Raw genomic sequence first — 72089 nt, 5'->3', positions numbered from 1 at the left:
GGCAGAGACAGTATGCAGCACCATGCAGATGGCGTGTAGATAGGACAAGTGAGAAAGCCTGCAGACGCTGCTGCCTTCACAAAAGCCAGAAGACATAGGAGCCTGGGCCTGCTAAGCAAAGAAGAGGCGCAAACCGGCGCAGAAACGGTCAACCAGTGCCTACAGGAACCAATGCCAAAGTCCTGTCATGCCCTAATGGGAGGAAGCTGTGGAAGCAAATCGATGAGAAGTACCAGATGGAAACTGGAGTCATCGTTCTGAACTGGGCAAGAAGACCGCCTCCTCCGAAGAACGCCGTCACAAACAGCAAGGTACACAGATGGACCCAGGAACAGGGAGGAGGGCATCAAGGCTTGAGGACAGTCCAAGACAGGGCGAGATACAAGATAACCCCAGAAAGGGTTAGAAAGCTGACAGTCCATGACAGGGCGAGGCACAAGATAACCAAAGAAGGGGTGAGATACCCCATAAACCAGAAAAAGGCTTAAGAAACCAGAAAGTTCAAGACGGGGTGATAAATCGGATACCCTAAGAAGGGGCGTGAAAACAGACAAATCATGGAAGGGTTAGAAACCAAAGAGCCCAAGAAGGGGCAAGACACAAGATACCGTAAGATGGGTGAAAGACAAGACAGCCCAAGGCAGGTGAGAGAAAGGAAACCCTCAGGTGGGCTAAAAAACAGGAGAATCCAAGACAGGTTGTGAGAAGTCGTGTGTTGGTGCGCGAGAAGCAGGACCCCAAGTCAAGGTGGGGACAACAAGCCTCCCAAACAGCGAGAAGGAAGAGTATCCCCAAGACGGGGCAAGATAAACTATAGCTCAGGACTGGGTAATTACAAATCAGCCAAAAGGAACAGAGACCGAAGCAGAGAGAAAGGATGCAGGCATTGGGCAAACTTGAAGCTGCGTCCAACCAGGTACGTCCATTGGGAGACGATGTAGAGACATAAGTGTGTGGGCTAGAATTATGCACCACCAGGAAAAGAGGGCAATTAAAGAGACACTCTGAATTGTATATTCAAGCACATGGCTTGAGAGAAGCCCAAGCGATATTTGGGTGGGGGTCAGAAACCAGCCACAATTGATAAAGCTGAGAGGAAATCCCTTATAGACATTTCTGATTGAGTTCATTTTGTGTATCAGCGATAGGGACAGACCATAAGCAAGTTTACCCTTTGGATGGAGAACTGGATTTTGGTTGGTAAGACATACTGATGAGCATACTTTATCATTTTCCTTAGATAAGGTAAAGAACCACCTTTGAAGAAGGGACAGGATAGGCCTCACTTTCTTTGGTATGAAACAATCCATGCTACGAAACATGACCTGTGTCAATCTCCTGAGACTGACATACAACACTGGCCTTTGATGGTCCTGGCTACTGTCTTCCTTGACAAGTGAAAGCAACATTTTCCAAGTCTAGCTGCGACTAATATCAATGTGATAATCAATCCTCACATTTGTGAAAGCCCAGACAGAAGGCATTGAAAGCTAAATGTGGCAGACCCCACTGATGGTTGACTGCCAGAATTCTTGAACAGAAGCAATACTGTGTAGAGAAGCAGATGTGTACATCATTGATAAAACCCACCGCCTCACCTACGACATACTGGATGAAGAATAAGAAGATATTGTGCATGACACCAGGTATCATTCCAATACCGCATCGAGAATACGAGAGACGTTTTGCACTCAGACAACCGTACCAAATTTACCCTCAAGCTCAAGTGGTAGCAGGAGATCTACAGACACCACTGAACATCGAAGAGCTGTAAAGAAAATCTGACAGGTGCAAAGTGATGTCGTAGGGAGAAGACACAATGACACACTGAAACGATATAAGAATACTTAAAGAATGCAGACGTAACTGAAGAAGCAAAGTAAACATGTATACGAGTGAGAAGAAACCATATATACAAAGATAAGTAACCATATGAGTAGTAAATGAATATGTGCAGAAATGCAAAGTAGATGAGTCGCATAGAAGCTTGCTGCAGTAGGAAATACAACTAAAGCAGCCATGTTGAAAAGATGGACATCAGATCTGAATAAAAGTAAGTGAAAAGCATGAAGGAGAGAGAACGGGCTGCAGAGCTGAGAAACGCTGGAAATACATATGTGTGCATTAACATAAAATAGCTGTTGGCCAAGGATCAAGGATGCCACATTAAGGAGCAATTGCAGGGTAAAAAAGGAGTCAATGAGGATAAGCAATGTGCGTAGGACATATTTCTCTTAGATTAAGTAAATGAGCGAACAAAGTATTGAACAATTAAAGATGCACAAAGCATATGTGAGACAGAGCAACCAATTCTCTAGAGGCCGAAGAGGGTAATGACACCCAGGATAATTGAATCAAATAGCACTAAATAGAAAGGCAATATGGACAAAATCATGGGTTTTTTTTCACACGTGGTGCAAGACTAGAAAACAAGACCTATTCATAAAGCTATAGACAAAGATAACTCCCTTTAAAGTTCCAGTGAAGAGAACATCCAGCAAGGTCAAGTACAAAGAAGAAACCTTGGCTGAAGGCTTGGCTGATGAGAGATGATAGACTAATTGGGTAAGTGGGCAGTTGTCTGACATTGTTCTCTGCACCTGTGTTTCGTTTTGCTTACGTGCTGCTAACGAGCCGAATGTCCAAGGTTGGGAGAGAATGCCAACCAATCACGAGAGCCACTGCAATGGGAACATACATTGTTGAAGGGGCCAATCGGCTGCTGTTATTTTGCCATAATTTGTATTATACATAGTTAGAGGGAAGTTTAAGGCAGATGAGGGGCAGCCAATCATGTTACTAACACTTACAGAAACTATAGTAGATATGTTCTCCTAACCAATCCCTCCGTCCGATAGGTTTTATTATTTGCCACATAGGATGATGTCATAGCTGACGCACATCGAGGTATAAAACCTTTTGCATAATTGAAATGCGTTGAGAGTGCGTGAGCTACAATATGTTTGTTCATCAGGTTCCCCTACTTTATTCAACTGATAATAAAGTAGTATTTTGCCATATTCTTTGACTCTGTCCGGTTATTTCTGTCTGAGATCATTTATTATGGAATTCCCATTCTGTCTAATAGAACGCCCAAAGGAGCTACTGAACACCTGTGATTGTGACCGGGGATCCCACCCAAGCCCCTATACCGCATAAACATGGATGGCCTGCTCCATTACCATGTAACATCTGGGTACAGGAAAACAGGATGATAGCAATCCATAGATGGATCATCAGGAGACCCTGCATGAATCTGCAACCTAACAGGATCCTTCCTCACCAGAATGTTTTCTCCCAATATGGTAGTATTGGAATTCCATTTACCAAAGAGAGGCCTGGCTTTGCCCTCTTTTCCCTGATCCTGTTTGACCCGTTAAGCCGGCAGCCTTGAAACTCCAGTACCCTGAAGAAACCTTGCTACTAGATGACTATGCATTAAAGACACAAAGGAGATGCGAGTGCCATGTACCAAGCACACTGGCTAAAAGATACTATTAGCTATTACTGAAGAAATTCCAAAATGAATAAAAACACTCAAAAGAGTGCAATGCCTTTCAGAACTGAAGGTGCTGCACACTGTCTACCCAATCAGTCACTAGAATTGCACAGTTGTTTTGTTTTAAAGGAGCAACAGAGTAAGGATAACCTATCCTGATCAATGTGCTTGAAGGTGAATGTTAAGTCCCAAACGGTGTTGCATGAAACTTGAATATGGTATGGAATGCTTCCCTAGCGAACCATGGTAAAAGGTATGAACATTGTATCTTTAAGTTTCCAATGCGCTCACCTCTGAAATGAATGGTGGTGTGGATATAAATGTCAATTTCACATAAACAAATATAATGTCAGAACGGTATAGTGTAATTGTTATTTTATTTTATTTATTGTGTGTTATAGTTTACAAATTCAAAATTTCCACATAAAGCTCAGTAAAAAGACAAAGGCAAGTAATACATTTGACTACAAAAATAAACATTTTCACACACCATGCTTGAAGTTTAAAAAACCACATTAAAATTCATCATCAAAGGACATAGGAAATAGCAGCAATTCAACACAATAATTAATCGAAGATGTATCCAAAGCTAAAACACTCATAACCTACACATACACCTTATTAAAATCTAACCTATAATCCTTTTAACTAAAAATCATCATACAGTCTCAATTTGATTTAATATAATAGCCCAATTGGTCCAGAAAAATGAAATCTAAAAGTCTAATTGCTGCAATCAACATAGAGTTTGGCGGGTCTCCAAGCAAGGTATTCCAAATTCTGTCAGGCACTTTGTACTTTTTGGGGCATAGATATTTAGCCAATGTTTTAACATGTATACTAGAGAGTTGAGGGCATACTGCTACCAGATGGTATAAGGTTTCTACTTCCCCAGAGCAAAGCCGACATAATCTCTCTGGTCAAGGAATACTCTCTTGCCCCCCCCCATTTCAAGTGTTGCAAACAAATTTAACTTCAAATAAATCCAAGCTCGTCTGAGTTTTTTGGAGGGATATTTTTGCAATGTTGCATTCGCAGAACCCACTGATCTTTCATCATAGGTAAAGTGGTAAAAACTTTGTAGGAAGTTCACTGAAACCTATTCTCTATCCAATCTACTTCATAAAGGCACTTCTTAGCTGTATTTGGTCTTAATGAGAGCATTTCTTCTGATATACCTCCACGTGTCATAATCCTGGTAGCTTTCTGCCCATAACGAAAGAGATTTACAAGTACCTAGGGATGGTACACCTTGTAACTCTACAAACAGGGATCTTCTTGGTGGAACAAAGAGATTTTTATATAATTTCTTTTTGGTGGAACAAAGAGATTTTTATATAATTGCAGACTTCTCCAGTCAATCATCATCTGGATCAAGATAATACCTAATATGTGTCTTAAAGACGACACTGGAATACCCTGAAGCTGGGAGGGGACCTTTCGCCAGATCCTACCCTCAAATTTTGACCACTGGCCCTCATTAATATCCACCTCTGCACCATGGATTACATGAGGAATAATCATTTGCTGGTAAAATGTTAGTAGCCGGAGGATGGAAAACCGTCCAAACGTCTTGTCAAGTTGTGAATGTATAGACCACTCGATACGAACACACAGAGTAAAAGACCACCAACTACGGAATAAGGCCAAGAGATAGGGTGCAAGGATAACAAGGCTTTACTTGCACAAAGTACAAATCTCAGCAAAGAACTCTGCTGCTCGAGAGCACGCTGCCAAAAATTACACAAGCAGCACATTAAAAAGGCACAAAGCATCATCAGTGACATTATACATAGGGTACAAATTGGCATGGCTCATTGGTGGGTGCCATATACAAGGGCCTGCTCCATAGGGGATGCCAGGCACTAATTGGTTGGTTCGTTGTTGTCGATCTTGGTCCACTTGGGTCAGCTGGGATCATCCCGGCAGTGAAGGTCGGGTCATACATAAAAACATTGTTTCTATCTAAGCTAAACAACAAGACCGGCTTTTCATTCATTATGGCAGGCACCTAGGCATCAGAGGGGAGAGGTGCCAGAGAGAATGGAGGGTCAAATACAGTTAGTGACACCTACCTTTGGGCCTTCATTAATACCACAGTTCCTGTCCCAAGGTCTCTCCCCAGGGGTTTGATCTCTAATTTATTCTTCCTGGTACCTCATGTTACAGGAGACGTGTGTTGAGATTGGGAAGATATACAGTTGTGGGGGCCTTAGATCTGTGGTGGCCACCTTGGGAAGGTTAGACCTGGGGGTCGGGTCGGTGGAGGGTGGTTGGCTCCAGCCTGGCTGGGTGGGGATCAGAGGCCCTGATGGCAATTTAGTGGAGATGGATGGGTGCATCGCAGGGCCTGGTACTGTCTCACGCTCTGTGCAGGGCGCATACCTGAATGTGATACTGAATATTTGCAACACTGGAGGTATAGAAGGAAATACACTTCCGTGGTAACAGGGCTCATGCAGAGCTGGCCTAGTGTGCCTGTGGCCTGGCACATCTGTGTGACCTGGGGATGCAAGTGCTGCAGGCCTCAGTGTGCTTGCTCGGGGCCTAGTACAAAATGGAGTCGCGGGATAGGGGCATTACTAGTGCTATTCACTTACTTACATGCGCCATCAACCCTTTATATGTTCCCTGATGACGGGGGCCGGTCCCCCCCTTGTGGGCTATGTAGAGCTTGATGAACTGGGAAGGCCTAGGGGCGTGGGATTGGCTTATTTCCACCCCAATAGTTGTCTTAACTGTGATATTGAAGGTATAACTGCAGTCTTAGTAACTAAGGATTGTTTGTAACATTTTGTATTACTGCAAATGAAAGTTCCAAGGTATTTAAAATATTGAACTTGTTCTAAATTTTGCTCATTAATCCACCATCGGAATTTCTTGGTTTCCTTCTTTCTTATTTTATTTAAGAATTTTGGACTCCGCCTCATTAATCTCCAAACGCACGCCCCTCAAATGTTGAGCAACTGCTAACAGGGCTCTCTGGAGTCCAACTTGTGCATAGTCAAATGTAACTAAATCATCTGCATAAACACGGTAGGGGATGAATAGATTTCCTAATGTAGGTCGGCGAGTATTCACACCCTGCAAGGAGGACCCCAAGTCGATTATATAAGCATTAAAGAGGAAAAGGGCCAAAACACATCCTTGGAACAGGCCCCTCTCACTCTTTATCTCTCACATCCGGGTAGATGCCCCCCTGACCCATCCAGGGCTGCAGGAGCAGTGCCTTCCCGAGACCGCCCAGCAGCTTTGGAGCTGCAGAGTCAGCGTGATGCCTGCTCCCGCTCCACAGCTTCGCTGGGAGATTTGCTGCGTGCGGCGCTATCTACTGGCCACATTTGCTGCTTTGGCAGACCCACCACACGGCCACCGGTGTCTGCTCCCACCCATTTCCTTTCTTGTTGCCACGCGGTGCTATCCCGCAGCCTAAAATGGCCACCTTAATTCAGAAGCCAATTTTGTTTATATTGGTTGCCTAGCAACCTACGGATCCACGGCTTGTTAGCCAATCGGCCGAAACCGGAGGTGGAAGCTGGCCTCACCAGACGAAGGCCTCTAGAACAAGGCCTACCCCTGTCCGTGCCCACAGCACAGAGGATCTTCATCCGGGCAGAAGCCCCCCTGACCCAACCAGGGCTGCAGGAGCTGCGCCTTCCCGAGAACGCCCAGCAGCTGTGGAACTGCAGAGTCAGCGTGACACCTGCTGCCGCTCCACAGCTAAGCTGGGAGATTTGCTTCCTGCCGCGCCATTTACTGGCCGCATTTGCAGCTTTGGCAGACCCACCACAAGTCCACCGGTGTCTGCTCCCACCCATTTCCCTTGTTGTTGCCACGCAGTCCTATCCCGCAGCCTAAAATGGCAGCCGCAATTCAGAAGCCTATTTTGTTTATATTGGTTGCCTAGCAACCTACGGATCCACGGCTTGTTAGCCAATCGGCCAAAACCAGAGGCGGAAGCTGGCCTCACCAGATGAAGGCCTCCAGAACAAGGCCTACGCCTGTCCGTGCCTGTCCAGGGCTGTCAAGGGCCAGGGCTCCACGCCTCCACCTCACTCCAGAGTCCACCTGGGTATCACCAACAACGTTAGTTGCCTGTAATGTGAGTAGACACTGATTTCAACCTAAATGCTTTCTGATTAAACATTGCTGCCTGCAATGCTACTTGTTACGCCATATATGAAAGTAGTACCTAGTAATCTAGTCAACTCACTTACAATTCAATTTCAGCATCACCTGATACCTATTGCCTCATGCATTTGATTGCCTGATCACATTTTCTGGGTTATTACTGTATATTGATCCACGGCTTGTTAGCCAATCGGCCAAAACCAGAGGTGGAAGCTGGCCTCACCAGATGAAGGCCTCCAGAACAAGGCCTATGCCTGTCCGTGCCTGTCCAGGGCTGTCAAGGGCCAGGGCTCCACGCCTCCACCTCACACCAGAGTCCACCTGGGTATCACCAACAACGTTAGTTGCCTGTAATGTGAGTAGACACTGATTTCAACCTAAATGCTTTCTGATTAAACATTGCTGCCCTGCAATGCTACTTGTTACGCCATATATGAAAGTAGTACCTAGTAATCTAGTCAACTCACTTACAATTCAATTTCAGCATCACCTGATACCTATTGCCTCATGCATTTGATTGCCTGATCACATTTTCTGGGTTATTACTGTATATGCTCATACTGTGTGTGTGATATTCACATTGATTGCTGCCCATTACCGTACTCATACTTGTGATACCTTTTGCTATTACCACATGTGATTCTACCTAGTATACAAATATTGTGTATGATTAGCATTTTTGCCCTACTCTGCTGCCCAATACTGTATCTATGGCACATGATACCACTCTGACTAACATCCTTACCACACCCACCTGTACTCCAGCTTCCTGCCAGTCACCTGCCACTGCCTCTGTCTACCGCAGCATAAAGTTTGTCACCTCCTCTACCACAGACCTGCACGTCCGAATGGCCAGTCCCCACCTTGTAGCTCTCACGCTTATGCTCCTTCGTTTAACTCTCCTCAGCATTGCGGCCACTCATCTGCCTTATATCACTCCCGCCATGGGTCTCCCCCCCTGGAGACCTCCAGCCACCTCACCCCCAAAGAATAGATCTACCGGTTCGCCACCCCACCCACTCCACGTGGCCCTTGTTCACTCACTGCACGAAATTCCAGACTAGGGTCCCGTATTAAGCGAGCCCCGACAAACACTATCCAGAAACTACAATGCCCATCAATTCCTAATACTACTCCTACTCCAGATGGCACGCACATACAAATCAATCCAAAGGTTTTCAAACACACCTCTATTGTCCCACCTCACATCAAAGGAGCCCTGATCAATGCCCGCTCTCTAGTAGCCCACTCCTCCCGTATTAAGCGAGCCCCGACAAACACTATCCAGAAACTACAATGCCCATCAATTCCTAATACTACTCCTACTCCAGATGGCACGCACATACAAATCAATCCAAAGGTTTTCAAACACACCTCTATTGTCCCACCTCACATCAAAGGAGCCCTGATCAATGCCCGCTCTCTAGTAGCCCACTCCTCTGATATTGCTGACCTCATTATCGCCACCCAATTGGACTTTCTTGCTATCTCTGAAACTTGGCTCAACCAAGCATCAGGTCCATCGCTAGCACTAGCACTTCTGGACAACTACACCATTATTAGAGCTGACAGTACCTCAGGCAAAGGAGGTGGCGTAGCTTTCATCGCCAAATCCCACCTAGGACTTATAGAATTTACTAGCACCCACTTCGCCTCTGCAGAGTTGCTCTCAGTCAAACTACCCCTATCCCAACCAAGCACCATACTGATGCACCTCATATATCGCCCACCTGGCCCCATCTCGTCATTCGAGGAAGATATTTCAACCCTCCTCACCCAAAATACCAAGCCAGGTTCTCAGATCATCCTCCTAGGAGATGTGAATCTGGGACTCCACGATTCCACAGACACTAACGCCACGGCACCAGAGCACACCATCTCCCAAATCGGCTTCAAATCCTGCATCTTCAAACCCACACATGACAAAGGCAGAATCCTGGACTGGCTGGCCGACCTTAACTGCACCACCACTATACTTAACACTGCACCCTGTGCATGGTCAGACCACCATTGCATCACGTTTGCATCCAGGGAAAAGCCCCCTCTAACTCCAATACTACCACCGTCCCTCCCACCCTAGCAAGGAATAAGCGCAACCTTACACCGGACATACTCCTTCCCATGCTCCGTCCTATCACTAATACTCCGCTGGATGTTGATACAAACCCCTCAGAACTAGTCGACACCTTTAACACACCAATGAAGCAAGCAATTGACCAGATTGCGCCGCTCAAACTTCGAAAAGCCAAACCCTCCTCCCACTTAAAAAAATGTTTTACTCCGGAACTGAAAGCACTCCGGAATGAAAAAAGATCAGCAGAGTCCCTCTGGAAAAAAAAAAAAACACTCCAGCGAACAGGGAAAAGTACATGACTATCGCCACTGCTTACAAAAAAACCATCACTAGGACAAAAAAGGAAATCTATAATGAAAGAATCCAGAATGCTAAATCTAGCACTAAGGAACTTTTCACCATCGTACCCCTATCATTGATGACTGTTCTAAAAATTAGACCTGGTGTGCAAACATCCTAAAGGCCCTCTCAGACAAAACAGCTATCCTACAATCCAAAATCAACACTAAAAAAAAAACCTACCCCCTAACTCACACTCCTTCAAAGACTTCAAGCACAAAATTCCACCATGTCCCCCCTTCAAATTCTCTCAAGTCTCCATTAAAGATGTGGAAAATATTATCTCAGGAATTAAACCTTCTAACTGTCAGGGCTACATATGCCCTGCTACAGTCATCAAGGACAATGCAAGAGAATTAGCCCCATTTATCCCCACTCTGATAAATGCTTCATTTAAAAACTGCGCAGTACCCAACAATTCCAAGGAAGCCTGGGTCATGCCCCTGTTAAAAAAAGCCTAATTTAGACCCCAATGTGCCCACAAACTATAGGCCCATCAGAACGGTCCCGTTTCTTCTTAAGATCCTGGACCGCGCAGCCTATTTACAAATATAAAAACACCTTGAAGACAACAACCTACTAGGCCCTTCGTCAATCCGGATTTAGACCGAGACATGGCACAGAGACCGCACTGCTAGATCTCAAGATTCAAATGGATGAGCTTAAAGACAGAGGAAAGATTGCCATTCTCCTGCTTTTGGATCAATCAGCTGCATTTGACTTGGTAGACCATGAAATCCTCACTCAACACCTAACTCCAGCTGCCGCCTTCTCACCGAATGTGGCCAGTTGGATCAAATACTTTCTTTCCAACAGAACCACCAGGGTCTTTTCACCCACAGCTTCAGCACCACCAATGCCCATTACCTGTGGTCTCCCCCAGGGATCTTGTGTGTCGCCCACACTCTACAATATTTTTACCAAACTCCTATTCGACCGCCTCGAAAATCTGGGTGTCACGTATATCAACTATGCAGACGACACCAAGATCCTTGTCACCCTCACTGGATGTCACTCTCGACATCAAACTGATTAACGAAATCATTGGTTTTAAATAAACTCATTTAAACAAATTAGACTCGCGCTATGAGTCATTTAACATTGACGGGAATATCATTAAAGTCTCGAGGGAAGTCAAAACGTTGGGTATTTACCTTGACTCCTTGTTGACACTAAATTGACAAGTTAACTCCTTAGCCTCCACCACAGCCTATTCTAACAAACTAACTGATCAACGCTTGCAAGCCATTCTTATCTACCTCCAGCTATACCACACTAGCAAGAGCACTCATTCTCTCCAAACTCAACTATTGCAACACACTATTCATCGGGACCTCTGTACGGAACTTAAACAAAATCCAAGTGTTGCAAAACAATGCCCTTAGATCAGCCCTCGATATCCCGAGATCGAGTCACATTTCCGCCCTCAGAAGAGAAGGTCATTGGCTACCCATCCGGGATAGAATCACTCTCCGCACTCTGGTCATCACTCATAAGTGCCTAGCCAATACAGCTCCCGCGTACCTGACAGCCAAATTCACAAGACACCAGACCGACAGGCCCATCAGATCCAACTACCTCAACCAACTTACTATCCCCAAACTCAACCTAAAAACAGGAGGGGCCAGTTTCCCAGTGCTAGCAGCCAAATGTTGGAACGCCCTCCCTCCTGACATCAGAGCAATCTCTGCTTTCTAGTCTTTTAGAGCCAAAACCAAAGCCTGGCTCCTCAGTCCAAACGACTACTAAGTGTGTCATGTGCGTCCCGATAACCACATGCTCTAGTGTGAGGTCCCTCTGATGGGTTGTTAATAAATTTGCTATTGCTCCAATCCTATGTAAATATATGTATAAATGTAACTAATAATAATGTATAATTGTAACCATTAATATTTCGCCCTTGTTCTGATTTCCTGCTTTTCGACTCTGACTTTAAGGTGATCTGTAACCCAGTATCCATTTCTGTAAAAAGGTGAACTGTAACCCTTCCCCGTCTGGCAGGATTTGTACTTGATGTATGTAACATTATTTCCATGTCTAAGTCTAAGCGCCGAGTTACTCCTGGGTGAGGTGTGCTATATAAGAAAATAAACTAAACTAAACTAAACTAAACTTTATTTAACCGTAAGAAATCCCGGTGCCATCCAGCCTGACTTTCAATCTTAGCTCGGCATATAGGGCTATCAACATGTCAAGTAAGGCAGGGGAACAGCCTTGTTTCTTTAACTTAAACCACAAGAGGGCACGATTTACACAGTCAAAGGATTTTTTCATATCGAGTAAGGCCACAAATATCTGTCGCCCTTCGTCCCGGACCTTCATTGCCAGAATAGAGATAATGAGACAGTTCATTGAGATACTAACCCCCTTTTTAAAGCCAGGCTGGTATATATCACTACAAAGAGGAATTTTGGTTACACTAAGTAGATGTTTCAAAACCAGTGATGAGAAAATCTTGTATGAACCATCCAATAAAGAAATTGGATAATAATTGTTAGGACCAAGTCTGTCGCCTGCCTTATAAATAAGTATCACTGTGGCATCTCTCCACGCGGGTGGAATTATCTTTGTTTTTTTAACATTGCTAAATAACTCAAAAAGTAGACGAGACCACAGTTCTGGGTCAGATTTTAAAGTGAGATTTAAAGTGAGATTTGACAAGCCATCTAATGAGGTTAACATACACATCCTCCAAAGAGACATCAAGAAAGTCCCAATCAGATGAATCTGGTCTCCGAACCTCGAATAACTCTGGCACACTAAGGGGAACCTCCCCATAGAGTTTTGAGAACAAATGAACCCAGATGTTGGCTGCAATTGGATTAGCCTGCAGAGACCTTTGCACATTTTTCTATCTTATCAATGACCAAAAGGAGGCCCCACTCTTCAAATTCAAATAGCCAAGCATCCTCTCTGCGTCATACTGTTATTTTAAGCGTCACTTTGCCTTCATCTGATTCGAATGGTCTTGCTTTTATTTTTTCAGGAGAGGAAAACCTAGACTCTCCATTTTCCTAATTAACCTTAGTTGTCACCTACAATGGTTCTTTTCCTTATGGGTATCATCATCAAAAGTATGCTTATGTGGTCTCTTTCTACCATTCCCATAAAGTGCATTGTGAGCCATCAAGATACCACCAGAGTATCTTGTATAAAAGGGACAAATCGTAACAAGGTTAAAGTTTCTCTATTAGTTAAATATAAACACTCTGCCATTTTGGTATTGAATCTAGGGGGCAAATGTCAGCCGCCAGAGTACTCTGTTATTCCCTCGACTTATTTTAACACACATATGGATTATGGGTTTGTGTTCTATTCCCAGATGCAAAGAGTCAAATAGCGATGATCACTCCCTCCCAAATCGACCACCCTTAGGGTTTCAGCTTGATTAAAAAAGATCCTTAGACAGAAAAACATAATCTAAAGTCAAGCCCCTGCCATGGGCTACCCTTGTTAGATTTGGTGGAATGTCTCCCTTGACATTACCATTTACTATGGTGAGATTCCAGGAACCCAATGCTTCTTTCCATATACGTCCTCTTTCCCGGGCCTCATAATCCTTTACTTGTTGTCCCTGATAGCATGTAAACATTTGCTGTTCAAATCACCTAATATTATACAGCTGTTATCTTCCAACATATATGTCACCAAGACCTCATCTAACCTTGCTAATCCTTCACTATTAGGATTAAAATAAACATTTACTATCAAACAAACGTGCGGGTCAGGTTCCCCCTTCTCATGCATTACTAGGTTAATCGCTAGCATATCTTTTTCATCCAGTGGAAGCTTTTCCATTAGCAGTTTACAATTGTTACAAACAGCACAATCCAGACCTCTGAATGGTCTCCCCGCCAAACCCTTTCTTGTTGGTTCATAACAGACAGTGTAGCCTTCTAATTTCGGTTGTTCTAAGATTCAAGTTGCCGGTAAAGCTATAAAATCCGAGGTACCGCAAAGACAGTAAAGAAGGAATAAATGGGCAAAACCCTGCATATCCCAGGAGGATGTCTTAATTTTTTTGCCTCAGCATTGCCAGTCTACCCAAACATTTTTCGTATGTTAGGTATTCAAGATGGATGACCAATCATGCTCAACAGATCTTTTAGGTCCCATTGGATTTGTCATCCTACCGACATTGTGATCTTCAAAATATACTTTAGCCACTAATGATTGGCGGGGCACCACTTCCATATGAGCACTTTTACTGCCAAACACTCCCTCTATAATTGTATAGTATAGCATAATTGTAGTACTAGTATCAAATGACAGTAGGTTATTTGTATACGAACATGCACGATTTGCAGTTTTGCAGGGAAAACAGATTCATGAGAAATCAGCTCTACGTTATCAGGCACATGAGCTACGCAAAGCCTGACAACAAAGTCCAAATTCTTTGAAAATGATTAACACACCCTCCTGCACAGAGTGAAGATAGCGTCTTGCTTTTGAAATTAAGCACCAACTAATTTTGACAATAGGACCTCTTTGATGAATTGGAGCTACCCTTACATTTGAAGACAGCCTTTGAATCTGATGCCGGTACTCAGCAACATCATACTAATGATAACAGACTGTCATTTGATACTAGTATTACAATTATGTAGAGACTGCACCCAGTACTAACATCGCTTATTACACATATTGTTTCCATTGCCTATATGCAGCAGATTTATGTATACTGAGAGCCCTGATGAAAAGAAAGATTTTCTCAAAACACTTGTCGGCTTAGTGCTTGTTCAACTAATGTATTTCAGGCTCACAAGTTATATCCTTTCGACATTAAATATTGACAATGTTCATATCAGTTATTTTGTTTGCTGTAAGATCCTCTGACAACTGTCCCTCGCCCACCATTGACCTGTCAACTTATATGGACGTGAGCGTTGACACAACACATAGAGAAATTGATGATTATACTGACGAGTTTTCGTGCCACTGTACTCACTTTCAAAAAGGCAGCTGAGGGGTCCAGAAGAAAGGTCCTATCTATAAAACAGTCCCAATCTTCAACATTTAGAACTTTACAGAATAAGTCCAGTATGCAGTTTATGTAGCAGTTTATGTAGTAGGGCTTTAAAATCTTTGCGGTGCGGCAGGCATCATACCTGATGTGGTAAGATGTATTGGTGATCCAAGACGTTTTGGAAGTTTGTCTTTTTACTCTTACATATTAGGGCCTTCACAGGCTAAAACTGACAAGGCAAATGGGCAATTATAAGCATATTCCTGGTTTTATCCAAAGAAGATCAAAATTGTTGTATGGGTAAATCCATATATTTGCAACAAGCCTATTGTAATGGCTTTATATAAGGCATATTGGCTCGGGAGGATGAACACCTGTAGCCCTTTCCAGAGCAGCGTTGTTGTGATAAAGATAGACACAAAGGTCTAGTGTTTCAGATCCAGAGGAAATGCAAATAAAGTGAGGCACATTGAGGACTGGAAGCACTTGCGCCTTTAATAAACACATGTTTTCATGAAGGATTCCTCAGTTCGCTTCTCCATGGTCAGATCGGGTCCAAAAGATATTGGGCCTCATTACGACCCTGGCGGAAATGGAAAAATGATGGCGGAAATGCAATACCGCCATCGAACACCGCTCGTTGCGATTATGACCCGTCACCGTAAAGTACGATGCCATTAGCGACACCGCAGTGAACGGCAACGCTAACTGCACCAAGTACGCGCACGCGCGCCTTGCAAAACCGGAATCACCGCCATGGCGCAACGGTACGCGAATTCTGACCCTAGCGGACATGTACTGAACGCCATCAAGCACGTCGTAAAGTACCATTCCGCCATGGCGAGAAATACGGCATCGTGAACCAACCGTAAATGGCCCACTGAGTGCCTGTACTCCACTCCCTGGCCACATTGCACAACTCCTGGCAGGCGCAATGTACTCACACTATGCAACCAGTGAAATCTACAATTCACCCATGCATGCCAACGTAGAAATGCATGCAGGGGCTCAAAGCGCCCCGTGAGTGGGCATCCATGTACGGCATGTCACCATAGCCGTACTGATGCAGCACAGGCATGTGAAGGTACAATACATCAAAATGAAAATCAAGAACACATGACACAAAACAACAGTAGTCCCCCATCGCTTGCCACCAGCGCAAGGCAACATCCAAAACAGCATCCTGAGGGGGATTGCACCAGCCCTGTACTCTTGCCAGTAAACAAACCAACCATCAGCAGAAGCATGTACCACACAAGTTGGCAGAGTGACTGAGCAGCCAGGCTCATCCCAAGAGGGGCCGATGGGAGCTGCAGGGCACAGATGGCATGAATACAGAAGCTATTCCAATGGACATGACCCCAGTCCCCCTCCAACAAACGCACGCAAACACAGGCACCTGTGACCAGCCACATTCTGAACATCCCATCATTCCACCAATCGACCTGGCTGACAGGCACCAGTCGGCCAAAAGCCAATCCCCCGCCCCTGAACAGCACATCATGTAAACAGTCACAATGGCAGCCCCTATCCGTGACCATACTGTGCTACGTAGGCAAACGCGGCCAGTACTGTACCACACAACTCAACTCAGAAGGCGGAACACAATGCAGATCATCTCGCAATACATACCGCCACAAATCGAAAATCGCCACATCACCTGCAAAGAATAACGCAACACGACAAATATCGGAATACAATTTAAATGCACATCCAAATGACAAAGGCCCCACAGCAATTTGCAAAATAACACCAAAACATCCATCATCACCGAGGTCTGCATCTGCAATAATTGACCAGCTTCCACTTGTGTGACGCCCTGTACCATCATGGCACACAGGGCCTACATCAACGTTCCAAAAGGCAACATGGAAGCGGCAAGAACCGCAGGTCCGTCCCATGAGGCAGGCACTAGTCGAGCTGAAAGGCCGAAATGTTGCACCTAGCCACCAGTACAGCGTAAGGGCATGTGGCCCATTGGCGATCGTCCCATAAGATCGTAATGGTGCTCCACTGATTCACCCGAAGCTGCAGGTGTCGAGAGTAAAATCCATCTGGAGGAGTGGCGTAGAGATGGCATCTGCAATAGGGCAGGAGATACCTGTCACCCAAATGAAACACAAAATAACCGATTGCATTACGGGACTCATGATGCATTACAATCTTCATTCAACACACCAAATCCACACCCATATGCATGCTAGCCCACTCCAAAGGAATATACACACCCCTAAATCAGTATCGATTCATAACGAAATCAATCGAGGTAAATACACCATTGGCAACGTCGGTTACTGTGCATGCGTCCGTCAAGATAGAACCCATGACATGGGATTAGTAACGTGCCTAGACACAAGTGTATGAAGGCGCGTCGAGACAGGGAGGATCCGACAAGGGCAGATAGACGTAAGTCCCACTATGGCAGCCTTGCATCACATAGCGCAGGGGAAGGGGAGTGATTCAAAAAACCCATGTACATGGCAGACCCTAAATGGAATCATCTGTCCATGCATCCATTCATCATTCCCTCATCCCGCAATGAAAACGCATGAATATTCACTCACATAATATGTGAAACTTCCATCGCGTCTGTGCGTAATGCAGTCTGCAAAAACCACTGTGCTCCTGGCCGGATCTGTAGTGTTGTGAAGCAAGATGGATTTGGGAACGTCCTGCCTTATCGTCCACTACGCTATTGCGCATCCCATTCAATTCATATCATTCATTGCTTGCTCGTTATGGGCCATGTCCCAAGGACATTCTACAATAGAACGTTACATTTCCAGCCAGACCTGTGGGCGTATCCTCGCCGCTACTTCAAAACCAAAAATGCTGGCCTTCGAATTCCTCACTTGCAACATTACGTCGAAAAGGCTTCTGTGAACGCTTGCATTCACAATTACATCAATGTAGTGCGGCTGTGTGTCATAATGCTAACTGGCTGCAATCACAAATGGGACGCCACGCCCGTCGGTGAAGTACGTTACTGTGCTGCATGAGGGTCGGCCATCGATCGAGCCCTACATACCACCGACTCTTCACAGGTATGTAAGCGGCTGCAATTATAGCATGTGTAACAATGGGAGCATAGCATGAAAATCAGTCAAAGTACATCACACTGCCATCGGGATTTGATACATGATTCCAATCCCAAGATGCCATGCGGCCAAATGCAGCCTTACGTGCGGGACGTGCTCGGCCAGAAGGGATTGCATCTGCCACAGATTCATTCAATCAGCACAGGTGGAGGCCATACAGGCCGACAGCACACATATAGCAGACCCAAACCCCTCCCACAACCACTCCCACTCCAAAATGCTACCGGCAGGACTAGCGATGTTGGGCCTGGGGGACCAGATAGCACTGCAAGTGCTACAACTACAAGAAGACGACGAACAACAACAGGTACAACAACCGGGCGCACAGGGGAGACGGAGGAGAAGGAGGAGGAGGAGGGCAAGGCAGGGTCAGCAAGGCCCACAAGCACTGCCACTACCACCACGCAGGCGGCCCGCAATCCCACGCCTCCGAGCTGATCCGTTCAACCTCACTGCTGAGCAGATCCACACCCTCTACCGTTTGGACCGGGACACCATAATCGCCATTGTGGACATGACACATGCTGACCTCGTGAGCATGATAGATAGCCCAACCGCCATCCCACCCCTACTGAAGGTGGTGTCTGTACTCCACTTCCTGGCCACAGGCACCTACCAGCACACAGTGGGACAGTTGCATGGCATTTCACAGCCACTGTTCTCACGGACACTCTTCCAAGTGCACGATGCCCTCCTGAAGCACGCCGACGACCACATCACACTACCACGCACGTACCAGGAGATTACCAACGCAAAAGTGGGATTCCATGCACTTGGCGGCATCCCGGGTTGCATTGGTGCCATCGACTGCACCCATGTTGAATTGGTTGTCCCACATGCCATGGAGGTCCAGTACCGCAACCGGAAACAATTTCATTCAATCAATGTGCAAATGGTGTGTGACTCCAACAAGATCTTTACGCATTGTTGTGCCAGATTTCCAGGATCTACCCATGATTCTATGGTCCTGAGGAACACAAGAATACCACGCTACATGGAGCGACACGCAGGGCACAGATCCTGGCTACTCGGTGAGTCTCATTCCATGCATGACATCGTGGCCCATTTGATGCGTCAATGACCTTGCAGGAGGGGGGGGGGGCTACTTAGCACTATCATTCCACTGACACCCTTTATTCGTCTCATACAGGTGATGCCGGGTATCCACTGAAGAGATGGCTCCTTACACCAATCCGGAACCCACAGAACGAGCATGAGGAGGACTACAACCATGCCCACTCACGTACCCGTGTGCTCATTGAACAGGCATTCGGCCTACTGAAGGCTCGTTTCCGCAGCCTCAGCAGGTCTGGCGGGGCACTCATGTACAGCCATGAGAAGGTTTCTAAGATGGTCATGGCATGTGTCATGCTGCACAACATGTGCATACGTAGGAATGTGCCCATGCCCCCTGACGCTGTACTGCATGCACCTGAAGATGATGATGATGATGAGGGTGGGGATGTGGAGGCACCTCAAGGAGTCCATGAGGCACAGGATGCACGTGCAATCCGACAGAGCATCATAGATGCATGCTTCTAGCAACCACGCATGGTGCCTATTACACGGAAAGGGGACCTGTGGCACTGTGTGTGTGTAGTACAGGCACATTGTGGACTGTACGCCTATGAAGGCCTCGTACGCAAATATCAATGTCCACACATGTCATTGGATGATAATGAGGTGCTGTATTGTTAATGTGATTTGATTTATACACCCTATGGACCCGCCACCCAGTGAAGCCCAACACACCCCCTCCACCCTACTACCTCCCCCCCCAACACCAGTGTCCAAATATGCATGCTGTCCGTGGGTAGACGCTATTGCAAGCCCCCTCTACGGGTATCAGGGGCACCCCTGCCCGTGGAGCGCAGGTTCCTGCCAGATCTGCGTTGGGGGCTGCCCTGGACGGAACTTGCCACGGATGATGTCTCTGCCTGCTCGCGTCCATGCATGTCTCTGAGGGTTTGTGAGAGCTCCGAGAGCACACGGCGCACAGCAGCAAGTTCAGCACAAACGTCTTTGGACGTCGCATGCAGTTCCCCCCTCAGGCTCTCGGTGCTTTTCTCCATTTGTGCTCTCAGGCTCTCGGTGCTTTTCTCCATTTGTGCTCTCAGGCTCTCGGTGCTTTTCTCCATTTGTGCTCTCAGGCTCTCGGTGCTTTTCTCCATTTGTGCTCTCAGGCTCTCGGTGCTTTTCTCCATTTGTGCTCTCAGGCTCTCGGTGCTTCTCTCCATTTCTCCCCTGAGGCTCTCACTACTTTTCTCTATTTGTGCCCTGAGTGTCTCGGTGGATGTTTCCATGGCTGCCCTGGAACCCCCGCATTCATTTGCATGGTCCTTGAGTAGCGTGGACACTTCCTGCTGTTGCTCGATCAGCAGGTCGAGGGACTGTTGCCTCTGCTGGGCCATGGACATTTGCGGTGGTGTGACAGGGGGGCTGCTCAACACATGTTGCCTTGGCACAGGACTTGTGGGGGTTGGCCAGTCGTCGTCTTCAGGGTGCCCCTGCGTGGTTTCGTCATGGTGTAGGGGATGGAACATGCAGGGGGATTGGGAAAGGTCATGGATGGTACCTACGTCGCCAGCACTGTTTTCCGTGTCGGAGCATGCTGGCATGACAGCTGTGTCACCTATGGTGCTGCTACCACCAGAGGCAGTGCCATCAGATACGTTCTTTGGGGGGACCTGTGGTGCTGGGGTTGTGGACTTGCTGGCTGCTGGGGTGCCTGTTGCAGTCCCCTCCAGTGTGCTGCCACTTGATTCCTGCTGCTGCCGTGTCTTGATCCTTGCACCTGAGGTGGAGGCTCTTGGGACGTTGGTCCTGGCCCTCTTTGCAGGCGTGCTGGTAGGGGTGTCCTGCAGCTCGTCGTTGGTATCGGACCCTGTGGTGGAGTAAAGAGGGGCGAGCGTTAGTTATGGGTCTGTCGGATTTGGAATGGCAACGTATCAAATGCATTGGGGTGGTACATGAGGCTGATTTGGGACTGGGCCTTGGAGGTGGTCTCATTTTCGTGTGGATTGAGGATGCATTCATTTGGCTGCCTGCAGTTAGGGGGTGCATGCTGCACATGTAGGGGTTGTTTATGGCATCTTGATTGATTTGTTTATTCATTCTGACTTTTAGAGGGCGCTGTCAGGGCAAAGTATGTATTGCACTATGGGGTCACATGGTACTGCACATGTTCGTGTTTTGTGGATTTGGCATTGTTTCTCTTGGCCAACCTACCTGATTCTCCGGATGTCGGCACTCCTTTCTCCATCCCTCCGACTCCCTCTATGCTCTCCATTCCTATGGTGGAGGCGCAGATATCCTCCCAGGGGGTCAACTTGATGGGCGACTCTGAACCCCCCCCGGTAGCTGTGGCGATGTTCCTGTTCGCAGAAAGTATGCTGCGTACGCGGATCCGCAGGTCGTCCCACCGCTTGCGACATTGCTGTGGCGTGCGGGGTGTTGTCCCCACCGCACTTACGCGCTGTGCCACCAGGGCCCATATGGCCTTCTTGTTGGCAAGGGCCGTCCTGGTCATTTGACTGGAGAAGACGACGGCGGCATTTTCCTGGAGGGTCTCGGTGAGCACGGTCAGTTCCTCTCGGGAGAAGTGGACCTGCCGCTTGCGATCACACGCTTTCTTGGCTACCTTTCCCATATTTATTTTTTTAACTGGGGTTGCTACCGGGTTGGGATGTGTGTCAGGGTCGGATTTTTAATGGTTGTGTTGGGATTCGGATTTTATAGTTGTGCGGCGTGCTGTTTCCCGTTCCGGCCACATGCTTTTACTTCCGTTTCCGTATATTTACGGTGCCCGTAATTTGCGGTGCCCGCTCGTTACGGTGACCGCTCATTACGGTGACCGCTAAGATGGGTGGCGGTATTGCACCTGGTGCAGCGTACGGCGGCGGTAAGGGCCGTTTTGGGGTCATTTCCGCCATCGCAGCCTTTCGGATTCCGCCATGGCGTAATGCTCGTGCCCGATGGGTCGTAATTAGCCGCACTTTGCTCCTTCGTGCAATGGCGGAAACGCTATTTACGCTGTTGCGGTCCGGTCAGTCACTTTCCGCCAGGGTCGTAATGAGGCCCATTGAGATGAAAAGAATGTGTCAGTTTATATTTATAACCATAAACAAATAATAATGTCCCTGGTTTGGACTCTAAAAGGCATGAAAGATGAGCATCTATTGACCTTTACATCCCTGTCGCAGATGTTGGATTATATCAGAAATCAGATAACAGCTCAAATATCCCTAGAGTACAGCTAATGTAACAGAGTAGGCTCTCCTATGACAGAGTGAATGGGTTGTGAGTGCGGCCTTAGATGATCATGGCTACTGCCTTCCTTCGCAAGTGCATGCAGCATTTCCCAAGTCTAGTTATGACTAATATTGATTTAATCCTCAATCCTCACCTTTGTGAAAGTCCAGGCAGAAGAACTTAAAAGTTGAATGTGACAGACCCCACTGACTGGGAGACTGGGAGAATTCTTGAACAGAGCATCCCTGTGATAGTGATATTGGTTTCCTCCCTTGCCGTCAGATCCAAAACATTTGGATGGCCTGTTATATCACCATGTAACATATGGGGATGAGCCCAGGAAAACAGAGGAAGATGGCAACCGCTAGATGGATCTTCTTGAAACCTTGCCTGAATAGGCAACCTGACAGCACTCTTCATCACCAATAGGTTCTGCCACAGCATGGTAGTATTGGAACTCCACTTACTGAAAAGAGACCACACATTAATCTCTCTTCCCTGGATACTGTTTGGTCTATCAAGCAGGAAACCCTTGAAGCTCTGCTGTCCTAGGGAGGCCTTGCCAATCTTTGACAATGCATACAAGACACCAAGGAGAGGAGAGCCCCATGCACTAACCAAACTGGCTGCTAAAAATACTATTAGCAAACTACTGGACAAACTCTTAATAAACAAAGGCACTAAGAAGATTGTGCTTCCCCCAGAACTACTGGCCCTGCACACCTTCAGTCACTGGAGTTGCACCTCTGCTGAACTGGACAGCTGTTCTTTACGCTTGCTAATTCACTATTGCTCCTTTTTAATATTTCCACCTCCTATGGTTCCACAGCAGTTCTGCTGGTTTACAGATTCTCTGACAACTGTATTTCCCCCACCACAGAAATTTTCAAAACACTGTGATCCAACGCAATTGACCTTTCACCTCAACTGGATGTGAGTGTGACAGACCACAGAGGGAAATTGCTGACTATGCTGATGAGGTTCCCGTTACTAGACTCACTTTCCAAAATGGCACCTGAGTGGTCTAGAAGAAAGGTCCCATTTATAACGCTGGGACAATCTTCAAAATTGGAGAACCAAGTAGAACCAGCACAGTATCCAGTCTATGAAGGAAGGGTTTTAAGGTCTTTGAGCTGAGGTACGCATCATGCCAGATGGGGTAAGATGAAGGGAAACATGTATTTGTGTTACAAGAGGTTGTTGGAGTTGTCAGATTTCTTTTTTTCACTTTTACATATTTTGGGCTTTGCGGGATAATGCGACAAGAGCATAAGGGCAATTAGAAGCATGGTCCTGGCTGTATCTAAAGAAGTTCAAAACTGGTGTGCGGGTAAATCCATACATTGGCAACAAGGTTATGGTAAAGGCTTCAAACAAGGAATATTGATTTGGGAGGATGAACACTTGCAACCCTATCCAGAGCAGCGCTGGTGTGATAAATATTGACACAAAGGTCAAGTATTCCAGATACGATACAGAGGGAATGCGAATTAAAATAGGCATAATGAGGACATAAAGTACTTACACTTTTAATAAACACATATTGGCCCTGGGAAATACTTACATTTTTCATGGCAGACTCCTCGGTTGGCTTCTTCATGGTCAGATCGGGTCCAAAAGGTATCTAGATGAAAAGAATGTGTCTGTTAACATTTGTAAAAATAGAACAAAATCATTTCCCAGTTCTTCACCTCCAGCTTCATAACATCACAGGACTTTAAGAGGTATGATATGATACAGCGTTTATAACGCACCTGTACACAAGTGTTACGAGAGCTGGGCATCTATAGGTCATCACATCCCTGTTGTAGATGTTGGTGGATATCAGAAATCAGATAACAGTTCTAGTGTCCTTAGAATGTAGTTAATGCAGCAAATTTCAGTGCTTTATGTCTCACTATAACTCCCAATAATTTGTTTTTCAAAGGAACATTCTGTAGCTAGAGTGGAGTTTGGCACTGTGGTAAAAGAGTGGCAGTATCAGGAGTACCACCATTGTTTCCCACCTGCCAAATTAATAGTTTTGAATTAAAAGTTAACAAACCCACCTAGTTTTGTACAGAGGAATGTCCTCTGCACAAAACCATTTCAGAATGGTTAAAAAAATCCTGATGCGGGCCATGGGATTCCAAAATGGGCAATAACTAAAGGTTTGCATGACTCCAAATCTTGCGTCCCTTTCTCATTACTGCAAGTGGTAACAGTATTGGAGTTTGCCATTAATATCTGAGACCCTAAGAGCAAAAAGAAAAAAAAGGTGGTATGGAGAGAGCTATTGTACTTGGGTATGAAATTATGTTGTCAAACGAAGCAAGATACAAAACAGATTTAGCTCCTAGCAGGACAGTTTTTAAGTACATAATTGGACCACTTGGCACTGGATACATTCTTCCCATTCTTGCAATTGATGTAAAAACGCTTGTTAAATGTGTTTGGAATATTGCCAAAATGTAATATTATATGGGTCATTACAAGTTATCCTGTATCCCGCTGGTTATTCCGTCGGGATATCGGGAAACTGCCCTACTGTTTCTACCACCTGATATCCTGCTATTACCAGGATTTCACATATGGCGTAAAGGGTGATAAATTCCCATTCCATGGAGAGGATTGCTGGTATTTCCGGCACTGGTAATTCCGGTGCCAGAAATACCGGAGTTTTTATGCCAGTGAGGGCCTGATTTACCTCCAGCTCTTGGCTGGATGTAAATCATTGATCCCTACTGACAAAGTTGCAGTTTGACAGTGTGGAAAAGTGCTGGTCACAGTATTACCAGCACTTTTACCTGCACTTTTCCGGCACCAGCAAACTTATTATGACCCCCCAATGTTTTAAATACTGCTAATTGCATTTTCACAATGTGTATGTATAGTTTTATGGATTAATTCCAAAGAAATATGACTGATTTACTCAAAGTTAAGGGGCTAAAATATAGCTAATACCCCTGCGTTGCGGGCATAAATGGGGAGGTAACGATGCACAGAGTGAGCCATCCAGAGTGTAGATAAATATGTTTTTCATGGCAGACTCTGCATGTATTGTGTGAGCCCAATTTCCCAGTAAAAATAAAAAACAAAGGTGCCCCTGCCATAGCAAATAGAAAAGGGACTTAAAAAGGGAGTTATTCCCATTCTCTTTCTATGGCGGCCACAGAGGATGAGACGGGATTGAGTGCTGGAACCAGAGCAGAAAGCACTGGTGAAGCAGGTAAGTGGGCAGGTAGGAAGGAGGAGGCAGGGAAGGGTGCAGGATGTCTTGAGGGGTGGGCGGGTGGACGGGGAAGTGGGGAGCCAACAGGGAGGAGTTCCCTGTTGCGTCCCCTCAATCAAGATGGGGGCACCCCGTGAAGGCCTTAGGTGGCTGGAGAAACACGGGCGGAACACTGTATTCTTGCCTTGTTTCCTAACAGCCTGATTGACTGAGCGCCCTATCCCAGGTGGGATTAATGCAATTGAACTTAACTAGGTAGAGCTTTTTTGCTAAACTATTGAGTGCATTGTTCTGATATGTGCATAGATAAGTGGAATCAATCATGCCAAATACAAAGAACATGGAGTTCCCTGTTGCCTCCACTCAATCAAGATGGGGCACCCGGCGAAGGCCTTAGGTGGCTGGCGAAACACAGGCAGACCACTGTATTCTTGCCTGGTTTCCTAACCACCTGATTGGTTGAACGCCCTTCCCCAGGTGGGAATAATGCATTTTTGCTAAACTATTGACTGCATTGTTGTGATATGTGCATAGATAAGTTGAATCAATCATGCCAAATACGAAGAACAATCAAATACAGGGTGTCAATTTAAGATATTTTGACAAGTGGATATTTGGCCATGGTTTATCAGATCTGATCCCGGTGTCACAACCTTTGAGACCGAGGTATTGGCTCACGGCATACAGAAGTTCCATTAGGATTCCTGCAGAAACATTTCCTTTTGCTCAAGGCTGTTCCTTAGCCTTCTTTAAAGGAGGGGTGGGGGAGACAAGGGAGGCATTGGTTTACAGTATAAACATGCATTTTGTCTGGTTGCCAGAGGTCCTGGTGGTAAACAGTTACAAATAACATAGGGCGTTAACAGGTACGAAAGGCATAGTATTTGGGTCCTGGAACATGCATGACTTTGCCCACTTGTGTAGAAAAGGGAATTTAATTAGCTGGTATTAGTTGGTTATATAGTATTTACCTGAATTCGGCTGACAGGGGCCAATGCGGCAGGCAATCAGCGTCCTTATTGATAGCGATCAGAAATGGGCTATCGATGAAAATTGTGGAAGATATGAATCCCAAAGATTAAAGTGGGGTGGGATCCTGAATCATATCCGGTGCGTATCCTGGAGGTAATTTTGTATTTGTATTGGAATACTGCTGCAATCCGTTCTGGTGATATTGTTGATTGTGTCACTGGCGTAATTGATGATTGTTATACTAATATGAACAACCCAGAGATTTATATTTCTGGGCACTTGAATATACCGTTTTTGGACAAAAAAGGTAAAGTGTTGAAGGATGCAACAGTTTCCTCGAACCTGTCAGAGGAAAGAGGATTAACCTGGCTTAGAGAGATGAACTTGAGAGAATTCTATTTATTAAATGGACAAACACAGGGGGACATTCCTGGCTGTCCAACATGGTCTAGAGGCGGCAGTCTGGGATTCTAGAGTACATGTTTGTGTCACGGAAGCTTATCTCTATGGTTTGGAAATGTGAGATAATTACTTCTGTAAACGGTCATCATGATATCCTTAAAATGAATTAGGGTTCTATAGAAAACTCAAGGGATTCATTTTATGTCCAGGATTGGAAGATTTTGGGGGAAGGTATCGATTAAATATAGGGAGTTTATAGGTGATGGGAGACGGTGGGAAAACACAAACAGGGCTTGATTATTGTACATTTCTGCTGTACTTTGTTGAGTATAATGTTGGGGATAAAAAGCGCAGCATCCGGCACAAACATGTGTATGATTCTGAGATAGATGCGAAAAGGAACCAGCTAAGAGTGGATATTAGATAAATCAAAACCCTACCAAACGTACACATTGTAGCAGAACTTAGAAAGAGGAAACAACACTATAGAATTTGAGTATGCTTGCATAGAGCCCTGAAGAATAAAGAATGTTAAGAGCGATTGCTAAGAGGAGAATGGGCGAAGTGTGGCAGTTGATTAATAATGTAAATACTCTGCAGATGGCACTGCAAGTCAACGCAGTCACAGAAGAAGCCTGGGTAGAACATTTTGAAAGTCTTTTTACTGCTATAAAAAGAGTTGAAGAAGCAGAGGGAGAGTACTTATCCAGGGAATAGTCTATTGCATATGAAAGAGAGCACATGATTGCCCTAATTAAGAAAGCTAGCTGTTCAAGAGTGACAGGACCCAATGGATTGGCCAACGACATGCTTAAAGAAGACCCAGACCTGAGGGCCAATATCTTAGTCTTACTATTTAAACAGGTGATGAGGTTGAGAGAGGTTCCAACACTTGGAATTCGGCTCTCATAGTCCCCAGGGATCCCCAATAGGCATAATCCAAAAAATGATCGCCTTATTGCCCTCTTGGATGTTATGGGTAAGATGTTTGCAGCCGTGATTGTGGAAAGTCTTGCAAAGTGAGTGAAGAATTTGGGTGACTACGATATCCACCAGACTAGATTCGTTAAAGGAGTGGGAACAGGATTCAAATTATTCCTGATTCACATCTTGATATGCAGAGCACTTAAAAATTGCTCCAAGGTGTGCCTATCGTTTATCGACCTTGCTCAAGCATTTGATAATGTTGACAGGGACCTCTTATGAGGAAAAAAGGCAATGTGGGGATGCCCGATGTACTTGATTTGCGCAATTAAGGCACTTTATAGCTCAACCACCCTAAAAGCAAGATCGAATTTAGAGGGTTGTCTGTCTAGAGAAATCTAGGACTTCCAAGGGTTTCAATTTGTGTTTGACAAAGGAAGTTTCAGCAGCTCATACACAGGGAGGAGTAAAGGATGCAGCATGCAGATACCGTTTAGAGAAATGTGAGGTGGCAACATTGAAGCATATTTTGTTATTTTGCACAGAATTGATGGAACTGAGAACTCTACTTGGAAATTTTTATTGTAAAGGTGAGTAGTTTTCTTCTGTAGAAGAATGTTGGTTTATTATATTGTCCGGGGAAAATGTCACCTTTATTTTCACCCCATTAAGGTTTTTAGAAGCCGATTTTAAAGTTGTATCAGTAGGAATCATCAGAAGTATAAACGATTAAATTACTGCTAGTTTTGAGTGTGGAGGACATTTTTAAGACATTAACTTATTGATGAAAATCAACTTTAACCTGTATTGCAAACATTATACCTATGGTTTTTGGTTTTATGATATTGATGGAATGTATTGACATTTGTTTTATATGGCTTGACTATAGGTGAAACCTTTGAAATAAACCAAGCACCTTAAATGAAAAATAAAAATAAACATGCATTTATCTTCTGATAGGAAAGTAGTAGTTAAAAACTACACACCTGGTCTATGCTACCCTCCTCAGTTTCCTGAACATGAGAGGTTGGCACCTGCGGTAAAACAGAATTTCAGAAAACATTTTCAGCAACACAGTAATGTTAACAGGTATTTAAATGCAGATAACTATGCTGTGCTAGCTGATAGAATATTATAGCAATATACCGCAGCTATAAATATTAACTTCAACTTATTGAGCATTAGGGTATATTAAGTATCTAAAAACGGAGCTAGTAAAAGACTCCCTGAAAACTTGTGTGAGTGACTAAGATGGTGATTGTGCAGGGAATCTGGAAAGGTGATGAAATTAAAGTGTGCAGTCCATCAAAGCACCACAAAGTATATAATTCTAGAGGGATGCCCTGGAAAGTCTGCAGCAATAGGGGCCAAATGGCTATAGTACTGATAAAGACTAATAGGTGATAAAACTACAAAATAAGGAAAAATGTAATGTAGGAATATAGTTGTTCTTGCTGTCCCATAGTAGGTCCATAACTTGATCTAGAATTCCACTGATGATGTTCTGTTCTGTTTTGTTAAGTGACAATTTACATAGTAAAAAGTAGAAACATTTGCTACTTCTACCTTTCAACTCAATAATGAACCTTCACAAAATATTGCAGAAAAAAGATTTGTCCACAGCCAAACAAATGCCAAATTTTGCGAAATGTGGATAACATTTTCATGTGCAAAATTCGAGTTTTAAAAGATATGTTTTTTGCACAGCGTTTTCTGTAGACCCAAAACGTTGTCAGGCAAATATCATGAAATTGGCTGATTCTCTTTTCAAGATTTTGCCTCTGCACTTAAATCTCACTAGCAGCGGGTACCCTTCAAGAAAGGAGACAATTCGGTAGCCCAGTTCTGAGATAGTGAATTTTGGAAATTTACATCAGTATTTTAGACATGCAGACAAAAATATTTTAATTTTTTTGTGGATGGAAATCACAATTTAGGTTTCATATTATAGTAGTAGAAGTATCCGTTCTCCGAACGGGTACTGTAGACAGACATGATAACACTGACCCTGTAGGTCATGGTTCGGATTTGCTTATCGCTTGATGTGCTTTGCACCCTGAAGTAAACTGCACTGAGAATGGGTGCGTGTGGCTGGCTGACATATCCCAGAGCAGGCGTTGGTCTGAGGCGAGAGTTGATGTGCTGCTGTATACTGGGACTTTCTGTGCTCTCTCCATGCCTGTCGCCTCACCCTGGCGTGGTGCAGTTAGTTGCAGTGCATTGCGGTGAAAATATCTTGGAAACCGTGCATCCTATGGCTTGGACCTTGAGTTTTGTTCCTCACGTCGGGTCCTTCCACATTGATGTTTCGCCGATTTCAGGCAACCTTCTCATGTGTGAAGGTGCTGAAATCCGGGGAAAGGGATGGGATGTCCAAATGTCACGTAGCTAGTAATGCCCAGATGGTCCTAACAGGTAACTATGCACATTTTGGTGCAGATTGGTGAAACAGTGTTGAATTGTCTAAGGAACAATGCTTCATCAAGCCAGCAACCCACAAACACATTCTGACTTGTGCCGAAATCCAGTGAACGGGGTGGGGAGTCCACATGACAAATGTAGCCAGTAATGTATGTTGTGTCGTAACAGGTAACTATGCAAAACTTGGTGCAGATTGGTGAAATGGTGTGGAATTGTATATGGAACAATGCTTCGCCAAGCCACAAACCCACAAACAAATGTTGACTTTTGATGAAATCCAGGGAACGGGGTGGGGAGTCCAAATGTCATGTAGCCAGTAATATCGAGAGATTCTTAACAGGCAACTATGCAAAATGTGCTGCAGATTGGTGAAACAGTGTGGAATTGTATAAGGAACAACGCTTTGCCACAAATATCGACACAAAAACATTTTCACTTTTATAATATAGATTTATATTAAATAATTAGACAATACAAGCAGATTGCAAGTTAAGTCAAGCAGGATGGAGGAACAGTAGAGTCACAACAAATAGTTGATTTATATATCGTGTTACGCCATGACCATTAGAATTTGGTCCTGCACTTAAATCTCACGAGAAATAGGTTCCCTGCAAAAAAAGGATTCAATTACGTAGCCCAGTTATTGAGCTAGAGAATTTTAGAAAAATCTGTATTTTAGACATGCAATAAAAATTTTATTTGTGGAAGAAAAATCACAATTTAGGGTTCATATTATATTTAAACTAAATAATTATAGATTGAAAGATAAGTCAAGCAGGATGGAGCAGGATGGAGGAATAGTCGAGTCACATCAACCTCCCCATAGAGTTTTGAGAACAAATGAACCCAGATGTTGGCTGCAATTGGATTAGCCTGCAGAGACCTTTGCACATTTTTCTATCTTATCAATGACCAAAAGGAGGCCCCACTCTTCAAATTCAAATAGCCAAGCATCCTCTCTGCGTCATACTGTTATTTTAAGTGTCACTTTGCCTTCATCTGATTCGAATGGTCTTGCTTTTATTTTTTCAGGAGAGGAAAACCTAGACTCTCCATTTTCCTAATTAACCTTAGTTGTCACCTACAATGGTTCTTTTCCTTATGGGTATCATCATCAAAAGTATGCTTATGTGGTCTCTTTCTACCATTCCCATAAAGTGCATTGTGAGCCATCAAGATACCACCAGAGTATCTTGTATAAAAGGGACAAATCGTAACAAGGTTAAAGTTTCTCTATTAGTTAAATATAAACACTCTGCCATTTTGGTATTGAATCTAGGGGGCAAATGTCAGCCGCCAGAGTACTCTGTTATTCCCTCGACTTATTTTAACACACATGTGGATTATGGGTTTGTGTTCTATTCCCAGATGCAAAGAGTCAAATAGCGATGATCACTCCCTCCCAAATCGACCACCCTTAGGGTTTCAGCTTGATTAAAAAAGATCCTTAGACAGAAAAACATAATCTAAAGTCAAGCCCCTGCCATGGGCTACCCTTGTTAGATTTGGTGGAATGTCTCCCTTGACATTACCATTTACTATGGTGAGATTCCAGGAACCCAATGCTTCTTTCCATATACGTCCTCTTTCCCGGGCCTCATAATCCTTTACTTGTTGTCCCTGATAGCATTTAAAAATTTGCTGTTCAAATCACCTAATATTATACAGCTGTTATCTTCCAACATATATGTCACCAAGACCTCATCTAACCTTGCTAATCCTTCACTATTAGGATTAAAATAAACATTTACTATCAAACAAACGTGCGGGTCAGGTGCCCCCTTCTCATGCATTACTAGGTTAATCGCTAGCATATCTTTTTCATCCAGTGGAAGCTTTTCCATTAGCAGTTTACAATTGTTACAAACAGCACAATCCAGACCTCTGAATGGTCTCCCCGCCAAACCCTTTCTTGTTGGTTCATAACAGACAGTGTAGCCTTCTAATATCGGTTGTTCTAAGATTCAAGTTGCCGGTAAAGCTATAAAATCCGAGGTACCACAAAGACAGTAAAGAAGGAATAAATGGGCAAAACCCTGCATATCCCAGGAGGATATCTTAATTTTTTTGCCTCAGCATTGCCAGTCTACCCAAACATTTTTCGTATGTTAGGTATTCAAGATGGATGACCAATCATGCTCAACAGATCTTTTAGGTCCCATTGGATTTGTCATCCTACCGACATTGTGATCTTCAAAATATACTTTATCCACTAATGATTGGCGGGGCACCACTTCCATATGAGCACTTTTACTGCCAAACACTCCCTCTATAATTGTATAGTATAGCATAATTGTAGTACTAGTATCAAATGACAGTAGGTTATTTGTATACGAACATGCACGATTTGCAGTTTTGCAGGGAAAACAGATTCATGAGAAATCAGCTCTACGTTATCAGGCACATGAGCTACGCAAAGCCTGACAACAAAGTCCAAATTCTTTGAAAATGATTAACACACCCTCCTGCACAGAGTGAAGATAGCGTCTTGCTTTTGAAATTAAGCACCAACTAATTTTGACAATAGGACCTCTTTGATGAATTGGAGCTACCCTTACATTTGAAGACAGCCTTTGAATCTGATGCCGGTACTCAGCAACATCATACTAATGATAACAGACTGTCATTTGATACTAGTATTACAATTATGTAGAGACTGCACCCAGTACTAACATCGCTTATTACACATATTGTTTCCATTGCCTATATGCAGCAGATTTATGTATACTGAGAGCCCTGATGAAAAGAAAGATTTTCTCAAAACACTTGTCGGCTTAGTGCTTGTTCAACTAATGTATTTCAGGCTCACAAGTTATATCCTTTCGACATTAAATATTGACAATGTTCATATCAGTTATTTTGTTTGCTGTAAGATCCTCTGACAACTGTCCCTCGCCCACCATTGACCTGTCAACTTATATGGACGTGAGCGTTGACACAACACATAGAGAAATTGATGATTATACTGACGAGTTTTCGTGCCACTGTACTCACTTTCAAAAAGGCAGCTGAGGGGTCCAGAAGAAAGGTCCTATCTATAAAACAGTCCCAATCTTCAACATTTAGAACTTTACAGAATAAGTCCAGTATGCAGTTTATGTAGCAGTTTATGTAGTAGGGCTTTAAAATCTTTGTGGTGCGGCAGGCATCATACCTGATGTGGTAAGATGTATTGGTGATCCAAGACGTTTTGGAAGTTTGTCTTTTTACTCTTACATATTAGGGCCTTCACAGGCTAAAACTGACAAGGCAAATGGGCAATTATAAGCATATTCCTGGTTTTATCCAAAGAAGATCAAAATTGTTGTATTGGTAAATCCATATATTTGCAACAAGCCTATTGTAATGGCTTTATATAAGGCATATTGGCTCGGGAGGATGAACACCTGTAGCCCTTTCCAGAGCAGCGTTGTTGTGATAAAGATAGACACAAAGGTCTAGTGTTTCAGATCCAGAGGAAATGCAAATTAAGTGAGGCACATTGAGGACTGGAAGCACTTGCGCCTTTAATAAACACATGTTTTCATGCAGGATTCCTCAGTTCGCTTCTCCATGGTCAGATCGGGTCCAAAAGATATTGAGATGAAAAGAATGTGTCAGTTTATATTTATAACCATAAATAAATAATAATGTCCCTGGTTTGGACTCTAAAAGGCATGAAAGATGAGCATCTATTGACCTTTACATCCCTGTCGCAGATGTTGGATTATATCAGAAATCAGATAACAGCTCAAATATCCCTAGAGTACAGCTAATGTAACAGAGTAGGCTCTCCTATGACAGAGTGAATGGGTTGTGAGTGCGGCCTTAGATGATCCAGGCTACTGCCTTCCTTCGCAAGTGCATGCAGCATTTCCCAAGTCTAGTTATGACTAATATTGATTTAATCCTCAATCCTCACCTTTGTGAAAGTCCAGGCAGAAGAACTTAAAAGTTGAATGTGACAGACCCCACTGACTGGGAGACTGGGAGAATTCTTGAACAGAGCATCCCTGTGATAGTGATATTGGTTTCCTCCCTTGCCGTCAGATCCAAAACATTTGGATGGCCTGTTATATCACCATGTAACATATGGGGATGAGCCCAGGAAAACAGAGGAAGATGGCAACCGCTAGATGGATCTTCTTGAAACCTTGCCTGAATAGGCAACCTGACAGCACCCTTCATCACCAATAGGTTCTGCCACAGCATGGTAGTATTGGAACTCCACTTACTGAAAAGAGACCACACATTAATCTCTCTTCCCTGGATACTGTTTGGTCTATCAAGCAGGAAACCCTTGAAGCTCTGCTGTCCTAGGGAGGCCTTGCCAATCTATGACAATGCATACAAGACACCAAGGAGAGGAGAGCCCCATGCACTAATCAAACTGGCTACTAAAATAAAATACTATTAGCAAACTACTGGACAAACTCTTAATAAACAAAGGCACTAAGAAGATTGTGCTTCCCCCAGAACTACTGGCCCTGCACACCTTCAGTCACTGGAGTTGCACCTCTGCTGAACTGGACAGCTGTTCTTTACGCTTGCTAATTCACTATTGCTCCTTTTTAATATTTCCACCTCCTATGGTTCCACAGCAGTTCTGCTGGTTTACAGATCCTCTGACAACTGTATTTCCCCCACCACAGAAATTTTCAAAACACTGTGATCCAACGCAATTGACCTTTCACCTCAACTGGATGTGAGTGTGACAGACCACAGAGGGAAATTGCTGACTATGCTGATGAGGTTCCCGTTACTAGACTCACTTTCCAAAATGGCACCTGAGTGGTCTAGAAGAAAGGTCCCATTTATAACGCTGGGACAATCTTCAAAATTGGAGAACCAAGTAGAACCAGCACAGTATCCAGTCTATGAAGGAAGGGTTTTAAGGTCTTTGAGCTGAGGTACGCATCATGCCAGATGGGGTAAGATGAAGGGAAACATGTATTTGTGTTACAAGAGGTTGTTGGAGTTGTCAGATTTCTTTTTTTCACTTTTACATATTTTGGGCTTTGCGGGATAATGCGACCAGAGCATAAGGGCAATTAGAAGCATGGTCCTGGCTGTATCTAAAGAAGTTCAAAACTGGTGTGCGGGTAAATCCATACATTGGCAACAAGGTTATGGTAAAGGCTTCAAACAAGGCATATTGATTTGGGAGGATGAACACTTGCAACCCTATCCAGAGCAGCGCTGGTGTGATAAATATTGACACAAAGGTCAAGTATTCCAGATACGATACAGAGGGAATGCGAATTAAAATAGGCATAATGAGGACATAAAGTACTTACACTTTTAATAAACACATATTGGCCCTGGGAAATACTTACATTTTTCATGGCAGACTCCTCGGTTGGCTTCTCCATGGTCAGATCGGGTCCAAAAGGTATCTAGATGAAAAGAATGTGTCTGTTAACATTTGTAAAAATAGAACAAAATCATTTCCCAGTTCTTCACCTCCAGCTTCATAACATCACAGGACTTTAAGAGGTATGATATGATACAGCGTTTATAACGCACCTGTACACAAGTGTTACGAGAGCTGGGCATCTATTGGTCATCACATCCCTGTTGTAGATGTTGGTGGATATCAGAAATCAGATAACAGTTCTAGTGTCCTTAGAATGTAGTTAATGCAGCAAATTTCAGTGCTTTATGTCTCACTATAACTCCCAATAATTTGTTTTTCAAAGGAACATTCTGTAGCTAGAGTGGAGTTTGGCACTGTGGTAAAAGAGTGGCAGTATCAGGAGTACCACCATTGTTTCCCACCTGCCAAATTAATAGTTTTGAATTAAAAGTTAAAAAACCCACCTAGTTTTGTACAGAGGAAATGTCCTCTGCACAAAACCATTTCAGAATGGTTAAAAAAATCCTGATGCGGGCCATGGGATTCCAAAATGGGCAATAACTAAAGGTTTGCATGACTCCAAATCTTGCGTCCCTTTCTCATTACTGCAAGTGGTAACAGTATTGGAGTTTGCCATTAATATCTGAGACCCTAAGAGCAAAAAGAAAAAAAAGGTGGTATGGAGAGAGCTATTGTACTTGGGTATGAAATTATGTTGTCAAACGAAGCAAGATACAAAACAGATTTAGCTCCTAGCAGGACAGTTTTTAAGTACATAATTGGACCACTTGGCACTGGATACATTCTTCCCATTCTTGCAATTGATGTAAAAACGCTTGTTAAATGTGTTTGGAATATTGCCAAAATGTAATATTATATGGGTCATTACAAGTTATCCTGTATCCCGCTGGTTATTCCGTCGGGATATCGGGAAACTGCACTACTGTTTCTACCACCTGATATCCTGCTATTACCAGGATTTCACATATGGCGTAAAGGGTGATAAATTCCCATTCCATGGAGAGGATTGCTGGTATTTCCGGCACTGGTAATTCCGGTGCCAGAAATACCGGAGTTTTTATGCCAGTGAGGGCCTGATTTACCTCCAGCTCTTGGCTGGATGTAAATCATTGATCCCTACTGACAAAGTTGCAGTTTGACAGTGTGGAAAAGTGCTGGTCACAGTATTACCAGCACTTTTACCTGCACTTTTCCGGCACCAGCAAACTTATTATGACCCCCCAATGTTTTAAATACTGCTAATTGCATTTTCACAATGTGTATGTATAGTTTTATGGATTAATTCCAAAGAAATATGACTGATTTACTCAAAGTTAAGGGGCTAAAATATAGCTAATACCCCTGCGTTGCGGGCATAAATGGGGAGGTAACGATGCACAGAGTGAGCCATCCAGGGTGTAGATAAATATGTTTTTCATGGCAGACTCTGCATGTATTGTGTGAGCCCAATTTCCCAGTAGAAATAAAAAACAAAGGTGCCCCTGCCATAGCAAATAGAAAAGGGACTTAAAAAGGGAGTTATTCCCATTCTCTTTCTATGGCGGCCACAGAGGATGAGACGGGATTGAGTGCTGGAACCAGAGCAGAAAGCACTGGTGAAGCAGGTAAGTGGGCAGGTAGGAAGGAGGAGGCAGGGAAGGGTGCAGGATGTCTTGAGGGGTGGGCGGGTGGACGGGGAAGTGGGGAGCCAATAGGGAGGAGTTCCCTGTTGCCTCCCCTCAATCAAGATAGGGGCACCCCGTGAAGGCCTTAGGTGGCTGGAGAAACACGGGCGAACACTGTATTCTTGCCTTGTTTCCTAACCGCCTGATTGGCTGAGCGCCCTATCCCAGGTGGGATTAATGCAATTGAACTTAACTAGGTAGAGCTTTTTTGCTAAACTATTGAGTGCATTGTTCTGATATGTGCATAGATAAGTGGAATCAATCATGCCAAATACAAAGAACATGGAGTTCCCTGTTGCCTCCCCTCAATCAAGATGGGGCACCCGGCGAAGGCCTTAGGTGGCTGGCGAAACACAGGCAGACCACTGTATTCTTGCCTGGTTTCCTAACCACCTGATTGGTTGAACGCCCTTCCCCAGGTGGGAATAATGCATTTTTGCTAAACTATTGACTGCATTGTTGTGATATGTGCATAGATAAGTTGAATCAATCATGCCAAATACGAAGAACAATCAAATACAGGGTGTCAATTTAAGATATTTTGACAAGTGGATATTTGGCCATGGTTTATCAGATCTGATCCCGGTGTCACAACCTTTGAGACCGAGGTATTGGCTCACGGCACACAGAAGTTCCATTAGGATTCCTGCAGAAACATTTCCTTTTGCTCAAGGCTGTTCCTTAGCCTTCTTTAAAGGAGGGGTGGGGGAGACAAGGGAGGCATTGGTTTACAGTATAAACATGCATTTTGTCTGGTTGCCAGAGGTCCTGGTGGTAAACAGTTACAAATAACATAGGGCGTTAACAGGTACGAAAGGCATAGTATTTGGGTCCTGGAACATGCATGACTTTGCCCACTTGTGTAGAAAAGGGAATTTAATTAGCTGGTATTAGTTGGTTATATAGTATTTACCTGAATTCGGCTGACAGGGGCCAATGCGGCAGGCCATCAGCGTCCTTATTGATAGCGATCAGAAATGGGCTATCGATGAAAATTGTGGAAGATATGAATCCCAAAGATTAAAGTGGGGTGGGATCCTGAATCATATCCGGTGCGTATCCTGGAGGTAATTTTGTATTTGTATTGGAATACTGCTGCAATCCGTTCTGGTGATATTGTTGATTGTGTCACTGGCGTAATTGATGATTGTTATACTAATATGAACAACCCAGAGATTTATATTTCTGGGCACTTGAATATACCGTTTTTGGACAAAAAAGGTAAAGTGTTGAAGGATGCAACAGTTTCCTCGAACCTGTCAGAGGAAAGAGGATTAACCTGGCTTAGAGAGATGAACTTGAGAGAATTCTATTTAATAAATGGACAAACACAGGGGGACATTCCTGGCTGTCCAACATGGTCTAGAGGCGGCAGTCTGGGATTCTAGAGTACATGTTTGTGTCACGGAAGCTTATCTCTATGGTTTGGAAATGTGAGATAATTACTTCTGTAAACGGTCATCATGATATCCTTAAAATGAATTAGGGTTCTATAGAAAACTCAAGGGATTCATTTTATGTCCAGGATTGGAAGATTTTGGGGGAAGGTATCGATTAAATATAGGGAGTTTATAGGTGATGGGAGACGGTGGGAAAACACAAACAGGGCTTGATTATTGTACATTTCTGCTGTACTTTGTTGAGTATAATGTTGGGGATAAAAAGCGCAGCATCCGGCACAAACATGTGTATGATTCTGAGATAGATGCGAAAAGGAACCAGCTAAGAGTGGATATTAGATAAATCAAAACCCTACCAAACGTACACATTGTAGCAGAACTTAGAAAGAGGAAACAACACTATAGAATTTGAGTATGCTTGCATAGAGCCCTGAAGAATAAAGAATGTTAAGAGCGATTGCTAAGAGGAGAATGGGCGAAGTGTGGCAGTTGATTAATAATGTAAATACTCTGCAGATGGCACTGCAAGTCAACGCAGTCACAGAAGAAGCTTGGGTAGAACATTTTGAAAGTCTTTTTACTGCTATAAAAAGAGTTGAAGAAGCAGAGGGAGAGTACTTATCCAGGGAATAGTCTATTGCATATGAAAGAGAGCACATGATTGCCCTAATTAAGAAAGCTAGCTGTTCAAGAGTGACAGGACCCAATGGATTGGCCAACGACATGCTTAAAGAAGACCCAGACCTGAGGGCCAATATCTTAGTCTTACTATTTAAACAGGTGATGAGGTTGAGAGAGGTTCCAACACTTGGAATTCGGCTCTCATAGTCCCCAGGGATCCCCAATAGGCATAATCCAAAAAATGATCGCCTTATTGCCCTCTTGGATGTTATGGGTAAGATGTTTGCAGCCGTGATTGTGGAAAGTCTTGCAAAGTGAGTGAAGAATTTGGGGGACTACAATATCCACCAGACTAGATTCGTTAAAGGAGTGGGAACAGGATTCAAATTATTCCTGATTCACATCTTGATATGCAGAGCACTTAAAAATTGCTCCAAGGTGTGCCTATCGTTTATCGACCTTGCTCAAGCATTTGATAGTGTTGACAGGGACCTCTTATGAGGAAAAAAGGCAATGTGGGGATGCCCGATGTACTTGATTTGCGCAATTAAGGCACTTTATAGCTCAACCACCCTAAAAGCAAGATCGAATTTAGAGGGTCGTCTGTCTAGAGAAATCTAGGACTTCCAAGGGTTTCAATTTGTGTTTGACAAAGGAAGTTTCAGCAGCACATACACAGGGAGGAGTAAAGGATGCAGCATGCAGATACCGTTTAGAGAAATGTGAGGTGACAACATTGAAGCATATTTTGTTATTTTGCACAGAATTGATGGAACTGAGAACTCTGTTTGGAAAGTTTTATTGTAAAGGTGAGTAGTTTTTTCCTGTAGAAGAATGTTGGTTTATAATATTGTCCGGGGAAAATATCACCTTTATTTTCACCCCATTAAGGTTTTTAGAAGCCGATTTTAAAGTTGTATCAGTAGGAATCATCAGAAATATAAACGATTAAATTACTGCTAGTTTTGAGTGTGGAGGACATTTTTAAGACATTAACTTATTGATGAAAATCAACTTTAACCTGTATTGCAAACATTATACCTATGGTTTTTGGTTTTATGATATTGATGGAATGTATTGACATTTGTTTTATATGGCTTGACTATAGGTGAAACCTTTGAAATAAACCAAGCACCTTAAATGAAAAAGAAAAATAAACATGCATTTATCTTCTGATAGGAAAGTAGTAGTTAAAAACTACACACCTGGTCTATGCTACCCTCCTCAGTTTCCTGAACATGAGAGGTTGGCACCTGCGGTAAAACAGAATTTCAGAAAACATTTTCAGCAACACAGTAATGTTAACAGGTATTTAAATGCAGATAACTATGCTGTGCTAGCTGATAGAATATTATAGCAATATACCGCAGCTATAAATATTAACTTCAACTTATTGAGCATTAGGGTATATTAAGTATCTAAAAACGGAGCTAGTAAAAGACTCCCTGAAAACTTGTGTGAGTGACTAAGATGGTGATTGTGCAGGGAATCTGGAAAGGTGATGAAATTAAAGTGTGCAGTCCATCAAAGCACCACAAAGTATATAATTCTAGAGGGATGCCCTGGAAAGTCTGCAGCAATAGGGGCCAAATGGCTATAGTACTGATAAAGACTAATAGGTGATAAAACTACAAAATAGGGAAAAATGTAATGTAGGAATATAGTTGTTCTTGCTGTCCCATAGTAGGTCCATAACTTGATCTAGAATTCCACTGATGATGTTCTGTTCTGTTTTGTTAAGTGACAATTAACATAGTAAAAAGTAGAAACATTTGCTACTTCTACCTTTCAACTCAATAATGAACCTTCACAAAATATTGCAGAAAAAAGATTTGTCCACAGCCAAACAAATGCCAAATTTTGCGAAATGTGGATAACATTTTCATGTGCAAAATTCGAGTTTTAAAAGATATGTTTTTTGCACAGCGTTTTCTGTAGACCCAAAACGTTGTCAGGCAAATATCATGAAATTGGCTGATTCTCTTTTCAAGATTTTGCCTCTGCACTTAAATCTCACTAGCAGCGGGTACCCTTCAAGAAAGGAGACAATTCGGTAGCCCAGTTCTGAGATAGTGAATTTTGGAAATTTACATCAGTATTTTAGACATGCAGACAAAAATATTTTAATTTTTTTGTGGATGGAAATCACAATTTAGGTTTCATATTATAGTAGTAGAAGTATCCGTTCTCCGAACGGGTACTGTAGACAGACATGATAACACTGACCCTGTAGGTCATGGTTCGGATTTGCTTATCGCTTGATGTGCTTTGCACCCTGAAGTAAACTGCACTGAGAATGGGTGCGTGTGGCTGGCTGACATATCCCAGAGCAGGCGTTGGTCTGAGGCGAGAGTTGATGTGCTGCTGTATACTGGGACTTTCTGTGCTCTCTCCATGCCTGTCGCCTCACCCTGGCGTGGTGCAGTTAGTTGCAGTGCATTGCGGTGAAAATATCTTGGAAACCGTGCATCCTATGGCTTGGACCTTGAGTTTTGTTCCTCACGTCGGGTCCTTCCACATTGATGTTTCGCCGATTTCAGGCAACCTTCTCATGTGTGAAGGTGCTGAAATCCGGGGAAAGGGATGGGATGTCCAAATGTCACGTAGCTAGTAATGCCCAGATGGTCCTGACAGGTAACTATGCACATTTTGGTGCAGATTGGTGAAACAGTGTTGAATTGTCTAAGGAACAATGCTTCATCAAGCCAGCAACCCACAAACAAATTCTGACTTGTGCCGAAATCCAGTGAACTGGGTGGGGAGTCCACATGACAAATGTAGCCAGTAATGTATGTTGTGTCGTAACAGGTAACTATGCAAAACTTGGTGCAGATTGGTGAAATGGTGTGGAATTGTATATGGAACAATGCTTCGCCAAGCCACAAACCCACAAACAAATATTGACTTTTGATGAAATCCAGGGAACGGGGTGGGGAGTCCAAATGTCATGTAGCCAGTAATATCGAGAGATTCTTAACAGGCAACTATGCAAAATGTGCTGCAGATTGGTGAAACAGTGTGGAATTGTATAAGGAACAACGCTTTGCCACAAATATCGACACAAAAACATTTTCACTTTTATAATATAGATTTATATTAAATAATTAGACAATACAAGCAGATTGCAAGTTAAGTCAAGCAGGATGGAGGAACAGTAGAGTCACAACAAATAGTTGATTTATATATCGTGTTACGCCATGACCATTAGAATTTGGTCCTGCACTTAAATCTCACGAGAAATAGGTTCCCTGCAAAAAAAGGATTCAATTACGTAGCCCAGTTATTGAGCTAGAGAATTTTAGAAAAATCTGTATTTTAGACATGCAATAAAAATTTTATTTGTGGAAGAAAAATCACAATTTAGGGTTCATATTATATTTAAACTAAATAATTATAGATTGAAAGATAAGTCAAGCAGGATGGAGCAGGATGGAGGAATAGTCGAGTCACATCAACCTCCCCATAGAGTTTTGAGAACAAATGAACCCAGATGTTGGCTGCAATTGGATTAGCCTGCAGAGACCTTTGCACATTTTTCTATCTTATCAATGACCAAAAGGAGGCCCCACTCTTCAAATTCAAATAGCCAAGCATCCTCTCTGCGTCATACTGTTATTTTAAGTGTCACTTTGCCTTCATCTGATTCGAATGGTCTTGCTTTTATTTTTTCAGGAGAGGAAAACCTAGACTCTCCATTTTCCTAATTAACCTTAGTTGTCACCTACAATGGTTCTTTTCCTTATGGGTATCATCATCAAAAGTATGCTTATGTGGTCTCTTTCTACCATTCCCATAAAGTGCATTGTGAGCCATCAAGATACCACCAGAGTATCTTGTATAAAAGGGACAAATCGTAACAAGGTTAAAGTTTCTCTATTAGTTAAATATAAACACTCTGCCATTTTGGTATTGAATCTAGGGGGCAAATGTCAGCCGCCAGAGTACTCTGTTATTCCCTCGACTTATTTTAACACACATGTGGATTATGGGTTTGTGTTCTATTCCCAGATGCAAAGAGTCAAATAGCGATGATCACTCCCTCCCAAATCGACCACCCTTAGGGTTTCAGCTTGATTAAAAAAGATCCTTAGACAGAAAAACATAATCTAAAGTCAAGCCCCTGCCATGGGCTACCCTTGTTAGATTTGGTGGAATGTCTCCCTTGACATTACCATTTACTATGGTGAGATTCCAGGAACCCAATGCTTCTTTCCATATACGTCCTCTTTCCCGGGCCTCATAATCCTTTACTTGTTGTCCCTGATAGCATTTAAACATTTGCTGTTCAAATCACCTAATATTATACAGCTGTTATCTTCCAACATATATGTCACCAAGACCTCATCTAACCTTGCTAATCCTTCACTATTAGGATTAAAATAAACATTTACTATCAAACAAACGTGCGGGTCAGGTTCCCCCTTCTCATGCATTACTAGGTTAATCGCTAGCATATCTTTTTCATCCAGTGGAAGCTTTTCCATTAGCAGTTTACAATTGTTACAAACAGCACAATCCAGACCTCTGAATGGTCTCCCCGCCAAACCCTTTCTTGTTGGTTCATAACAGACAGTGTAGCCTTCTAATATCGGTTGTTCTAAGATTCAAGTTGCCGGTAAAGCTATAAAATCCGAGGTACCGCAAAGACAGTAAAGAAGGAATAAATGGGCAAAACCCTGCATATCCCAGGAGGATATCTTAATTTTTTTGCCTCAGCATTGCCAGTCTACCCAAACATTTTTCGTATGTTAGGTATTCAAGATGGATGACCAATCATGCTCAACAGATCTTTTAGGTCCCATTGGATTTGTCATCCTACCGACATTGTGATCTTCAAAATATACTTTAGCCACTAATGATTGGCGGGGCACCACTTCCATATGAGCACTTTTACTGCCAAACACTCCCTCTATAATTGTATAGTATAGCATAATTGTAGTACTAGTATCAAATGACAGTAGGTTATTTGTATACGAACATGCACGATTTGCAGTTTTGCAGGGAAAACAGATTCATGAGAAATCAGCTCTACGTTATCAGGCACATGAGCTACGCAAAGCCTGACAACAAAGTCCAAATTCTTTGAAAATGATTAACACACCCTCCTGCACAGAGTGAAGATAGCGTCTTGCTTTTGAAATTAAGCACCAACTAATTTTGACAATAGGACCTCTTTGATGAATTGGAGCTACCCTTACATTTGAAGACAGCCTTTGAATCTGATGCCGGTACTCAGCAACATCATACTAATGATAACAGACTGTCATTTGATACTAGTATTACAATTATGTAGAGACTGCACCCAGTACTAACATCGCTTATTACACATATTGTTTCCATTGCCTATATGCAGCAGATTTATGTATACTGAGAGCCCTGATGAAAAGAAAGATTTTCTCAAAACACTTGTCGGCTTAGTGCTTGTTCAACTAATGTATTTCAGGCTCACAAGTTATATCCTTTCGACATTAAATATTGACAATGTTCATATCAGTTATTTTGTTTGCTGTAAGATCCTCTGACAACTGTCCCTCGCCCACCATTGACCTGTCAACTTATATGGACGTGAGCGTTGACACAACACATAGAGAAATTGATGATTATACTGACGAGTTTTCGTGCCACTGTACTCACTTTCAAAAAGGCAGCTGAGGGGTCCAGAAGAAAGGTCCTATCTATAAAACAGTCCCAATCTTCAACATTTAGAACTTTACAGAATAAGTCCAGTATGCAGTTTATGTAGCAGTTTATGTAGTAGGGCTTTAAAATCTTTGTGGTGCGGCAGGCATCATACCTGATGTGGTAAGATGTATTGGTGATCCAAGACGTTTTGGAAGTTTGTCTTTTTACTCTTACATATTAGGGCCTTCACAGGCTAAAACTGACAAGGCAAATGGGCAATTATAAGCATATTCCTGGTTTTATCCAAAGAAGATCAAAATTGTTGTATTGGTAAATCCATATATTTGCAACAAGCCTATTGTAATGGCTTTATATAAGGCATATTGGCTCGGGAGGATGAACACCTGTAGCCCTTTCCAGAGCAGCGTTGTTGTGATAAAGATAGACACAAAGGTCTAGTGTTTCAGATCCAGAGGAAATGCAAATTAAGTGAGGCACATTGAGGACTGGAAGCACTTGCGCCTTTAATAAACACATGTTTTCATGCAGGATTCCTCAGTTCGCTTCTCCATGGTCAGATCGGGTCCAAAAGATATTGAGATGAAAAGAATGTGTCAGTTTATATTTATAACCATAAACAAATAATAATGTCCCTGGTTTGGACTCTAAAAGGCATGAAAGATGAGCATCTATTGACCTTTACATCCCTGTCGCAGATGTTGGATTATATCAGAAATCATATAACAGCTCAAATATCCCTAGAGTACAGCTAATGTAACAGAGTAGGCTCTCCTATGACAGAGTGAATGGGTTGTGAGTGCGGCCTTAGATGATCATGGCTACTGCCTTCCTTCGCAAGTGCATGCAGCATTTCCCAAGTCTAGTTATGACTAATATTGATTTAATCCTCAATCCTCACCTTTGTGAAAGTCCAGGCAGAAGAACTTAAAAGTTGAATGTGACAGACCCTACTGACTGGGAGACTGGGAGAATTCTTGAACAGAGCATCCCTGTGATAGTGATATTGGTTTCCTCCCTTGCCGTCAGATCCAAAACATTTGGATGGCCTGTTATATCACCATGTAACATATGGGGATGAGCCCAGGAAAACAGAGGGAGATGGCAACTGCTAGATGGATCTTCTTGAAACCTTGCCTGAATAGGCAACCTGACAGCACCCTTCATCACCAATAGGTTCTGCCACAGCATGGTAGTATTGGAACTCCACTTACTGAAAAGAGACCACACATTAATCTCTCTTCCCTGGATACTGTTTGGTCTATCAAGCAGGAAACCCTTGAAGCTCTGCTGTCCTAGGGAGGCCTTGCCAATCTATGACAATTCATACAAGACACCAAGGAGAGGAGAGCCCCATGCACTAATCAAACTGGCTACTAAAAATACTATTAGCAAACTACTGGACAAACTCTTAATAAACAAAGGCACTAAGAAGATTGTGCTTCCCCCAGAACTACTGGCCCTGCACACCTTCAGTCACTGGAGTTGCACCTCTGCTGAACTGGACAGCTGTTCTTTACGCTTGCTAATTCACTATTGCTCCTTTTTAATATTTCCACCTCCTATGGTTCCACAGCAGTTCTGCTGGTTTACAGATCCTCTGACAACTGTATTTCCCCCACCACAGAAATTTTCAAAACACTGTGATCCAACGCAATTGACCTTTCACCTCAACTGGATGTGAGTGTGACAGACCACAGAGGGAAATTGCTGACTATGCTGATGAGGTTCCCGTTACTAGACTCACTTTCCAAAATGGCACCTGAGTGGTCTAGAAGAAAGGTCCCATTTATAACGCTGGGACAATCTTCAAAATTGGAGAACCAAGTAGAACCAGCACAGTATCCAGTCTATGAAGGAAGGGTTTTAAGGTCTTTGAGCTGAGGTACGCATCATGCCAGATGGGGTAAGATGAAGGGAAACATGTATTTGTGTTACAAGAGGTTGTTGGAGTTGTCAGATTTCTTTTTTTCACTTTTACATATTTTGGGCTTTGCGGGATAATGCGACCAGAGCATAAGGGCAATTAGAAGCATGGTCCTGGCTGTATCTAAAGAAGTTCAAAACTGGTGTGCGGGTAAATCCATACATTGGCAACAAGGTTATGGTAAAGGCTTCAAACAAGGCATATTGATTTGGGAGGATGAACACTTGCAACCCTATCCAGAGCAGCGCTGGTGTGATAAATATTGACACAAAGGTCAAGTATTCCAGATACGATACAGAGGGAATGCGAATTAAAATAGGCATAATGAGGACATAAAGTACTTACACTTTTAATAAACACATATTGGCCCTGGGAAATACTTACATTTTTCATGGCAGACTCCTCGGTTGGCTTCTCCATGGTCAGATCGGGTCCAAAAGGTATCTAGATGAAAAGAATGTGTCTGTTAACATTTGTAAAAATAGAACAAAATCATTTCCCAGTTCTTCACCTCCAGCTTCATAACATCACAGGACTTTAAGAGGTATGATATGATACAGCGTTTATAACGCACCTGTACACAAGTGTTACGAGAGCTGGGCATCTATAGGTCATCACATCCCTGTTGTAGATGTTGGTGGATATCAGAAATCAGATAACAGTTCTAGTGTCCTTAGAATGTAGTTAATGCAGCAAATTTCAGTGCTTTATGTCTCACTATAACTCCCAATAATTTGTTTTTCAAAGGAACATTCTGTAGCTAGAGTGGAGTTTGGCACTGTGGTAAAAGAGTGGCAGTATCAGGAGTACCACCATTGTTTCCCACCTGCCAAATTAATAGTTTTGAATTAAAAGTTAAAAAACCCACCTAGTTTTGTACAGAGGAAATGTCCTCTGCACAAAACCATTTCAGAATGGTTAAAAAAATCCTGATGCGGGCCATGGGATTCCAAAATGGGCAATAACTAAAGATTTGCATGACTCCAAATCGTGCGTCCCTTTCTCATTACTGCAAGTGGTAACAGTATTGGAGTTTGCCATTAATATCTGAGACCCTAAGAGCAAAAAGAAAAAAAAGGTGGTATGGAGAGAGCTATTGTACTTGGGTATGAAATTATGTTGTCAAACGAAGCAAGATACAAAACAGATTTAGCTCCTAGCAGGACAGTTTTTAAGTACATAATTGGACCACTTGGCACTGGATACATTCTTCCCATTCTTGCAATTGATGTAAAAACGCTTGTTAAATGTGTTTGGAATATTGCCAAAATGTAATATTATATGGGTCATTACAAGTTATCCTGTATCCCGCTGGTTATTCCGTCGGGATATCGGGAAACTGCACTACTGTTTCTACCACCTGATATCCTGCTATTACCAGGATTTCACATATGGCGTAAAGGGTGATAAATTCCCATTCCATGGAGAGGATTGCTGGTATTTCCGGCACTGGTAATTCCGGTGCCAGAAATACCGGAGTTTTTATGCCAGTGAGGGCCTGATTTACCTCCAGCTCTTGGCTGGATGTAAATCATTGATCCCTACTGACAAAGTTGCAGTTTGACAGTGTGGAAAAGTGCTGGTCACAGTATTACCAGCACTTTTACCTGCACTTTTCCGGCACCAGCAAACTTATTATGACCCCCCAATGTTTTAAATACTGCTAATTGCATTTTCACAATGTGTATGTATAGTTTTATGGATTAATTCCAAAGAAATATGACTGATTTACTCAAAGTTAAGGGGCTAAAATATAGCTAATACCCCTGCGTTGCGGGCATAAATGGGGAGGTAACGATGCACAGAGTGAGCCATCCAGGGTGTAGATAAATATGTTTTTCATGGCAGACTCTGCATGTATTGTGTGAGCCCAATTTCCCAGTAGAAATAAAAAACAAAGGTGCCCCTGCCATAGCAAATAGAAAAGGGACTTAAAAAGGGAGTTATTCCCATTCTCTTTCTATGGCGGCCACAGAGGATGAGACGGGATTGAGTGCTGGAACCAGAGCAGAAAGCACTGGTGAAGCAGGTAAGTGGGCAGGTAGGAAGGAGGAGGCAGGGAAGGGTGCAGGATGTCTTGAGGGGTGGGCGGGTGGACGGGGAAGTGGGGAGCCAATAGGGAGGAGTTCCCTGTTGCCTCCCCTCAATCAAGATAGGGGCACCCCGTGAAGGCCTTAGGTGGCTGGAGAAACACGGGCGAACACTGTATTCTTGCCTTGTTTCCTAACCGCCTGATTGGCTGAGCGCCCTATCCCAGGTGGGATTAATGCAATTGAACTTAACTAGGTAGAGCTTTTTTGCTAAACTATTGAGTGCATTGTTCTGATATGTGCATAGATAAGTGGAATCAATCATGCCAAATACAAAGAACATGGAGTTCCCTGTTGCCTCCCCTCAATCAAGATGGGGCACCCGGCGAAGGCCTTAGGTGGCTGGCGAAACACAGGCAGACCACTGTATTCTTGCCTGGTTTCCTAACCACCTGATTGGTTGAACGCCCTTCCCCAGGTGGGAATAATGCATTTTTGCTAAACTATTGACTGCATTGTTGTGATATGTGCATAGATAAGTTGAATCAATCATGCCAAATACGAAGAACAATCAAATACAGGGTGTCAATTTAAGATATTTTGACAAGTGGATATTTGGCCATGGTTTATCAGATCTGATCCCGGTGTCACAACCTTTGAGACCGAGGTATTGGCTCACGGCACACAGAAGTTCCATTAGGATTCCTGCAGAAACATTTCCTTTTGCTCAAGGCTGTTCCTTAGCCTTCTTTAAAGGAGGGGTGGGGGAGACAAGGGAGGCATTGGTTTACAGTATAAACATGCATTTTGTCTGGTTGCCAGAGGTCCTGGTGGTAAACAGTTACAAATAACATAGGGCGTTAACAGGTACGAAAGGCATAGTATTTGGGTCCTGGAACATGCATGACTTTGCCCACTTGTGTAGAAAAGGGAATTTAATTAGCTGGTATTAGTTGGTTATATAGTATTTACCTGAATTCGGCTGACAGGGGCCAATGCGGCAGGCCATCAGCGTCCTTATTGATAGCGATCAGAAATGGGCTATCGATGAAAATTGTGGAAGATATGAATCCCAAAGATTAAAGTGGGGTGGGATCCTGAATCATATCCGGTGCGTATCCTGGAGGTAATTTTGTATTTGTATTGGAATACTGCTGCAATCCGTTCTGGTGATATTGTTGATTGTGTCACTGGCGTAATTGATGATTGTTATACTAATATGAACAACCCAGAGATTTATATTTCTGGGCACTTGAATATACCGTTTTTGGACAAAAAAGGTAAAGTGTTGAAGGATGCAACAGTTTCCTCGAACCTGTCAGAGGAAAGAGGATTAACCTGGCTTAGAGAGATGAACTTGAGAGAATTCTATTTAATAAATGGACAAACACAGGGGGACATTCCTGGCTGTCCAACATGGTCTAGAGGCGGCAGTCTGGGATTCTAGAGTACATGTTTGTGTCACGGAAGCTTATCTCTATGGTTTGGAAATGTGAGATAATTACTTCTGTAAACGGTCATCATGATATCCTTAAAATGAATTAGGGTTCTATAGAAAACTCAAGGGATTCATTTTATGTCCAGGATTGGAAGATTTTGGGGGAAGGTATCGATTAAATATAGGGAGTTTATAGGTGATGGGAGACGGTGGGAAAACACAAACAGGGCTTGATTATTGTACATTTCTGCTGTACTTTGTTGAGTATAATGTTGGGGATAAAAAGCGCAGCATCCGGCACAAACATGTGTATGATTCTGAGATAGATGCGAAAAGGAACCAGCTAAGAGTGGATATTAGATAAATCAAAACCCTACCAAACGTACACATTGTAGCAGAACTTAGAAAGAGGAAACAACACTATAGAATTTGAGTATGCTTGCATAGAGCCCTGAAGAATAAAGAATGTTAAGAGCGATTGCTAAGAGGAGAATGGGCGAAGTGTGGCAGTTGATTAATAATGTAAATACTCTGCAGATGGCACTGCAAGTCAACGCAGTCACAGAAGAAGCTTGGGTAGAACATTTTGAAAGTCTTTTTACTGCTATAAAAAGAGTTGAAGAAGCAGAGGGAGAGTACTTATCCAGGGAATAGTCTATTGCATATGAAAGAGAGCACATGATTGCCCTAATTAAGAAAGCTAGCTGTTCAAGAGTGACAGGACCCAATGGATTGGCCAACGACATGCTTAAAGAAGACCCAGACCTGAGGGCCAATATCTTAGTCTTACTATTTAAACAGGTGATGAGGTTGAGAGAGGTTCCAACACTTGGAATTCGGCTCTCATAGTCCCCAGGGATCCCCAATAGGCATAATCCAAAAAATGATCGCCTTATTGCCCTCTTGGATGTTATGGGTAAGATGTTTGCAGCCGTGATTGTGGAAAGTCTTGCAAAGTGAGTGAAGAATTTGGGGGACTACAATATCCACCAGACTAGATTCGTTAAAGGAGTGGGAACAGGATTCAAATTATTCCTGATTCACATCTTGATATGCAGAGCACTTAAAAATTGCTCCAAGGTGTGCCTATCGTTTATCGACCTTGCTCAAGCATTTGATAGTGTTGACAGGGACCTCTTATGAGGAAAAAAGGCAATGTGGGGATGCCCGATGTACTTGATTTGCGCAATTAAGGCACTTTATAGCTCAACCACCCTAAAAGCAAGATCGAATTTAGAGGGTCGTCTGTCTAGAGAAATCTAGGACTTCCAAGGGTTTCAATTTGTGTTTGACAAAGGAAGTTTCAGCAGCACATACACAGGGAGGAGTAAAGGATGCAGCATGCAGATACCGTTTAGAGAAATGTGAGGTGACAACATTGAAGCATATTTTGTTATTTTGCACAGAATTGATGGAACTGAGAACTCTGTTTGGAAAGTTTTATTGTAAAGGTGAGTAGTTTTTTCCTGTAGAAGAATGTTGGTTTATAATATTGTCCGGGGAAAATATCACCTTTATTTTCACCCCATTAAGGTTTTTAGAAGCCGATTTTAAAGTTGTATCAGTAGGAATCATCAGAAATATAAACGATTAAATTACTGCTAGTTTTGAGTGTGGAGGACATTTTTAAGACATTAACTTATTGATGAAAATCAACTTTAACCTGTATTGCAAACATTATACCTATGGTTTTTGGTTTTATGATATTGATGGAATGTATTGACATTTGTTTTATATGGCTTGACTATAGGTGAAACCTTTGAAATAAACCAAGCACCTTAAATGAAAAAGAAAAATAAACATGCATTTATCTTCTGATAGGAAAGTAGTAGTTAAAAACTACACACCTGGTCTATGCTACCCTCCTCAGTTTCCTGAACATGAGAGGTTGGCACCTGCGGTAAAACAGAATTTCAGAAAACATTTTCAGCAACACAGTAATGTTAACAGGTATTTAAATGCAGATAACTATGCTGTGCTAGCTGATAGAATATTATAGCAATATACCGCAGCTATAAATATTAACTTCAACTTATTGAGCATTAGGGTATATTAAGTATCTAAAAACGGAGCTAGTAAAAGACTCCCTGAAAACTTGTGTGAGTGACTAAGATGGTGATTGTGCAGGGAATCTGGAAAGGTGATGAAATTAAAGTGTGCAGTCCATCAAAGCACCACAAAGTATATAATTCTAGAGGGATGCCCTGGAAAGTCTGCAGCAATAGGGGCCAAATGGCTATAGTACTGATAAAGACTAATAGGTGATAAAACTACAAAATAAGGAAAAATGTAATGTAGGAATATAGTTGTTCTTGCTGTCCCATAGTAGGTCCATAACTTGATCTAGAATTCCACTGATGATGTTCTGTTCTGTTTTGTTAAGTGACAATTTACATAGTAAAAAGTAGAAACATTTGCTACTTCTACCTTTCAACTCAATAATGAACCTTCACAAAATATTGCAGAAAAAAGATTTGTCCACAGCCAAACAAATGCCAAATTTTGCGAAATGTGGATAACATTTTCATGTGCAAAATTCGAGTTTTAAAAGATATGTTTTTTGCACAGCGTTTTCTGTAGACCCAAAACGTTGTCAGGCAAATATCATGAAATTGGCTGATTCTCTTTTCAAGATTTTGCCTCTGCACTTAAATCTCACTAGCAGCGGGTACCCTTCAAGAAAGGAGACAATTCGGTAGCCCAGTTCTGAGATAGTGAATTTTGGAAATTTACATCAGTATTTTAGACATGCAGACAAAAATATTTTAATTTTTTTGTGGATGGAAATCACAATTTAGGTTTCATATTATAGTAGTAGAAGTATCCGTTCTCCGAACGGGTACTGTAGACAGACATGATAACACTGACCCTGTAGGTCATGGTTCGGATTTGCTTATCGCTTGATGTGCTTTGCACCCTGAAGTAAACTGCACTGAGAATGGGTGCGTGTGGCTGGCTGACATATCCCAGAGCAGGCGTTGGTCTGAGGCGAGAGTTGATGTGCTGCTGTATACTGGGACTTTCTGTGCTCTCTCCATGCCTGTCGCCTCACCCTGGCGTGGTGCAGTTAGTTGCAGTGCATTGCGGTGAAAATATCTTGGAAACCGTGCATCCTATGGCTTGGACCTTGAGTTTTGTTCCTCACGTCGGGTCCTTCCACATTGATGTTTCGCCGATTTCAGGCAACCTTCTCATGTGTGAAGGTGCTGAAATCCGGGGAAAGGGATGGGATGTCCAAATGTCACGTAGCTAGTAATGCCCAGATGGTCCTGACAGGTAACTATGCACATTTTGGTGCAGATTGGTGAAACAGTGTTGAATTGTCTAAGGAACAATGCTTCATCAAGCCAGCAACCCACAAACAAATTCTGACTTGTGCCGAAATCCAGTGAACTGGGTGGGGAGTCCACATGACAAATGTAGCCAGTAATGTATGTTGTGTCGTAACAGGTAACTATGCAAAACTTGGTGCAGATTGGTGAAATGGTGTGGAATTGTATATGGAACAATGCTTCGCCAAGCCACAAACCCACAAACAAATATTGACTTTTGATGAAATCCAGGGAACGGGGTGGGGAGTCCAAATGTCATGTAGCCAGTAATATCGAGAGATTCTTAACAGGCAACTATGCAAAATGTGCTGCAGATTGGTGAAACAGTGTGGAATTGTATAAGGAACAACGCTTTGCCACAAATATCGACACAAAAACATTTTCACTTTTATAATATAGATTTATATTAAATAATTAGACAATACAAGCAGATTGCAAGTTAAGTCAAGCAGGATGGAGGAACAGTAGAGTCACAACAAATAGTTGATTTATATATCGTGTTACGCCATGACCATTAGAATTTGGTCCTGCACTTAAATCTCACGAGAAATAGGTTCCCTGCAAAAAAAGGATTCAATTACGTAGCCCAGTTATTGAGCTAGAGAATTTTAGAAAAATCTGTATTTTAGACATGCAATAAAAATTTTATTTGTGGAAGAAAAATCACAATTTAGGGTTCATATTATATTTAAACTAAATAATTATAGATTGAAAGATAAGTCAAGCAGGATGGAGCAGGATGGAGGAATAGTCGAGTCACATCAACCTCCCCATAGAGTTTTGAGAACAAATGAACCCAGATGTTGGCTGCAATTGGATTAGCCTGCAGAGACCTTTGCACATTTTTCTATCTTATCAATGACCAAAAGGAGGCCCCACTCTTCAAATTCAAATAGCCAAGCATCCTCTCTGCGTCATACTGTTATTTTAAGTGTCACTTTGCCTTCATCTGATTCGAATGGTCTTGCTTTTATTTTTTCAGGAGAGGAAAACCTAGACTCTCCATTTTCCTAATTAACCTTAGTTGTCACCTACAATGGTTCTTTTCCTTATGGGTATCATCATCAAAAGTATGCTTATGTGGTCTCTTTCTACCATTCCCATAAAGTGCATTGTGAGCCATCAAGATACCACCAGAGTATCTTGTATAAAAGGGACAAATCGTAACAAGGTTAAAGTTTCTCTATTAGTTAAATATAAACACTCTGCCATTTTGGTATTGAATCTAGGGGGCAAATGTCAGCCGCCAGAGTACTCTGTTATTCCCTCGACTTATTTTAACACACATGTGGATTATGGGTTTGTGTTCTATTCCCAGATGCAAAGAGTCAAATAGCGATGATCACTCCCTCCCAAATCGACCACCCTTAGGGTTTCAGCTTGATTAAAAAAGATCCTTAGACAGAAAAACATAATCTAAAGTCAAGCCCCTGCCATGGGCTACCCTTGTTAGATTTGGTGGAATGTCTCCCTTGACATTACCATTTACTATGGTGAGATTCCAGGAACCCAATGCTTCTTTCCATATACGTCCTCTTTCCCGGGCCTCATAATCCTTTACTTGTTGTCCCTGATAGCATTTAAACATTTGCTGTTCAAATCACCTAATATTATACAGCTGTTATCTTCCAACATATATGTCACCAAGACCTCATCTAACCTTGCTAATCCTTCACTATTAGGATTAAAATAAACATTTACTATCAAACAAACGTGCGGGTCAGGTTCCCCCTTCTCATGCATTACTAGGTTAATCGCTAGCATATCTTTTTCATCCAGTGGAAGCTTTTCCATTAGCAGTTTACAATTGTTACAAACAGCACAATCCAGACCTCTGAATGGTCTCCCCGCCAAACCCTTTCTTGTTGGTTCATAACAGACAGTGTAGCCTTCTAATATCGGTTGTTCTAAGATTCAAGTTGCCGGTAAAGCTATAAAATCCGAGGTACCGCAAAGACAGTAAAGAAGGAATAAATGGGCAAAACCCTGCATATCCCAGGAGGATATCTTAATTTTTTTGCCTCAGCATTGCCAGTCTACCCAAACATTTTTCGTATGTTAGGTATTCAAGATGGATGACCAATCATGCTCAACAGATCTTTTAGGTCCCATTGGATTTGTCATCCTACCGACATTGTGATCTTCAAAATATACTTTAGCCACTAATGATTGGCGGGGCACCACTTCCATATGAGCACTTTTACTGCCAAACACTCCCTCTATAATTGTATAGTATAGCATAATTGTAGTACTAGTATCAAATGACAGTAGGTTATTTGTATACGAACATGCACGATTTGCAGTTTTGCAGGGAAAACAGATTCATGAGAAATCAGCTCTACGTTATCAGGCACATGAGCTACGCAAAGCCTGACAACAAAGTCCAAATTCTTTGAAAATGATTAACACACCCTCCTGCACAGAGTGAAGATAGCGTCTTGCTTTTGAAATTAAGCACCAACTAATTTTGACAATAGGACCTCTTTGATGAATTGGAGCTACCCTTACATTTGAAGACAGCCTTTGAATCTGATGCCGGTACTCAGCAACATCATACTAATGATAACAGACTGTCATTTGATACTAGTATTACAATTATGTAGAGACTGCACCCAGTACTAACATCGCTTATTACACATATTGTTTCCATTGCCTATATGCAGCAGATTTATGTATACTGAGAGCCCTGATGAAAAGAAAGATTTTCTCAAAACACTTGTCGGCTTAGTGCTTGTTCAACTAATGTATTTCAGGCTCACAAGTTATATCCTTTCGACATTAAATATTGACAATGTTCATATCAGTTATTTTGTTTGCTGTAAGATCCTCTGACAACTGTCCCTCGCCCACCATTGACCTGTCAACTTATATGGACGTGAGCGTTGACACAACACATAGAGAAATTGATGATTATACTGACGAGTTTTCGTGCCACTGTACTCACTTTCAAAAAGGCAGCTGAGGGGTCCAGAAGAAAGGTCCTATCTATAAAACAGTCCCAATCTTCAACATTTAGAACTTTACAGAATAAGTCCAGTATGCAGTTTATGTAGCAGTTTATGTAGTAGGGCTTTAAAATCTTTGTGGTGCGGCAGGCATCATACCTGATGTGGTAAGATGTATTGGTGATCCAAGACGTTTTGGAAGTTTGTCTTTTTACTCTTACATATTAGGGCCTTCACAGGCTAAAACTGACAAGGCAAATGGGCAATTATAAGCATATTCCTGGTTTTATCCAAAGAAGATCAAAATTGTTGTATTGGTAAATCCATATATTTGCAACAAGCCTATTGTAATGGCTTTATATAAGGCATATTGGCTCGGGAGGATGAACACCTGTAGCCCTTTCCAGAGCAGCGTTGTTGTGATAAAGATAGACACAAAGGTCTAGTGTTTCAGATCCAGAGGAAATGCAAATTAAGTGAGGCACATTGAGGACTGGAAGCACTTGCGCCTTTAATAAACACATGTTTTCATGCAGGATTCCTCAGTTCGCTTCTCCATGGTCAGATCGGGTCCAAAAGATATTGAGATGAAAAGAATGTGTCAGTTTATATTTATAACCATAAACAAATAATAATGTCCCTGGTTTGGACTCTAAAAGGCATGAAAGATGAGCATCTATTGACCTTTACATCCCTGTCGCAGATGTTGGATTATATCAGAAATCATATAACAGCTCAAATATCCCTAGAGTACAGCTAATGTAACAGAGTAGGCTCTCCTATGACAGAGTGAATGGGTTGTGAGTGCGGCCTTAGATGATCATGGCTACTGCCTTCCTTCGCAAGTGCATGCAGCATTTCCCAAGTCTAGTTATGACTAATATTGATTTAATCCTCAATCCTCACCTTTGTGAAAGTCCAGGCAGAAGAACTTAAAAGTTGAATGTGACAGACCCTACTGACTGGGAGACTGGGAGAATTCTTGAACAGAGCATCCCTGTGATAGTGATATTGGTTTCCTCCCTTGCCGTCAGATCCAAAACATTTGGATGGCCTGTTATATCACCATGTAACATATGGGGATGAGCCCAGGAAAACAGAGGGAGATGGCAACTGCTAGATGGATCTTCTTGAAACCTTGCCTGAATAGGCAACCTGACAGCACCCTTCATCACCAATAGGTTCTGCCACAGCATGGTAGTATTGGAACTCCACTTACTGAAAAGAGACCACACATTAATCTCTCTTCCCTGGATACTGTTTGGTCTATCAAGCAGGAAACCCTTGAAGCTCTGCTGTCCTAGGGAGGCCTTGCCAATCTATGACAATTCATACAAGACACCAAGGAGAGGAGAGCCCCATGCACTAATCAAACTGGCTACTAAAAATACTATTAGCAAACTACTGGACAAACTCTTAATAAACAAAGGCACTAAGAAGATTGTGCTTCCCCCAGAACTACTGGCCCTGCACACCTTCAGTCACTGGAGTTGCACCTCTGCTGAACTGGACAGCTGTTCTTTACGCTTGCTAATTCACTATTGCTCCTTTTTAATATTTCCACCTCCTATGGTTCCACAGCAGTTCTGCTGGTTTACAGATCCTCTGACAACTGTATTTCCCCCACCACAGAAATTTTCAAAACACTGTGATCCAACGCAATTGACCTTTCACCTCAACTGGATGTGAGTGTGACAGACCACAGAGGGAAATTGCTGACTATGCTGATGAGGTTCCCGTTACTAGACTCACTTTCCAAAATGGCACCTGAGTGGTCTAGAAGAAAGGTCCCATTTATAACGCTGGGACAATCTTCAAAATTGGAGAACCAAGTAGAACCAGCACAGTATCCAGTCTATGAAGGAAGGGTTTTAAGGTCTTTGAGCTGAGGTACGCATCATGCCAGATGGGGTAAGATGAAGGGAAACATGTATTTGTGTTACAAGAGGTTGTTGGAGTTGTCAGATTTCTTTTTTTCACTTTTACATATTTTGGGCTTTGCGGGATAATGCGACCAGAGCATAAGGGCAATTAGAAGCATGGTCCTGGCTGTATCTAAAGAAGTTCAAAACTGGTGTGCGGGTAAATCCATACATTGGCAACAAGGTTATGGTAAAGGCTTCAAACAAGGCATATTGATTTGGGAGGATGAACACTTGCAACCCTATCCAGAGCAGCGCTGGTGTGATAAATATTGACACAAAGGTCAAGTATTCCAGATACGATACAGAGGGAATGCGAATTAAAATAGGCATAATGAGGACATAAAGTACTTACACTTTTAATAAACACATATTGGCCCTGGGAAATACTTACATTTTTCATGGCAGACTCCTCGGTTGGCTTCTCCATGGTCAGATCGGGTCCAAAAGGTATCTAGATGAAAAGAATGTGTCTGTTAACATTTGTAAAAATAGAACAAAATCATTTCCCAGTTCTTCACCTCCAGCTTCATAACATCACAGGACTTTAAGAGGTATGATATGATACAGCGTTTATAACGCACCTGTACACAAGTGTTACGAGAGCTGGGCATCTATAGGTCATCACATCCCTGTTGTAGATGTTGGTGGATATCAGAAATCAGATAACAGTTCTAGTGTCCTTAGAATGTAGTTAATGCAGCAAATTTCAGTGCTTTATGTCTCACTATAACTCCCAATAATTTGTTTTTCAAAGGAACATTCTGTAGCTAGAGTGGAGTTTGGCACTGTGGTAAAAGAGTGGCAGTATCAGGAGTACCACCATTGTTTCCCACCTGCCAAATTAATAGTTTTGAATTAAAAGTTAAAAAACCCACCTAGTTTTGTACAGAGGAAATGTCCTCTGCACAAAACCATTTCAGAATGGTTAAAAAAATCCTGATGCGGGCCATGGGATTCCAAAATGGGCAATAACTAAAGATTTGCATGACTCCAAATCGTGCGTCCCTTTCTCATTACTGCAAGTGGTAACAGTATTGGAGTTTGCCATTAATATCTGAGACCCTAAGAGCAAAAAGAAAAAAAAGGTGGTATGGAGAGAGCTATTGTACTTGGGTATGAAATTATGTTGTCAAACGAAGCAAGATACAAAACAGATTTAGCTCCTAGCAGGACAGTTTTTAAGTACATAATTGGACCACTTGGCACTGGATACATTCTTCCCATTCTTGCAATTGATGTAAAAACGCTTGTTAAATGTGTTTGGAATATTGCCAAAATGTAATATTATATGGGTCATTACAAGTTATCCTGTATCCCGCTGGTTATTCCGTCGGGATATCGGGAAACTGCACTACTGTTTCTACCACCTGATATCCTGCTATTACCAGGATTTCACATATGGCGTAAAGGGTGATAAATTCCCATTCCATGGAGAGGATTGCTGGTATTTCCGGCACTGGTAATTCCGGTGCCAGAAATACCGGAGTTTTTATGCCAGTGAGGGCCTGATTTACCTCCAGCTCTTGGCTGGATGTAAATCATTGATCCCTACTGACAAAGTTGCAGTTTGACAGTGTGGAAAAGTGCTGGTCACAGTATTACCAGCACTTTTACCTGCACTTTTCCGGCACCAGCAAACTTATTATGACCCCCCAATGTTTTAAATACTGCTAATTGCATTTTCACAATGTGTATGTATAGTTTTATGGATTAATTCCAAAGAAATATGACTGATTTACTCAAAGTTAAGGGGCTAAAATATAGCTAATACCCCTGCGTTGCGGGCATAAATGGGGAGGTAACGATGCACAGAGTGAGCCATCCAGGGTGTAGATAAATATGTTTTTCATGGCAGACTCTGCATGTATTGTGTGAGCCCAATTTCCCAGTAGAAATAAAAAACAAAGGTGCCCCTGCCATAGCAAATAGAAAAGGGACTTAAAAAGGGAGTTATTCCCATTCTCTTTCTATGGCGGCCACAGAGGATGAGACGGGATTGAGTGCTGGAACCAGAGCAGAAAGCACTGGTGAAGCAGGTAAGTGGGCAGGTAGGAAGGAGGAGGCAGGGAAGGGTGCAGGATGTCTTGAGGGGTGGGCGGGTGGACGGGGAAGTGGGGAGCCAACAGGGAGGAGTTCCCTGTTGCCTCCCCTCAATCAAGATAGGGGCACCCCGTGAAGGCCTTAGGTGGCTGGAGAAACACGGGCGAACACTGTATTCTTGCCTTGTTTCCTAACCGCCTGATTGGCTGAGCGCCCTATCCCAGGTGGGATTAATGCAATTGAACTTAACTAGGTAGAGCTTTTTTGCTAAACTATTGAGTGCATTGTTCTGATATGTGCATAGATAAGTGGAATCAATCATGCCAAATACAAAGAACATGGAGTTCCCTGTTGCCTCCCCTCAATCAAGATGGGGCACCCGGCGAAGGCCTTAGGTGGCTGGCGAAACACAGGCAGACCACTGTATTCTTGCCTGGTTTCCTAACCACCTGATTGGTTGAACGCCCTTCCCCAGGTGGGAATAATGCATTTTTGCTAAACTATTGACTGCATTGTTGTGATATGTGCATAGATAAGTTGAATCAATCATGCCAAATACGAAGAACAATCAAATACAGGGTGTCAATTTAAGATATTTTGACAAGTGGATATTTGGCCATGGTTTATCAGATCTGATCCCGGTGTCACAACCTTTGAGACCGAGGTATTGGCTCACGGCACACAGAAGTTCCATTAGGATTCCTGCAGAAACATTTCCTTTTGCTCAAGGCTGTTCCTTAGCCTTCTTTAAAGGAGGGGTGGGGGAGACAAGGGAGGCATTGGTTTACAGTATAAACATGCATTTTGTCTGGTTGCCAGAGGTCCTGGTGGTAAACAGTTACAAATAACATAGGGCGTTAACAGGTACGAAAGGCATAGTATTTGGGTCCTGGAACATGCATGACTTTGCCCACTTGTGTAGAAAAGGGAATTTAATTAGCTGGTATTAGTTGGTTATATAGTATTTACCTGAATTCGGCTGACAGGGGCCAATGCGGCAGGCCATCAGCGTCCTTATTGATAGCGATCAGAAATGGGCTATCGCTGAAAATTGTGGAAGATATGAATCCCAAAGATTAAAGTGGGGTGGGATCCTGAATCATATCCGGTGCGTATCCTGGAGGTAATTTTGTATTTGTATTGGAATACTGCTGCAATCCGTTCTGGTGATATTGTTGATTGTGTCACTGGCGTAATTGATGATTGTTATACTAATATGAACAACCCAGAGATTTATATTTCTGGGCACTTGAATATACCGTTTTTGGACAAAAAAGGTAAAGTGTTGAAGGATGCAACAGTTTCCTCGAACCTGTCAGAGGAAAGAGGATTAACCTGGCTTAGAGAGATGAACTTGAGAGAATTCTATTTATTAAATGGACAAACACAGGGGGACATTCCTGGCTGTCCAACATGGTCTAGAGGCGGCAGTCTGGGATTCTAGAGTACATGTTTGTGTCACGGAAGCTTATCTCTATGGTTTGGAAATGTGAGATAATTACTTCTGTAAACGGTCATCATGATATCCTTAAAATGAATTAGGGTTCTATAGAAAACTCAAGGGATTCATTTTATGTCCAGGATTGGAAGATTTTGGGGGAAGGTATCGATTAAATATAGGGAGTTTATAGGTGATGGGAGACGGTGGGAAAACACAAACCGGGCTTGATTATTGTCCATTTCTGCTGTACTTTGTTGAGTATAATGTTGGGGATAAAAAGCGCAGCATCCGGCACAAACATGTGTATGATTCTGAGATAGATGCGAAAAGGAACCAGCTAAGAGTGGATATTAGATAAATCAAAACCCTACCAAACGTACACATTGTAGCAGAACTTAGAAAGAGGAAACAACACTATAGAATTTGAGTATGCTTGCATAGAGCCCTGAAGAATAAAGAATGTTAAGAGCGATTGCTAAGAGGAGAATGGGCGAAGTGTGGCAGTTGATTAATAATGTAAATACTCTGCAGATGGCACTGCAAGTCAACGCAGTCACAGAAGAAGCTTGGGTAGAACATTTTGAAAGTCTTTTTACTGCTATAAAAATAGTTGAAGAAGCAGAGGGAGAGTACTTATCCAGGGAATAGTCTATTGCATATGAAAGAGAGCACATGATTGCCCTAATTAAGAAAGCTAGCTGTTCAAGAGTGACAGGACCCAATGGATTGGCCAACGACATGCTTAAAGAAGACCCAGACCTGAGGGCCAATATCTTAGTCTTACTATTTAAACAGGTGATGAGGTTGAGAGAGGTTCCAACACTTGGAATTCGGCTCTCATAGTCCCCAGGGATCCCCAATAGGCATAATCCAAAAAATGATCGCCTTATTGCCCTCTTGGATGTTATGGGTAAGATGTTTGCAGCCGTGATTGTGGAAAGTCTTGCAAAGTGAGTGAAGAATTTGGGGGACTACAATATCCACCAGACTAGATTCGTTAAAGGAGTGGGAACAGGATTCAAATTATTCCTGATTCACATCTTGATATGCAGAGCACTTAAAAATTGCTCCAAGGTGTGCCTATCGTTTATCGACCTTGCTCAAGCATTTGATAGTGTTGACAGGGACCTCTTATGAGGAAAAAAGGCAATGTGGGGATGCCCGATGTACTTGATTTGCGCAATTAAGGCACTTTATAGCTCAACCACCCTAAAAGCAAGATCGAATTTAGAGGGTCGTCTGTCTAGAGAAATCTAGGACTTCCAAGGGTTTCAATTTGTGTTTGACAAAGGAAGTTTCAGCAGCACATACACAGGGAGGAGTAAAGGATGCAGCATGCAGATACCGTTTAGAGAAATGTGAGGTGACAACATTGAAGCATATTTTGTTATTTTGCACAGAATTGATGGAACTGAGAACTCTGTTTGGAAAGTTTTATTGTAAAGGTGAGTAGTTTTTTCCTGTAGAAGAATGTTGGTTTATAATATTGTCCGGGGAAAATATCACCTTTATTTTCACCCCATTAAGGTTTTTAGAAGCCGATTTTAAAGTTGTATCAGTAGGAATCATCAGAAGTATAAACGATTGAATTACTGCTAGTTTTGAGTGTGGAGGACATTTTTAAGACATTAACTTATGGATGAAAATCAACTTTAAACTGTATTGCAAACATTATACCTATGGTTTTTGGTTTTATGATATTGATGGAATCTATTGACATTTGTTTTATATGGCTTGACTATAGGTGAAACCTTTGAAATAAACCAAGCACCTTAAATGAAAAAGAAAAATAAACATGCATTCATCTTCTGATAGGAAAGTAGTAGTTAAAAACTACACACCTGGTCTATGCTACCCTCCTCAGTTTCCTGAACATGAGAGGTTGGCACCTGCGGTAAAACAGAATTTCAGAAAACATTTTCAGCAACACAGTAATGTTAACAGGTATTTAAATGCAGATAACTATGCTGTGCTGGCTGATAGAATATTATAGCAATATACCGCAGCTATAAATATTAACTTCAACTTATTGAGCATTAGGGAATATTAAGTATCTAAAAATGGAGCTAGTAAAAGACTCCCTGAAAACTTGTGTGAGTGACTAAGATGGTGATAGTGCAGGGAATCTGGAAAGGTGATGAAATTAAAGTGTGCAGTCCATCAAAGCACCACAAAGTATATCATTCTAGAGGGATGCCCTGGAAAGTCTGCAGCAATAGGGGCCAAATGGCTATAGTACTGATAAAGACTAATAGGTGATAAAACTACAAAATAAGCAAAAATGTAATGTAGGAATATAGTTGTTCTTGCTGTCCCATAGTAGGTCCATATTAATGGATCTAGAATTCCACTGATGATGTTCTGTTCTGTTTTGTTAAGTGACAATTTACATAGTAAAAAGTAGAAGCATTTGCTACTTCTACCTTTCAACTCAATAATGAACCTTCACAAAATATTGCAGAAAAAAGATTTGGCCACAGCCAAACAAATGCTACATTTTGCGAAATATGGATAACATTTTCATGTGCAAAATTCGAGTTTTAAAAGATATGTTTTTTGCACAGCGTTTTCTGTAGACCCAAAACGTTGTAAGGCAAATATCATGAAATTGGCTGATTCTCTTTTCAAGATTTTGCCTCTGCACTTAAATCTCACTAGCAGCGGGTACCCTTCAAGAAAGGAGACAATTCGGTAGCCCAGTTCTGAGATAGTGCATTTTGGAAATTTACATCAGTATTTTAGACATGCAGACAAAAATATTTTAATTTTTTTGTGGATGGAAATCACAATTTAGGTTTCATATTATAGTAGCAGAAGTATCCGTTCTCCGAACGGGTACTGTAGACAGCCATGATAACACTGACCCTGTAGGTCATGGTTCGGGTTTGCTTATCGCTTGATGTGCTTTGCACCCTGAAGTAAACTGCACTGAGAATGGGTGCGTGTGGCTGGCTGACATATCCCAGAGCAGGCGTTGGTCTGAGGCGAGAGTTGATGTGCTGCTGTATATTGGGACTTTCTGTGTTCTCTCCATGCCTGTCGTCTCACCCTGGCGTGGTGCAGTTAGTTGCAGTGCATTGCGGTGAAAATATCTTGAAAACCGTGCATCCTATGGCTTGGACCTTGAGTTTTGTTCCTCACGTCGGGTCCTTCCACATTGATGTTTCGCCGATTTCAGGCAACCTTCTCATGTGTGAAGGTGCTGAAATCCGGGGAAAGGGATGGGATGTCTAAATGTCACGTAGCTAGTAATGCCCAGATGGTCTTAACAGGTAACTATGCACATTTTGGTGCAGATTGGTGAAACAGTGTTGAATTGTCTAAGGAACAATGCTTCATCAAGCCAGCAACCCACAAACAAATTCTGACTTGTGCCGAAATCCAGTGAACGGGGTGGGGAGTCCACATGTCAAATGTAGCCAGTAATATATGTTGTGTCGTAACAGGTAACTATGCAAAACTTGGTGCAGATTGGTGAAATGGTGTGGAATTGTATATGGAACAATGCTTCGCCAAGCCACAAACCCACAAACAAATGTTGACTTTTGATGAAATCCAGGGAACGGGGTGGGGAGTCCAAATGTCATGTAGCCAGTAATATCGAGAGATTCTTAACAGGCAACTATGCAAAATGTGCTGCAGATTGGTGAAACAGTGTGGAATTGTATAAGGAACAACGCTTTGCCACAAATATCGACACAAAAACATTTTCACTTTTATAATATAGATTTATATTAAATAATTAGACAATACAAGCAGATTGCAAGTTAAGTCAAGCAGGATGGAGGAACAGTAGAGTCACAACAAATAGTCAATTTATATATCGTGTTACGCCATGACCATTAGAATTTGGTCCTGCACTTAAATCTCACAAGAAATAGGTTCCCTGCAAAAAAAGGATTCAATTAGGTAGCCCAGTTATTGAGCTAGAGAATTTTAGAAAAATCTGTATTTTAGACATGCAATAAAAAATTTATTTGTGGAAGAAAATCACAATTTAGGGTTCATATTATATTTAAACTAAATAATTATAGATTGAAAGATAAGTCAAGCAGGATGGAGGAATAGTCGAGTCACATCAAATATTCTATTTATATATCGTGTTACTTCATGACCATGAGAACTTTACAAAATGGCTGGACAGGAGAGTAAGAAAGGGAAAGGATCTTTAAGAGTGTCTATATTGTAATAGGTGGAATTTGAAGGTTACATAAGCAAGCAGAAATGATTTACCTACTTTATGGTATAAAGAGCGCTTAGAATTATAGATCTTTTATGGAATCACAGGATGCCTATTTGCTCAAATTTCACACAAAAATCTAAATCACAGAGGCTGACATAGTTGTTAAGGCAGCCAGGACATGAGAAAAGAATCCTTTGGAAATAGCAAAGAGAGAGGGAGACACAATCAAATAGAAAAACATCGATGTGAACAGATGGAAATACAATAACTGCCATGATGTTTCCAGTCAAATAAGAGTAGAGGCAAATTTGTAGACATACGTATTTCAGCAACCGTTGATAGTAGATTACTTTGTGGATTCCTGGCCTACTCCAATTTGATTGGGAATAACCTCCTCTATGAAATGCAACCACAACAACCAACATGCAATAGGCATATATAAAATGTACATGGGTATATTTTTATGATAAAACAATGTTTCCAAAATTCAGTAGGGCAGAAAGTGGTAGAGGAATTGAAAGGCATGAAGTACATGCAAGATATCACACAGTCAATAGGATAAGAAACTTCAGGTAGAGCCAAATATGGTCATAGACATTAATGGTGCCTGGTATCATACCTATATCAACAACTGAAGTGAACATCTTTGAAGGTTTGGATGTGGGATGTTAATTGGGTGATTGGCTTGCTACCAAAAATGTGAATGGCTCAATCATGTGACTGGTGACACTCAGCTCCCAATATTACTGTTGAACACAAAGGTCGGCCCCATAACTTGGCCAAAGGTTGAATGAAACCCAAAGACAATAGATGAAACAAAGCAAAGATGAATCAAGCAGCAGCTCTGCAGGGCCTGCACACCTTTAAAAACTCCTTTCAAATGGAGTAAATCCCCCAAGTTGTGCACACAGAAAGAAGAATAGACCAGAGCCTTCTTCTGTTGACTCCACAGAAACTGCAAGTCATGAGATATAAGGACATCTTGTCCAGAGGGTCCTGGCTCAAACCCCTGCATGAGTCCTCGCATGAGAAGGCTAAGACAAGGCACCAGCGAAAGGAAATATATCCAGCCTTGTCTGAGTCCTGCCTGTGGCTGGGTCAAAAATCTTTTAGGGGCTTTCGTATTGGTCAAGACTCTGGAGCGTGCATCCTTAAGCTCCTGCTGCATCCGTGTGGCCTGCCTATTGGCTGATGTGGAAGCTAAGAATCAAGAGATGGATGTGTAGGCATGATTTCTAACTCTTTTATTCTTTTGAAAGGCCTAATCATTCCCTAAATATGGGACCCAACACCCTACTCTGAACAGAAACAGAAAAAAGGTTGCACATTAGAATGTATTGACATAAAAAAGACCTTAGTCTGAAAGTGCTGCTCTAACCTAGTTAGAAACCACAAAACAAGCAAGACATGTTTTGGGGTTTGCCGAAGGAAAGGGGTGGCTCATGGTTTCTGGACCCACCGCTTTGGTTCTTCACAATAGGCCCATGCCTATGTTCATAGTTTCAATTTATATAGTTTGCGGCATGCTGGAATCCCAGGCTGCAGCCACATCTCTGTGTTCCTTTCCAAACATATAAGTCTCACACTATTTCTCATTTTGGGAGACTGCCATCTTTCTTGCTTCCTCAGTCTGGGTTTCTTTCAGTCTCGTCCTCCCCACTCTGCAGCTCTGCTCCTTCTTATTCCACACTCTGGAGTTATTTCTTCGGCTCCCCACTCTGTGGCTCTCCTTCTCACTCCCTACTATGGAGATCTGTCTTTCTTTACTCAATCTGGGACTTGCTTCTTCCTCAACCCAGGATTTTCCCCATCGCGTTGCAGAGAGAATCATAAAGATACAGCGAAACCAACACAAAGGGGAAGCAAGAGAGAGTGAGAGACGCAGTACTGCAGAGTAACACAGAGAAGGGAACGTCCCCCTTCAGGGCAGAGACAGTAAGCAGAACCACACCGATGGCGTGTAGAGCGGACAAGTGAGAAAGCCCGCTGAACGCTGCTGCCTTCACCAAGGCCAGGAGACATAGGAGCTCTGGCCCACTGAACGAAGAAGTGGCGCAACCAGCCCAGAAGCAATCAAACAGTGCCTACAGGAACTGACGCCTACGTCCTGTCATGCCCCAATTGGAGGACGCTATGTAAGAACATTGATGAGAAGCACCAGAGGGAAACCAGAGTCAGGGTTCCCCACTAGCCAAGAAGACAGACTCCTGTAATTAACACAGCCACAAAGAGCAAGGTACACAGCGGGACCGAGTAACAGGGAGTAGACCATCAAGGCTTGAGGATAGTCCAAGATGGGTGAGATACAAGATAACCCCAGAAAGGGTGAGAAACCTGATAGCCCATGACAGGGCGAGATACAAGATAACCACAGAAGGGGTGACATAACCGATAAACCAGAAAGGCTTAAGAAACCAGATAGCTCAAGACGAGGTGATAAATCGGATACCCCAAGAATGGTTGAGAAACCAGACAAATCATGAAAGGGTAAGAAACCTGAGAGCCCAAGAAGGGGCAAGACACAAAAAACCCCAAGAGGAGTGAAAGGCAAGACAGCCTAAGGCAGGTGAGTCAAAGAAAACCCTTAAGTGGGTTAAGAAACAGGAGAATTCCGTACAGGTTGTGAGAAGTCGAACACTAAAGTGGGGTACGAGAACCAGGGCCCCAAGGCAAGGTGGGGACAAGAAGCTGCCCAAACAGCGATGGGGGAGAAAACTGGGTAATTACAGTTCAGGAATGGGTAATTACTAGTTGGCCCAAAGGAACAGAGACCAAAGCAGAGAAAAAGGATGCAGACACTGGTCAAACTTGAAGCTTGAGGTGTACAACCAGGCACGTTGTCAAGGAGAAGATATAGACATATGGGTATGGGCCATGATTACACACCACCAGGAAAAGAGGGCGATTAAAGAGACACTCTGAACTTTATCCCGAGGGATATTTGGGTAGGGGTCAGAAACCAGCCACCATTGATAAAGCTGAGAGAACATCACTTATAGACATTTATGGTTGAGTTCATGTTAATTTTGTGTATTATTGGTAGGGACAGTCTTTTAATAAGTGTAGCTTTTAGACAAAGAATTGAATTGTGGTTTTAAGACATACTGATGAGCACCCTTTATTATTTTCCTTAGATAAGGCAAAGAATCACCTTATACGTAGGGACAGGATAGGCCTAATTTTCTTTGGTGCAAAACAATCCATACTATAAAACATGGCCTTGTGTCAGTCTTCAGAGTCTGACTTACAACACTGGCCTTTGGTGGTCCTGGCTACTGTCTTCCTTGACAAGTGAAAGCAACATTTGGCTGTGACTAATATCAATACGATCATCAATCCTCACATTTCCAAATGCTCAGGCAGAAGGCATTGAAAACTGAATGTGGCAGACACCCTTGATTGGGTGACTGCCAGACTTCTTGAACAGAAGCACCCCTGTGATTGTGACCTGGGTTTCCTCCCAAGCCCCTATACTCCATACACATGGATAGCCTTCTCCATTATCACGTAACATGTGTGGACGAGTCCAGGAAAACAGAGGAATATAGCAATGCATAGATGGGTCATCAGGAGACACTGCCTGAATCTGCAACCTAACAGGATCCTTCCTCACCAGAAAGTTCTCTCCCAATAAGGTAGTATGTGAACTCTAAATACCAAAGAGAGACCTGGCATTCCTCTCTTTTCCCTGATCCTGAAACCTTGCTACTACATGACTATGCATGAAAGACACAAAGGAGATGTGAGCACCAAGCACACTGGCTATTAAAGATACTTTGATCTACGGAAAAAAATTCAAAATGAATGAAGACACTCATAAGATTGCACCTCCTTTCAGAACTGTAGGTGCTGCACACCATCTGCCCAACCAGTCACTGGAATTACACCTCTAATGAATTGGACAGCTGAGCTTCAACCCTGCTATATCACTTTTGCTTCTTTGGCATTTTGTCACCTCCAATGGCTCCACAGTTGTTCTGTTTGTTGAAAGAGCCCATGACAACTGTCCCTCGCCCACCGCATATTGAGCAAAACACTGTGAGCCAACTCCATTGACCTTTCAATGTATATGGATGTGCGTGTTGACACGCCACAGAGGGAAATTCCTGGCCATACCGAAAAGTTTCCCAACGCTGCACTCACTTTCAAAAAGGTAGCTGAGTGGTCCAGAACAACAAAGGTCCTATCAATAAAACCGGCCCAATCCTTAACATTTAGAACTGTACAGTATACAGTTTATGAAGGAATGGCATTAAAATATTTGTGGTGCGGCAGGCATCATACCAGATGGGGTAAGATAAAGGGAACAATGCATGTGTGTTACAAGACGTTTTTGAAGTTTATCTTTTTACTTTTACATATTAGGGGCTTTATTGGCTAAAACTGACAGAGCAGAAGGGCAATTAGAATAATTTTCCTGGTTTTATCTAAAGAAGTTCAAAATTGGTATTTGGGTAAATCCATACGTTGGCAACAAGCCTATTGTAAAGGCTTCATATAAGGCATATTGGCTCGGGAGGATAAACACCTGTAAGCCTTTCCAGAGCAGCGTTGTTGTGATAAAGATTGACACAAAGGTCCAGTGTTCCAGAACCAGAGGAAATGCAAACTAAATGATGCACATTGAAGACAGGAACCACTCACGCATTTAATAAACACATGTTGCCTTTTGAAAATACTTACATTTTTCATGACGATTTCCTCAATTGGCTTCACCAACGTCAGATTGGGTTCAAAAGATATCTAGATGAAAAGAATGTGTCTGTTAACATTTGTACCAGTAGAACACAAATAATGTCCCTGTGTTTCACCTCCAGCTTCATAACATCACAGGGCTCTAAAGGATATGAGCATTGAGCACCTATAGGTCTTTACAACCCTTTTGCAGATGTTGAATTATATCAGAAATCAGATAACCGTTCACATATCCTTAGAATGCAGCAAATATATCGGAGTACACTCTCCTATGACAGAGGGATTGGGTTGTGAGTGCAGCCTTAGAAGATCATGGCTACTGCCTTCCTTGGTAAGTGCGTACAGCATTTCCCAAGTCTAGCGATGACTAGTAATGATTCAATCCTCACCTTTGCAAAAGTCCAGGCAGAAGGCATTGAAAGTTGAATGTGGCAGACCACTGACTGGGTGACTGCCAGAATGCTTGAACAGAGCGTCTCTGTGATAGTAACCTGGGTTTCCTCCCTAGCCCCCATACCCCATAAATGTGGATGACCTGTTCTATCTCCATGTAACATCTGGGGATGAGCACAGGAATACAGAGGAAGATGACAACCCCTAGATGGATCTTCTTGAGAGCCTGCCTGACTATGCAACCTGACAAGACTCTTCCTCATCAAAAGGTTATGTCCCACTATGGTAGTATTGGAACTCCATTTGCCAAATAGAGACCAGGAATTGATCTCTCTTCCCCTGACCCTGCTTGGCCCATCAAGCAGGAAACCATTGAAACTCCTCTGCCCTGGAGAAGCCCTGCCACTCGATGACAATGCATACAATGCATACAAGACACTAAGGAGATGAGAGCCTCATGCACAAAGCACACTAGCTACTAAATATACTATTAGCGAACTACCAAAGAAACTCCAAAATAAAAAAGATAGTAAGACTGTGCTTCCCTCCAGCACTACTGGCACTGCACACCGCCTGCTCATTCATTCACTGGAGTTGCCCCTCTGCTGAATTGGACAGCTGTGATTTCTCTATTGCTCCTATTTTATTTTTTCACTTCCTGTGTCTCCACAGCTGTTCTGTTAGTTTAAGGATCCTCTGGCAACTGGATTTCCCCCACCACAGAAAGATCAAAACACTTTGATCCAATACCATTGACCTTTCACCTCACCT

The 72089-nt window shown here is 42.6% G+C and overlaps 2 long non-coding RNA genes across 2 annotated transcripts; both read right to left on the bottom strand.

The window, feature by feature from the left end:
- Window positions 1–28853: 28853 nt before the first annotated feature.
- On the bottom strand, window positions 28854–40585 carry LOC138527293 (uncharacterized). The gene is made up of 3 exons (XR_011283862.1): window positions 40535–40585; window positions 35604–35663; window positions 28854–28901 (listed from the first exon to the last, which is right to left on the bottom strand). It is a non-coding gene; the product is annotated as an uncharacterized lncRNA (long non-coding RNA).
- Window positions 40586–47280: 6695 nt separating this feature from the next.
- On the bottom strand, window positions 47281–59019 carry LOC138527292 (uncharacterized). The gene is made up of 3 exons (XR_011283861.1): window positions 58958–59019; window positions 52212–52259; window positions 47281–47340 (listed from the first exon to the last, which is right to left on the bottom strand). It is a non-coding gene; the product is annotated as an uncharacterized lncRNA (long non-coding RNA).
- Between the last annotated feature and the right edge of the window lie 13070 nt (window positions 59020–72089).

The sequence above is a fragment of the Ambystoma mexicanum genome, chromosome 14, assembly GCF_040938575.1.
Source record: "Ambystoma mexicanum isolate Mex_15411 chromosome 14, UKY_AmexF1_1, whole genome shotgun sequence".
Lineage (NCBI taxonomy): Eukaryota > Metazoa > Chordata > Amphibia > Caudata > Ambystomatidae > Ambystoma > Ambystoma mexicanum.
The sequence above is the reverse complement of the archived record's forward strand: the minus strand, read 5'-3'. Positions and strand labels throughout refer to the sequence as shown.